Genomic DNA, 72,089 nt, shown 5'->3' with positions numbered 1-72,089 from the left:
CCTGGAAGCCGAAGCGGGACCGCCCGGCGAACGCGTATATTAGCACCCCCACGGGGACTACGCTGAAAGTCTGGGATACCCTGGCGGGCGACGAGAGGTGGACGACCTTTCCGTCCCCATTCACTCCATTGCATTTCAATCCGGAGTTCCCACCGGCACTCACCGAGGGCCCCTTTGACGCCTGGAGGGAGGGGGGATGCCGGGCGCTACTTCACCTGTTCCCCGGCCCCGATCCCCTGACGTTTGGGAACTGCGTGCGGGACTACTAAGTGCAGCCGGTGGAACGATACAGGCATTTACAATTGCTCCACTGGGCCACGTCACCGGGTGTGCGGGAGGCTGCGACGAGACCTCTGTCCGACTTTGAGGCCTTTCTCCTGAAGACATCCACCATGAAGGGGGCCATCTCCTTTCTCTACCAACTGCTGCTTCGTTCGGCCCTTTCCCCCAGACCGCGCTACATGGAGCAATGGGAGGAGATGGTAGGGAGGGATATCACTGACGGAGAGTGGTCAGCACTTTGGAAAGACATGACACAATTTAATCACTCCATACTCCTGAGGGAGGCGCATTTTAAAACCCTTACGCAGTGGTACATGGTCCCGGCTCGACTTCATCGCATTTACCCGGCTGTCACGGACAGGTGCTGGAGGGGCTGCGGCCTCCTGGGGGACTTCCGCCACATTTGGTGGGACTGCCCAATCATCAAACCCTTCTGGGTCGAGATCTTGTCCCATATTAAAGACATCCTGAAGTACCCTGTCGACGACTCCCCGGAGTTCGTGCTACTGGGTTTGAGAGACCCTGGCCTTGAACACCAGACACGAGCTGACAAAAAGATCCTTTGGCTGTGTCTCGGCGCGGCCAAACTCACGTTGGCTTCGGCCTGGAAGCGGAAGGAGGCCCCGGCGATCTCCCTTTGGCACGCTAGATTGTGGAGGCTTCTGAGTCTCGAGAGAATGGCGGACATATTCCTAGGCAACTACAAAAATTTCAAACACGTGTGGGGCCCCTTGGTGTCCTTTCTCTCTAATGGTTTGCCCTCGGCAGTTTGCCCGGCATCTCTGAGGAATTTACATCTATTTCAGCTCTAGAGTGTGCCTGTTGGATGAATGGGGGAGATGAGCGGCACCGTCACGGGAGGGGGGGGGGAGTTGTGGGGGACTGGGGTTGGGTGCTACTTTGGCACAGTTATATCGATGAGATGAGGCTCACCTAGAGGACAGGGCGATTCTGGACTCCTTGTCGGCTGCGCTACCTGAGCGACCCCATGTTGGGGGATAGGAACGGGACTGCCGACACTTACAACTGACGAAGCCTCTCATCCACTGGCTTTCTGGTGTTGCAGCATTGCCTCATCTGACTTTAACGCTTTCCCACTGTGTGGGCCCATCTGTGCGCCATATGTGGTACCTTTTGTTTAATGTTCCTTTTTTTTTGTCTACAAAATAAAACAAATTTACAAAAAAAAACTGTTGCATTATACAGTCCTACCTATTACTTTATTTTATGCATCTAACTATATCTATGTCTATACAAATATCTCTCAATTAGCTGAGACCTTGGTATTTTATTGAGAAATATCTTCACACGGCTGGATTACATCCTTTCATTCTTTTCTCTTTTATTTGTCTACTAAGGGTGTCTTATTTGACTTGTGTTTATTGTTTACAGGTTATGCTTAGCTATCTACTATACTATAACTAAGCTACTTCTTTAAATTTACTCTACCCAATTACTGTTTATCAGGCACTCAACTATTGTACCCCCCTGTACACTTTGGTGCACATGTATGACCGTTTTTAGCTGTCACCAATGGAGTTTCCACCTGTTTGCGACCGCTAAAACGGCTTTTGCCATGTACCAACCCTATTTTCTTTCCAAGTCAGTAACTTACTACCGACTCTCAAAATAGGGTTTGAGAGCCGCTATTAGGAAGTGGCGTGCCAAGAGTGTCACTTCCTAATAATGAGTTGCAGGGGCTTGTACGATTGTTTTGCGGCCAGAATGCAGTCCCAAAACAATCGCAGTCTACTGTCTACTTCAAGTAGGTGATAAGCCAGTCGCAAATGGGAAGGGGTCCCCAGGGGACCCATTCAACTTTGTGAATGGTAGCAAAAACCTTTTTTAAGAGCAGGTATGTGGACTCACGGACCACTCCCCACTCTTTTTCTTTTTATAATGCATCCCGTTCCTTTAAGGAAAACAGGCTACATTTAAGAAAAACTGCTTTATTTAAATAGCAATCACAGACATGGTGGTCTGCCCAACCCAGCAGGCCACCATCCCAGTGATAACAGGCCATTCCAAATGGGTCACAAATTGTGACCTACCTCATGAATATTAATGAGGTAGGTCATTTGCGGACCCATTGGGAATCGCTAAATATGTCTGAGACACATTAGTACATTTCATTTTGCGACCCAAAAATTGCGAGTCACTAACATTTGCAAGTTGTACATGTGGCCCCTTCTTACGTCTTGCTGAAATGTTTCTGGGTTGGATTGTTAATTTTGTTAAAAGGATTTTCTACAAACAGCAAATAAAAGCACCTGATATCAATACATGACTAGTGTAAGGAAATAGGCCACAGCCAAGATTGCAAAAGTAGAAGCAAGGGGGAGACCAACAATAAATGACTGGGAGGCCAATTATAATAGCGGAAACTTCTAAAGCTGATGAATGACCCACATGAGATGGGCTTGAGGACCATAACAGTTATGGTGCTCCATGTATTTCACAATAGTATGGGACTTTGAGATTCATGGGAAGTCATTCACAATGTATTGCAAAACACAAGAGGGTCAACTTAGATACTAAGAGCTGAAGAGGCTGCTTAGATTGTAGGGCCATGAAACTCGGTGAAGTGATCCTTGAATGATTTCATGTTTGTATCTGATACTCCAGGAGGACCCTATTGCAGCATGGAACTGTCACTTTGGCAATGTGACAGGATAGGGAATGTTGGCCACTTCTTGTTTTCATTCACTATTTTTGTAAGATGATGTCATTACTATTGATCTGGTGGAGAGGCCTCCACAGATCACCTAGTCAGGGTAGATGTGGGTACATCTGTCTCATCAGAGGTTCCTTTTATTTTCTACATCAAGTAGCAGAAATAAAAGTCAAAATGCAAGCAGTTCATGCATTGTCACCAATGAGCAGAAACCATCTGAAGAAAATGCATTTTATTGACCTTATGTCCAACTGTCCAGTTTATCCACATGCATGCGGTGCATTTTCCCGCTGTGTGCTAAGGAATGCAGGATTGCATTGTTTCATGACGAGCTCAGCTCGTCATGAGCACACGAATAGTGTACTGCATGACTAGCTGAGCTCGTCATGAGCAGCAAAGGGGTTAAGAAGAATAACTTTGGATAAAGTTTTATTATGGAGTGGACTGCTAACCCCTTTATGTTCTACTTGGACTTGTCAATGAGCGGATATGAGATTGCCAATGAACCAAAGTTCTTGCTACTTGTATGGAAAATTAACTAATTTTATCCATTGAGACTGCCATGTTTGAATTGCTGCAGCCCTTGATCATGACTAGGTAGGTACAATAGCAATGGTCAGAGTCTATCGATTCACTGTAACATCAAATGTTATTCAAGCATTGAGCAAAAAATAGTTACACCCAAAGTGTGCTTAACCTTATATTCGTTGCTTTAGCACATTATTGGTCAGGTACCCAATTTAACTCAATGAGTACCTAGGTTTATGAAGTATCAATACATTCAAACATAGAGAATTATTCATTCAATTGCTTCATTGAATCACATAGATGCCTATGGGCATTGCTCTCATATAAATGTAATATCAAGAACTTCATGTGGAGAAAACAACACAATTTGTACCAAATAATAGTATTTACAATGCGCTCAAAGTGATGGAAAAAGGGAAACAGTTGAGTGGGGTAGGTGTGATGGGAAAGAAGTGAGGACTGGGTAAAGATGGTTGTGACTTAAAAACAATCACAGTGGTATATAGGCCCTTCACAGTCTGTATTTCGATCTGCAGTTCCAATATACTCTTATACATAGGATCCGTTATATTCCGTTAATTAGTCCTATGATTAGAGAGTGAATATAGTCTGGTCTACGTTTCGACCCCCTGGTTAAAGGGTAGATTGTGTCCTCATGCTGGGGTCTTCTTCAGGACAAAGAGAGACAGGAGCGCCTAAGGATAATAATTCTCAATGAGTGTATCATGTGGTACAAAAGCACAATTGAGCACACTAATGGGAATGGTCAAGTGGGAAATTGCTTACTTTATCACAGGCCCTTAGGTGGCCATTGTAGGAGGACCGTCATGGGTTCCTTTCTTTTCAATTGATAGTCCTGCATTCATCTGAAAGGGGAGTACTGATTACTATCAGAGGTCATGAATAGCGTGTGCACGCATTAGTTATCAAGAAACCCTAATAGGGTACTTACTGGGACATGTGGCCTTCCATCCAAACTGTTAATTCTTGTCTTTCAATGGTATCATCTAGACCAGCGTTTGTGCGGTTGAGAATCAAGCACCGCACGCGGTTCTAGAGGGGAAATGAAAGAAATGTATTTATTTATTTATTTATTTAATTGCTTATATCGCGCCAGAATCGACCTAAGAGGTATCTCCGCGCTTTGCTCGCAAAAGGTTCTGGAATATGTTGACTCTGTGGAAACCACAGGGAAGGTTATGCTACCTGAAACAACAGAGTTTTTAAGGCCTTCCTAAAACATAGATGGTTGTCGTTGTGTCTTAGGTCAGATGGAAGTTTGTTCCACATGGTTGGGCCTATGAATGATAGGGCACGTCCACCTTGTCTGGCTTTTTTTATAGTGGGGATTTCCAGTAGACATTGGTTGCTGGACCGCAGTAGACGTTCAGGTTTGTATGTCTGAAATTTTTGTGCCAAATATCTAGGGCCTTGCCCATAAAGGCATTTGTGCACTAAACAGCAGATTTTAAACGTGACACGTTGTCGTATGGGCAGCCAATGAAGGTGTCTTAACAGGGGTTTTGACGGGGTCCTTGCGGGAGCATTTAGAATTAGTCTGGCCGCCGTATTTTGGACCACCTGCAAACGATTTAACGCCTCCTCATTGGCTGATATGAGGAGGCCGTTGCAGTAGTCGAGGCGACTTATCACCAGGGCCTGTACAAGGGTCTTCCTGTGATTATCAGGCAGCATAGGGAAAATTCGCCTTAACTGGCCAATTGTTCTAAAACAGGCTCCTGTGACATAGTTAGCATGCTCCTTTAAGCTCAAGTTCTGATCCAGTTTCACCCCCAAGTTCTTAACAGTTGGCTTTGGGCATGGGACGGGGCCAAGATCTAAAGGCCACCAGTCGGGGGACCAGAGCATGCTCGCTTTCCCAAATAGCATTACCTCGGTCTTCCCGACGTTACACTGGAGGCAGTTGGTAGCCATCCAGTTGGAAACTGCTCTCATGCCCTCTGCAAAATTGTTCTTCACATCGGGCGTAAGGGAATTGAAAGGAAAAAGCAGCTGGGTGTCATCAGCATATGACACTGGTGTGAACCCAAACTTTCTCACAATCTCTGCAAGGGGGGCCACATACACATTAAATAATGTGGGGCTTAGGCATGAGCCCTGTGGCACCCCCTTAGTGAGTACCCTCGAGGTGGAACGATAGGGTCCCATGCTGACAGATTGTGAGCGGCCTGAGAGAAAACTCTCCAACCAGGACAGTGCCAATCCTCCAATACCCACTCTCTGTAATCGGCCGAGAAGAATCTCATGAGACACAGTATCAAATTGGCCAGGTATTAATGGCGAGTGCCTTAGTAATTAAGGAACAAAATGAAGTCCTACCATTAGAGGTAGTTATACAATTAACTGATCATTTGTTAATGAAAAAACCATAAGTTGTTCATATTAGCGCTGGAAATCGGCGCTGGTCATGGAATAGTTAATCAAGGGAAAGCGTTGGAATCGTTGCAAGCTTGTCATATTAGCGCTGAAAATCGGTGCTGGTCATGGAATAGTTAATCATGAAAAGCGTTGGAATCGCTGCAAGCTTGTCACCATGGAGAAAGAGCACCAAATGGTGTCTCAGTATTTACTTTTAAAACGGCGCGGTATAGAACTCACATCGTGAGGTAGCTTACCGTTAAGTTGGACGGGTTCTGACACGATGCTGCATCCTCGCTCGATGGGCCGTGAGTAATCGGCCGCGAGGTGCAGACGCTGAATACTTCCTAGGGGCTCGCCTGAGTCCAACCAATCGGAAGAGACTCACGCTGGGGAGCGTGTAGAAACCACCACATAATTAAGATTACGTAAGGGGCTATCCAGAGGGATAGGTCTGTGATGTCTGTGTCAGCATATTGCGGGGCAGGTTGTAAACCGGCATTTGCGATCGCTAGTTCGGATAGGTTGTCCTTGCAGGGGAGTAAAACACCCAGCAACCGGTATTGGTGCCTGCATTGAAATCAGAGAGAATTTATGCTCATCTCGAGGGGAGAGCTGCAGTGTTACTGCTTAGCGGCTGTTAATGTGTGACGGGACTCAGAATTGTATACAGTACATTTTCACATATATGGAGGCAGAGTACTGATTGTTGAGATGAGACCATGCCCCCAACTAGCACGGTGCATGTGCCCAAATAGACAAATGGATTGCTTATAGAGTGGGTATGGTCAGATGTACTATACAGCAAGTCTCATTGGCAGAATTTTACAGATAGCCTGAAGTCTAGCCGACACACACCTAAACAAGGAATAAAGTATTAGAACAAGTAAGCATTGTTATTCTCACATCGCTACATAAATTGTACCTTTCAGCTGAGCAATGCCATTTGTGAGAAAGTGGCATCCTGTTCATTGAGGCCATTTTGGACAGAGTCAAAGGACTGCATCCACTTGCATTCACGTAAGTTCATGATGGAGTCCAAGTCACCACCCCGAGCACCCAACGTGATCTTCTCAATGTCAGCCCATTTGAGAGATTCAGGTGTGTGTGTCATTGTCATGAAATGCTCCACTAGAGGTGCTCCTATGGTTTGACACCTTATCCTACTACAGTGCTGTAGTATCCGGTTCTTTACCTTTTGTTTAGTCTGTCCTATGTAGATATGCCCACATGGGCAGAAGATGGCATAGATCACTCCCTGACTATTGCAGTTTGTCAGTGCCTTCAAATTGATTGTCAGATTGTTGTGCATAATCGCCTTGGTTTCTATACACATAGCACAGGCTTTACATTTGCTGCATTTGTAATTGCCCACTGCAATGGGTAGATTCCACATAGTTTGTATACTTGGTGCAGGGGGGGTGTCAAGCATTGAGCGAACAACGTAGTCCCGAATGCTTTTCGCTCTTTTGAATGCATGCATCGGAGGGTCTGGTGTTTCTATTGTCTCTGAAACAATGTGCCAATGCTTATTGATTATTTTGTGGATCTCATTGCTCTTACTACAGTATGTAGTGACGCAGATCATCCTGTCTTCTGGTGGTGCACGGTCTTTGGGTGTCAGCAGGGTTTCTCTGTCACTAAACCAAGCTCTCTTACGACCTCTCTTGACCAGTCTCTTAGGGTAGCCTCTGTCATGACTAAGCATGAGCGAATTTTGTGAATCTGGCGTTCGCGAATTTGCGAACTCGCAATCCGCAAAATCCGCGAATTCTCGCGAATTTGCAGATTTTCTTTGTGTGTTCGCAAGGATTTCTGCCAGTTCGCGAGGGTTTTGTACCAGTTCGCAATTGCGAACTTACATGTCGGCTCGCAACGGTCGCGATTATGTTGTTTCTACGTCTGGTTCATCATCACAGGTTCCCAGCACCCTCTGTTTCACCCCTGCCACCCTCTGTTTCACCCATGCCACCCTCTGGTACATCAATGCCACCCTCTGGTTCATCATCACTGTAGATTATGGGGGGAAAAAGCAAGCACACCTGCCCTGCTTCAACTGACATGACTTAATTTGGGGTTGATTTATTAATGTGTCACTGTTTTAAAATTCCAGTCTGGCACCTGCTTCCTTATCTGTAATTTGCTTTCTGTTGCAGTGCAATTTTTTTTCCAGGACCTTTGTGGCCTACTTGTAGCTATTCTATGAGCCTGCTGTAAGGGTCAGAGCAGGGTCATACAATTGTTGCAACTAGCAACTGAACTCTGGAGGGTCCCCAGTCAGGAAGCACTACAGGGAATGGCTACTAATGATGAGTTTGAACTTTTGAACCTGCTGAATGCTTTCACTTTTGCAAAACTCGTTTTTCTGCAAAACAGCATTACGGCAACTGTAATGCCCCAAACAAGCTTACTTGTGAAAGTTGATTTCTAATCCAAAAGTGATCCAAAGAAAGTCAAAAGGCCTCAAATCCAAAAAAGTGCAGGCAAATGTCAACCTGAGGAGTTATTCTGATAAAAATCATCATTTTCAGAAGGTCTATGCTGCTTGCTAGTGGATTTCTTGTGCAGAATTGCAATTTTTGTAATTTCGCGAGTGCGAGATTGTTGCTGCCCGCTGCACCTACATGTTCGCAATTGCGAACTTACACCGCACGCCGCAAAATTGTATCACCAAGAAACAAAAATCTGCTGCGTGCGAATTTGCGGATTTTCGGTAAATTCGCGAGCGTTCGCGGATTGCGAATTTACCGAAAATCCGCCAAATTCGCGAGCGGAACGGATTTTCCGCCCATGCTTAATCATGACATGCTGTCATGGGATGCTGCAGTTGCTTCTTGTGGATTTTGAGGAACCTTAGGAAAATAGTCGAATTAGCCATCTTCAATGGATCTTTTGAATGTGTCCACTGCCTTGAATGGAAAGTAGCCAATAATTATTTGTAATGTAACTTGTCAATTAATATTTAAGGAAGGAGGAAACCTTGAAGTATTAATTTATAATGTTAACCCATATATCAGGACCCAAGAAACTAGGGTGAGACTTTGGGATATTCATCAAAATAAAAATACCCATGTTCTAGTGACAGACAGTAAATAAAAAAGTTAAAAATCAGCGGAGATTTGCGGCCAGATTCACAAAAGATTGGTAAAGGTACAGGCACAGAACTTTACCTCTGCATGCATGCACTTTTAATACTCCCAGGGATTCACACACATTTCCAGGATTATGCCAAGGAAGCTGCTCCAGATGCAGGTTTGCAAGCATAATGTTGGGGCGGTCCTGTGACATTCCTGCTGAGGTCCTATTTCTGCTGTGCAGAGTTCTACACAGCAGATAATTTTGCACAGGAGAATAGGATCCCCTGTGCAAACACACCTTTTATTCTCACATAATAGCCCTCTCATATACTTTCAACACCCTTCTAACAATAGTTCAGCTCCATTGACTTCAATAGCACCAGACCATCTCATCACCACGAAATGGGTTAATTACCACTGCCTAGAATGGTTCTATCACAAAAAATAATAATCGTAATTTCACCAAAATTTCACTTCCTTTGACTCCATGTCATTACCCTCCCAGCAGTGGTCCGTCACCATAGATTTTAATGGTATTCACCTCTAGTAGGCAGGATTGTCCTTCCAGGAATGGTACCACTCCTTTGACTTCACTGACACAGTTTATAACACAACATTGTCAACAATAGTTCCCCTCAATTGATATAACTGACATCTTCCTAATTATCACCTCAACACTGGTTCACCTCCATTAAAATTAATGGCACCATCTGCTCACAAATATTTGTCACCCTCCCAACAATTGTTCCCCTCCACTGATTTTAGTTGTTCATACACATTGGCTTCAATGGCATTAAAAATGCAATGGCCAAGATGGCCCTACCAGCAGTGGTTCATCTCCAGGACTTCAGTGCCTCAATCTTCAGGTGTTTTCTAGGCCACTACTAATTGCATAGTTTGTGCAATGTTGGGCTACAAAATAACGGGAAATGTGTGAACTTATGCCAGTGCTCAATTTATTTTTTATTTTTTTTTTTTTTTAAGAAATTTTTTTTAAGCATTAAAAAGCAATATAAGAAACATGTCATAAAAAATTAGGAACAAGTACATATGAGTATGATAGTAATTAAGAGACATCAAACTATAGTAATTTATATAGAGAAAAGAAAGGTATGAAAAGATAGAAAGAAGAAAGAAGGAAGAAAGGAAATAGAAAGGAAAAAAAGAAAAGGAGGACAGCAGAAGACAGGGAAAGAGAAGAGGGGAGAAAGAGGGGAAAAAGGAAGTAGAATTAAGGGATCATGGAGGGCAAGAAGCACGCGGTAAGGGAGAAGGATTGGAAGAGAGATAGGAAGTAAAGGGAAGCCATAATAAGTCAGATTTAATTTTCAAAGGAAGAGAGGTAGAAGAGGCTATAGAAATTCTATGTTCGTCACATAAATAATTCCACCATGTGTGGACCGAGAGTTTTGAATTATCTTTCCAACACGATAAAATAACTTTAAATGCAAGTGCAATACAAAGGTCTAACAACTTAGCAGAAGAGGGTGCAACAATATCAATATCATCCGATAAAGAACCTAAAAATATGTGTATAAAAGACAATTGTGAAGAAAGAGATAACATTTTCATACATATAATCCAAACATCAGTCCAGAAAGATAAAACTGGGGAACAATGGTAAATTTGGTGTTGTAGAGTACCAGGAACTTTGGAACAGGACCAACATAAAGGAGAGGAGGTTGGAGAAAATTTATGTATAGTAACCGGGGTAATAACAACTCTGTGGTAAATGAAAAGTAAGGATTGAGTAATGCGTGCAGCAACAGAAACTTTGAAGAGTCTAGACCATAAACGATCCCACAATGCAATGTCAAAAGAGACATCAAGATCAGTTTCCCAAGCAGTCTCTACTGTAGACTTAGTTCGAACAGAACAATTAGACAATAAAAGTGAATATACAAGAGCAGCTTTAGGTTGTTGGGTAGAAAAGAGAGGGTAAAGTGGAGTGACAGGAGTGAAAGAGGAAAACGAATCAGAGGAAGAAGATAAAGAAGATAAGTGAGATTGAATAGCAGAGATTATAATAGAATATTCAGCAAGAAAAGAGGAGGGTAAGTTAAACTTATTTTGCAACTCTACAAAAGAAAGAAGAGTAGAATCAAGAAAAAACTGGTGTACAAACATTATATCCTTTTCTTTCCAGTGTTTAAAATAGAATGATTTACCTTTATACCTAAGAAATTTGTTGTACCAAACTACAGATGATAAAAAACATTGTAGAGGGGAAAGGGTAGAGAAAAAAATATTTTGCAAAGCAGATTGGCAATATTTCATAATAGGATACTTGGATATAAAAGTACAATTTGACATGAAAGGAACATGTTGAAATGAGAAATCTTTTAAAAAAGAGCGTTCCAGGAGCACCCACTTAGGAACAGGAGTATCAAGGAAATCATATGCCAAGGAGAAGGATTGTTTGATAAGAAAGGCAGAATGGTAAGAGCCAAAATCAGGGAAACGAACACCACCTTCATTTTTAGGACGAACCAACTTATGTAACCCAATGCGGGGATGTTTATTATTCCACAAAAATTTTGTGCATATAGAATTGATACGAGAAAAATAGGATTTAGGGATTTTGAAGGGAAGCATAGAGACTGTATATAAAACATGAGGGGTAATCATCATTTTGATGGTGTCCAATCTACCCCACCAAGAAAGAAATAGGGGAGACCAAATCTGCAAAAGGGATTGAATTTTCTTAATTAACGAATCAAATGTTATTTTAAGGGTATCTTTTAGAGAGGAAGAAAACCATATGCCAAGGTACTTAATTTTAGAAGGACACCATGCAAAGTCAGTATTGTTAAACATATATTGAAAACACAAAGGGTTAAGGGGAAGCACTTCTGTTTTTGATAAATTGAGCTTATAACCTGATATAGAGGAATATAACTGAACTTCATCTAAAAAGGGCGGGAGGGATGATTCGGGATTGGACATGTAGATAAGGACATCATCAGCGTACGCTGAGAGTTTGGTTTCGACAGAGGAGAATTTTAAACCAGTGATATGGGGGTTAGAACGAATACGTTGTAAAAAGGGTTCAAGGCATAAGATAAATAATAAAGGAGAAAGGGGACAACCTTGTCTTGTGCCTCTTGTTAAAGAAAAGAATTTGGAAAATTGATTGTTAACAAAAATGCTGGCACGAGGGGAGGAGTAAAGGAGTTTGACTAATGCTATAAAATTTGGACCAAAACCAAACCAAGTAAGGGTTCGAAACATGTACTGCCAATTAATACGATCAAAAGCTTTTTCAGCATCTAGGGATAGGGCTGCTAATGGGGTTTTGACATTTTTACTGTGAGAGAGGACATTGGAAAAAAGACGGGCATTATCAGCTGCGAGTCTGCCCTTAACAAACCCCACCTGGTCTGTGTTGATTAAGCGAGGGATAATGGAATCAAGGCGAGAGGCAAGAATTTTAGCAAAAATTTTACAGTCATAATTAATTAAGGATATGGGGCGGAAATTTTTACATTGGGAATGGTCCTTATCGGGTTTCGGGATGATGACAATGAGTGCATCCAAAAATGATCCAGAGGCCTTAGCTTCAGAAATAAAAGAAGTAAATAATTGGAGGAGTTTGGGAGCAAAAAAAGAATGAAAGGAGGAGTAGAATTCAATTGGTAGGCCATCAGGACCAGGGGCTTTTGATTTCTTAAGGGAATGAATAGCTGAGGTAATCTCTTGAGGAGTAATGTCACGTTCTAGGTGTGAAAAGTCAACAGGAAGGGCTGGGGGAGAGGGAAGGCCTTCAAAAAAAGTTGTTAAGTTAGCCTCAGAAGGATGCGTATCATCTGTATATAGAGCTTGATAATAGTTGTGAAAAACCTCAGCAATGTCTTCATCAGAGGTGACCAGTTTGTTGAGTGAGTCATTAAAAATTGGACCGACAGCTTTACGTTCAGATTTGATTTTCAAGTAATTGGCCAACATTTTACCTGCTTTGTTCTGACCCCCATGATATTTAGATTTTATTTTAAGGAGGGTATGACAAGCTTCATTAGTTATAATCTTATTAAGAGCAGTTTTGGCATGAATCAAGTCCTGAAGGGCAGATGGGGATTTGGAGGAGAAATAAGTATGTTCAAGTGTTTTAATATGTTTAAGTTGATCTTCATATTTTTGCTTATTAAGCTTCTTTTTGGCAGAAACATAGGAAATAGTAAAAGCACAAAAAGAAGCCTTAAAAGCATCCCAAGTGTTGGGAATGGAGGTATCAACGGGATCATTGAAGGAAAAATATTCATTAAAAAACTCAGTACATTTTTTCATAAAAGTGGCATCAGATAAAAGAAAAGAGTTAAATTTCCAACGACTAAAACTAGAGGGACTAATGGATAGATCTAGGGTAGTATAGACCGGAGCATGGTCAGAAATGAAAATAGAGCCAATAACAGATTTTTGAAGGGAGGGAAGGAGAGACTTACTAATCATAATATAATCAATCCTTGAACGTGTATGGTGGACATTAGAAAAAAAAGTATATTCTAGTAAATCAGGATTACACACTTTCCACGAGTCATACAGAGGACGAGAGGCAATGGCAGATTGAAAAGCCTTATGGGTTTTATCAGGTTGAAATTTACTCGAAGACAAGCGATCTGAAAAAGGGTCCAACCATTGATTAAAATCACCAGCAACGATGAAGTTAGGGCAATCAATGGAAGCAATAAGCAATTTAATGTCTTTCCAAAATTTGGGGTCTGGACGAACAGGTCCATAAATATTTAATAAGACCATCGTCTTGTTGTGAATAACAACCTTTGCCATTGCCCAACGACCTTCATCATCATTTTGAGAAGAGATAATTTGTGCATTTAAAGCCTTATGAAATAATATAGCGACCCCTCCTTTTTTGTTGACCGCAGGAGAAAACACAACCTGACCCACCCATTGTCTCTTCAGTTTAAGAGAGTCAATGTCCGAGCAGTGAGTTTCCTGAAGAAAGACAACCTGTGAATGAAGTTTGGTTAAATGAGACAATACCTTCTGACGCTTGACAGGATGACCAAGACCACGAACATTCCAAGAGACAAAATTACACATGTTGGAAGGAGGGAAGAATGGGCGACGAGTGGAAACGATACACAGCAAGGAGGTCACTACATAGGGGAAGACAAAAAATAACAGTTAAACATTGGAGGTTTAGAACGCTCATTGCAAGAAGGGAAAAAAGGATCAGGAAGCATGAAAAGAATAAACGGAAAAGTAAAGAGAACAGCAGAGGGAGCTTGAGAGGAAGAAAGCGAAGTAAGGGAGAGAAGAGAAAGAAAGAGGAAAGATACATAAAGAAGGAGAGAGAATTAGAAAACAGATCAAGGCACAGAGGCTTGATCTGAGAAGAGAACAGTAACCAAAACATGTGAGACGTGGGTACACCAGAGAGAGGACATGACCCACGAGCAAACCAGATACGGACATATGAGAAAGGATAAACACAAGGATGTGAGAGGAGAATCAAAAACAAAATAGAAAAGGGAGATAAGTTAAGAGAAAGTAGATAGATTGGAGTGGTAATTTCAGAAAAAGAAAAACATAGAAAGACGAAAAGGCATTAGCTGGCAGTGTCCATGGTGGAAGGTGTGATACTCATCAAATAGTCTCGAAGTTTCTGGGGATCATCATACGACTTGGTACGCCCATTATGTGTGATCTTGCAGAAACAGGGATGAAGAATTCCATACTGAATGTTAAGTTGTCTCATCGTGGGACGAAGGTTCAGGAATTCCTTACGTCTAGCATTGGTAGCAGAAGAGAGGTCTTGGGAAATGAAGATGTTGTGACCAGACCACTGGAGACGACGTTTGGCCCTGGCGGCTTTTAGAACAGCCATGAGTTCTGTGAACTCCAAGAATAACATGATGATTCCACGTGGTTTGGTTGCATTGGAATTGAGACGGCCAAGACAATGCGCTCTCTGGATGTTGAGAGGATGAGTCGACGGGGAGAGTTCCAAAAGTTCCTGAGGAAGTTTCCGAATAAAAGAGACCATGTCGGACCCCTCCAAATTTTCCGGAACACCATAAACGCGTAGGTTGTTGCGTCTATTTCTATTTTCCAAATCTTCGGTGTGTAATTTGAGTTTGTGGATTTCTTGCTCCAAAAGTGGGATCCGAGTTGAGAGGTCTTGGACATCGCTGACACGTTGTTCTAAGTTCAAAACCTTATTTTCCATAACCACCCATCGCTCCTCGATCTGCTGCAGTTTAGCATTGGTAGCAGACATAAAGGGTTGGAGCCCACGCACCTCCTCAAGGATGGAATCCAGAACAGGATTAGTCGAAGATTTAATGGGGGAGGGTGGGTCATTTTTTGGCCTTTTAGGTTTTGTTCCTGTTTGCGATAACTTCGGCGAAGTAGAGACATTTGCCATGATGCAGGATGACAAAAAGGAACTGTAGCCAACACTGCTGTAGAATATGAAATAGAATGCGGATGCCCGACTGTAATAGGGGCACACCCTGTGGTAAAAAATAGGGCACTGATAGGAAAAAGCAGGAACAGTCCAGTGACACACTAGTAATCAGTGCTAGGATGTAGTAACAGCCACAGGAGAACAAACAAGAGGCATCCACTAAATCAAATTCTTGACACTATGATAGACCATCATGGCAATATGGATTGGCAGGTTAGGTGAAAGAAAGCGCCAAAACATTCACAGGTAAGTATAGACAGTGCATTAAGGCAGTGGAGGAGACCGATGATCATTAGAGTTCAGAAGAACAAGACACTTGAAGTAGCGGGGAGGTATTCATCACATTTTTTGAGCAGAACAATAGTAGAAAGCAAGGCATCCAGAGGCACAAAATGGCGGTCGTTCCACCTCATAGAAAGAACTGCGCATTTAAATTAAAAGCAGGAACATCACCAGAAGTAAAAAAAAAAAAGAGTCCACAGCAACTCCTCGATGTCATAGGACCATATGTGTTGACAGAGCCAAGCTAGCGCCAGTGCGAAAGGGGAGAGAGCAGGAACAGCGCAGATAAAGCACACGAATCGGCGGCATACAAAATGGCGGCCGTTCGCAGTGCAAAGTGAAGAGATAATTACCATGGAAAATAGTCCTTGAAAACGCGCTCTTTTCGGTCGGCAAAGCGCTGCATTGTGGAGTCCCCACCTTCCGACACTTAAATCTAGCAAGAAAAACCGTCCAAAAGGCGGTTTGGCGATTTCTCACGGCATCCGCGGGTTGTCCGATACGGAGCTCACGGGAAAGACGTCCTCTATCGCCGGCGCGCAAGCCACGCCCCTCCAGTGCTAAATTTTGCACATTGTTTTTGCTGCAGCGGACTGGTTCAAGCAGAAAATATTTTCTAGGAGGATTCAGACAGAAAATTGTTGCAAGCAAAATGTTGTCTGCAAGCCAGTCCCATTGCTGATATCTCAAGCGACTTTTGAATCTGAATTCTTGGCTACAGAGTGTGGAACATGCTCTTCCATTCAATTTTCACTGGAGATACCCGAAATGGCATTTCTGTAATTTATGCATAGTTGTGCATAATGTTCTCATCATTTCCTGTACTTTTGGCAGAAACAACTATGCAATTTCACACACCATTATTGTCTCTGCAGAAACTACTTAGCAAGTTGACATGGTTTACCACTAACCCTTGATCCAGCGAAATGACAAGTTTGGGCTACAGCAGAAGGCAGGGCAATGGTTTAGGTCCTTCCTATATTGAAAAAAAACTAACTTTAATTCTCTCTCCTTTTTGTGCAAGTTCCTGTGCGATTAAGTGTGGAGCCTCTTGCTAAGAATATACAAGTCTATGAATTCAAGGGAATTTTCTACATGGATGTCAACTACATTATTCTGAGGTTAAAAAAAATCAGTGAGTGACATCCAGTTTTAGACCAGTGAATGTTTATATGTTATCCTACAGATCTCTCAACGGAGGTTTTGAAACTGAAAGAGACTTACATCATGTCATTTAAATGGTGGTGCCCCTGCCTTGGGGAAGTTCCCTGCCCAACAAAAAAGGTTAAATGCCAAGGAACTCAGTCTGAAGGTTGTGCTCACTTCTGTTATCTAGTCCTCCTCTATCAGACAAGTCTTAAAGCTCCAGTGGTAATTATGTCAAAGCCTGGTACTTGAACTAAAAGTCGCCACTATAAATAAGCTTCAAAGAGTGATGAACATAGGTGTAGGAAGGGGGAGGCTCTAGTTGGCGCAGTGTAGCACTAGCGACAAGCAGGGACTCTCTCTTCCTCGTCAGGGCTGAGGGTTACCTTCCAGACAACCTCTGCTTACCCTCTAGGTAGTGTGGCTTAAGCAGTCTTAGGCTAATCTTTGGGGCACATAGGGTTAAACATTTGCAATATTACACCATCCCAACCAACCCACCACACAATGACACCAAACTGTATTTGTAAAAATATATATCTTTATATAAATTTCAAGCAGGCTTGTAAATACAGTTGTCAAACTTTCAATAGCGGTTCCAGTTTACTCAAGTTCAGGTTGCCACAGTTCTTTCTTAGCAATAAGCAATCTTTTGGGCCTTCTGCCCAGGTTCAACAAGGTTCAGTGTCTCGTAGCGCCTCAATGCGCTTTCCGCGGGGGCTCCGAGGACCAGGAGCCGTGCGAGCCTCGGTTTCAGAGGCGGCTCGCGTTAGGAGCAGATAGCGCGGTGCGAGCTCGAGTTGCAGGACGCTCGCACCGTGAGGATACAACACAGTACCTTTCAAATTCTTGTGGAGCGGGCGGCTTCCAGGGGAGCTGTCCCACGTCGCGTTGCTTTTCCGGGGTCGCTGTTCGCTGCGGCTCTCAGCCGGGCAGGTCACGGGTCATCCGGGGCGGCGGTGTTCTGTGGTGGCAGGGTCCTTCCTTCGTCGTTCGCTCCGACCCTGGAGGCGGCGGCTGTGTGGTGGCGGCAAGTGGCGGTACGGTCCCCAAGTGCAGGACGTACCCAGCCAAGTGCCGGTTGCAGCTGTGCGCTCACAGCTGAGCTGTCGGACAGGATACCGACCAGAGGGGGGTTATCACAGGGCAGCTGTCCGTCTTCGCAGGTGGATTGACGGCTCGAAGCGCAGTCAATTCGGGAGCTTGGACCGGACGGGTCCTCCTTCGCTTTGCTCTCGGGCTCCCGGGCAGATGCGGTCACGGTGTTCGGGCCAGCGGCGGCTGGACCTCACGTTGCTCTCGCTGTTGCTTTGGGCCCCGGTCACGGTGCTTGGGGGGATGTCGATGCCTTGGATTACGGGGAGCGTGGCAGGCTTGCCCAGCGCTCCCAGACCCCTCTGTCAGTACTGCAGAGATAAGCAGCACCCACAGTCGCGTTCTTCAGGATGTAGCGCCCACTGGTCCTGGGGCGCTGGTCAGGGGGCAAGTTCAGCAGCAAGCCCTTGGAGATCTTTTAGCAGAGTTTGGCACAAAGTTTCATAAAGCAAAAGTCTTCTTGTAGTCTTTCCTTTTCCTCTCCTTCTGCAGCAAGGCACCAGACACAGGCAAGAGACAGCACCCTTCCTTGTCCTTCCCGGTCCTTCTCGTCGGGTAGAGTTCCTTCTGTAGCCCAAACAGGATCTAATTTACAAGGAGCAGGGCTCCTACTTTTATACTGCATTTCTTTTGTTCTTGCAGGCCAGGGGGGCCTTTGCATAGCCACTTTCAGTCCTTGAGTACTCTGGTGAGTGTAATCCGGCTTCTGCTTTCAGTGTGAGGGGCAGGCGCATCAGACGCCCCACAGGAGGTGGAGCCAACATTGTGTGGACAGGGGTAGCCAGAAGTACCTTGTTGATGGGGCTTCGCCCTTCCTGGGCCAGGTGTCGGCTGAGTCATCAGTCGCTCCCCAGGAGGGCGGAGCCAGCATTGTGGTGGCAGAGCACAGCAAGATTCAGGGTCAAGAGCCACTCCTACCTCCCACTAAGGTGTAATCTGCGCACTCACCACCTGTCATCCCCCAGCCCTGTCACTCACACATCCCAGACAGTCAGATACACATACCAGCAGAGGCGGCTGAAATGGTTAGGCAAGCAAATGCTAACTTTCTAAAAGTAGCATTTGCAAACACAGGATATTAAAATAAACTTTACTAAAATAAATATTTTATTATTCTGAGTTCAGGCATACTAAACACGACTCTCTACCATGCTCCCTGAGCCTGCTGGTATTATAGAGTGTAATAATTCCAGCAGCCCATTCTGGCCTAACGGAAGCAGGTAGCCTTACAATAGTGAAATACGAATTTAGTTGTAAGTCACTACTAGGACATGCCACACACATCAGGGCTTGTCCTACCTTACACCTACAATGCACCCTGCCCGCAGGCCTACCATAGGGGTGACTAATATGAAGTTAAGGGGAGGTTTTAGGGGCTGGCAAGTGGGTGCACTTGCCCAGCCAGCTTGACAGTACGAGACTGCACGCGGGTTCCGCAATGGCAGATCCTAGACACATCTTAAGGCTGCTTCTGTGGGTGGCGCAACCAGCGCTGCAGGCCCACTAGCAGTATTGGCATCTACAAGCCCCGGCACTCTTAGTGCACTTTACTAGGGACTAACAGTAAATCCAATGAACCAATCATGGACATCAATCACATGTACAATTTACAGTAGGGAGCACTTGCACTGCGGCACGGGTTGGCCGTGGCGCTGTGCCCTGAGTAGCGGAAAACCAGCAAAACATCGGAGGCACACCAGCAAAAGTGGAAGGGAAACTCACGCCAAGGTGCCAGGTCTAACAATAGGGTTATGGTTGGTTTTGCAAGAAATGCAATAGGGGATCTCAGAATCGTTGTAATTTATACTCGTCACCTGTTGCAACCTGGGTCCAATTCAATACCATTTGCATGACTTTTAACATCTTTCAGGTGGTCGGGCTTAGAATCAACAAGAAACACTTCCCAGGTACTCCTCACAGCCCAGTTCAGCTTTAAATGGCAGACATCAAGAAGACTACATCCATAAGAGGGATAAGCATCAGAACAGACTAAAATTGTGTGAGAAACATAATTTTAGCTTCCTGGGCAATCAAGTGTCGTTGCTAAGCTTTCAGCTCTTGCAGCACTTTGGAAACAGACAGGCACACACAAACTTCCCTTCTAATCTGAAAGGAGGATGTGCCCTGGATGAGTTCACAGTGTGTCCTACTATGTTGCATAGAAAAGGAGCTTCTTATTGGATTCAGAAATAAGCAACTTCTTCTCTAAGGAGACACACGTCTGCTGAAATACAAGAGAGAGGTAGAGGGAGGGAGAGAGAGAGAAGAGAGAGAGAGAGAGAGAGAGAGAGAGAGAGAGAGAGAGAGAGAGAGAGAGAGAGAGAGAGAGAGAGAGAGAGAGAGAGAGAGAGAGAAGAGAACAACTTATTGGACCTTTTTAGGTGGGTTAGGAAATGATATACCTCCTGTGAGATCACATGAGAGTTTTTTTTAACTAGGAACGACTGCTGATTCTTCCAAATTCTTAAATCCAGCCTGAATATTGGGCTCACCTTTACAGATTAGGCGAATCTCCTAGGCCATTTGTTAAGAGGGATAGATATTTTATTGTTCTGAGGAAGGAGGCTTCATTCAGCTTTATACCACCAATAGCATTGACACTTGTTTTTTAGGGTTAAATTTGAGGACCGAGGTGTTGCATGGAAATAATAAAATGATGTCAATAGTTTGATTGACTCCTTCAAACCAACCACTATCAATGACACATGTATATGTCTCATATTGTGTCCCTTTTTTAAAATATTGTGTGTAATAACTAGTTGTATTGTTTTCAATTGTCTTTTATTGTGATTTTGTATACACGTCTGAAATATATATATTTTTTTACGAAATAAGATTACATTTGGATTATTTACAATTGTTAGGTCCTTCCCTTTCAAGACTGAGGGAGTGAAATGTTTGAGTGTTTCATGGTTAGTGAGTTGAGAAATTGAATATAAATCTTTCAAGAGTAATTGAATTTTTATACCATTAATGGCACCCTGATTCTTGGAATAAAGGGGTCATTCTCGGTTTCTTTTATATGCTGGACCACTTCCACCAGATGAATATCTAACACGATGATGTTCTTCCTAAGGAGCTATCCACACGGCTGCTAGGCAAGTACTGAAAGCTGTCAGGAATTGTTGAACTGCCATCCCTCCCATATGTGTAGAAACTGTGTCACCATTATGATGTTGCTCTTCATGGGCCATGCTCAGACCAGAGGGCTAGACTCGGTACTGTTGTGAGTTAGTCTAATCACAAAGCTCAGAAATCTTGGCTAACCAACCAGGCAGAGATCTTGAAATGGGCTTCCTTCAGATCCACTGTGCAGATCCAGTCCTAACAAGTGGAGCAAGTTACGTTTGTAAAAGGATCACCTGATTCAAAGCCATCACATGTGATGACAGCTAGGGACCTACACACGCCGGGCGTGTGCTTTGAGGGTTCCTCAATATGACTACTTTGGAAATTCATAAGGGCAGCCAGAGACCAAAAATGATATAAGCCTCTCTTTAACAGGCTTCGGCCTGGTTTAGAAAATGAAGATACCATAAATAGGAAGAAAAAGGTTGCTTAAAATGTATCTCTGAGTTTGTCTCTGCTGGGGCCCAGGCTATTTCCCTTTTGTTTACCAATCTACACTCCAGCATGTAAGTCCGGTTTTAGGGATACGCCATGCACCGCCAGACACACCCGGAGCACAAGAAAGCCTTACAGTCAGCGATGCCAAAGCCCTTGAAATGTGCTGTACTGGCACAGTTTTATAACAGAATACATTTGACAAAAATATTGTTTGACATAAATTCTGTGTCCTGTATATCATTTGCAATTAATAATGTAGAGTGTAAAGTTTCTTTTATTCACATCAATTGGGCAACATTTTCTAAACAATATTTCAGAAGCAATATTTTTGCCAAACAATATTTACTGTATGATATTCCGTTACAGTGCTGCTGGCACTAGACCTAACCTTGACGCGTGCCTACCGACTTGGCAGTGGTGGACAACCAGCCAGAAACCACTTGCTGACATCTCAGCACTCGAGATACCCAAGATCTTGCAAGCTTTCATACAAAACCAAAGATTATATAGATGCCCACGAGAGTATAAAAAAAGCATATAAGATTCTATTTTCTTAAGGTCTTTATTGGGTTTTGCAATAAGAGTTATTGTAGCTTCAGCCCATGTAGGGGGGATACTGTAACCCTAGGTCAATAAACAGTTAAAAAGTGTAGTGAGGACAGGCACCAGTTTTTTCTGTATAATCTAAGTAAACCTCGACCGGTAGCCCGTCTGAACCTGTGGCTTTGCCCGCTTCATTTTCTTTAATTGATTTATTACTTCTCCCTCCATAATCTCACTTTCTAAATACCTCCTATCTGAGTCGGAAATTTGGGGTAAATTTCTCTGGGTCAGCCAGGTCTCGATCTCTTCTAGCTCAGGATTCTTATCCTCCGTGTAGAGACTTTGCATAAACCTCCTGGCTTCCTCTCTGATCCCTCCATCTTCCACAATTAAGACCCCTGTCTCTCTCTGAATTAGAACTTTAATGTTGTTCCTGTTTCTTTCCTCTCTAGATTTCCACGCTAGGAGGGCCCCGCATTTTTCTCCGTATTCTAAGTTCTATAATTTGCTGGTCTCCCATTTTTCTTTTATGATTTTCTTGTCACTGATTTTAAGTTGAAGTTGTAGATCTGAAAGCTCCTTCTCTATTGCCGGGATCCTCTCTGTGTTTGAAGAAATGGCTCTTTGTAACCAGAGTTTTTTCTGATTATAGCCTCTAGTTCTTCCCGCCTTTTGTTTTTTATAGCCTTCCTTTTATGTGCCATTAGAGAACTCAGGACTCCTCTCAAAAAGGCCTTGTAAGTTTCCCAGACACCCTGAGGGGTAGAGGAGCCGATAATATTTGTGAAGAATTCATTGGTCTTTTCTCGCACTTCTCTTTTGACCTGATCACCAAGTAGCAATGTCTTCTCCAATGTCCATCTGGTGTTTAAGGGACTCAAACGTAATAGGAGAACCAATTCCAGAACAGCGTGGTCTGATATCCCAACGGGTGTAAATGAGATGGAGCTGATATCTGAGAGGTGTTGATCGACTAAAAAGTGCTCTATCCTTGAATAGTGTTTGTACTTTTTACTGTAGAATGTAAACCCCCTGGTAGAACCTTATTTAGTCCTCCATACGTCTAGCAAGTTGAAGTCTTTCATCATACAGCCTATGGCAGAGTGTGATTTAGTGGGAGCGTGATACTTGGCTTTGGAGGTTCTATCTAGAATGTGATCAAAAACCAGGTTAAAATCACCCCCTAGGATCACTGGGTCCGTGGTCCCAAGTAAAGCTGCCGCTAACTTAAGTAACGGACCAGGGTTATCATCATTGGGGCCATAGTACACTGCATACGTATAAGGGATGTTATAAATGGATATAACTGCCACCAACCATCTTCCTGTCTGATCAGTTTCATATTTTTTCAGACTTATCCCTCTATTCCCCCGAATAATTATTGTGACCCCCCTAGTTGTTCCCATCTGTCTGGAGCATACAGTTTCCTGCACCCACCTCCATTTCCCAAAAAATGCACTACAAACATTTGCCCCAAGACGAGTTTCCTGAAGCATCATAAGGTGCGCTTCTGATTTTCTTAAAAACTCACAGACCCGGGGCCGCTTCCTTCTTTCCCCCAACCCATTCACATTCCATGAGAGGGTTTTAAAATTGTGTAACCTACTCATGACCCGACTCTTATTTCCCGCCCATCCAGAACCTTGTATAAAAGAACTTCTTCCATATATGAGGATTTTTTATCTTTCCCCCCCCCCCTACGCTATCCACCCAGTGCCCCAACCCCCCTCCCTCCAGAGGCCTTAAGAAAATAGAATCTTATAGGCCAATTTCCCTTCTGAACTCTGACATGAAGTTATATTCCGGGATTTTAGCTACTAGACTTGCTAAAATAATAAAATCCATAATTCATTCTGATCAAAGGGGTTTTATCCCGGGAAGACAATTGAACGAATTAACCTTTCAGGTGATAGGAGCCATAGACTACGCTGAGAATAAAGGCCTTCCGTTAGCCTTGGTTGCGATAGACGCGGCCAAGGCTTTCGATCAGGTTAATTGGAAATATCTATGGGCCACTATGGTTGCGTTTGGGTTCCCTCCAGCTTTTATAGAGGGTATTAAATCATTGTATCAAAACCCACAAGCAAATGTCTTGGTCAACGGGGCTCTATCTGATTGGTTTAATATATCCTGAGGAACCCGGCAGGGTTGCCCCCTGTCCCCCCTTTTGTTTGACATTTATATGGAACCTTTTGTTTGTGGTATTAGAGAAGATAATGTAATTCAACCCTTTAGAATGGCAAATATGGAGCTAAAAACTGCCTTATACGCAGATGACCTTCTTTTATACACCACTAATCACATAGAAGCCATACCTAGGCTATTTTTTTTAGCTGAGGAATTTGGAAGGTTGTCAGGCTACCAGATTAATAGGGAGTAGATAGAGATAATGGGGTGGAACAACAATAGTCCTATTCAGGGGGTAAAACAAAAAATGCGATATTTAGGAATAAATTTAACTCAAGAACTAAAGAATATCCCGAAAATTAGTTGGCAGACTGCAGTGAAAGACATCATTAAAACATTAACAAGATGGGGCAGTCTACCATTAAATATATATGGACGAGTTAACCTCATTAAAATGTCCATACTTCCTAAGTTGACCTTTGTATATAATTCAATCCCTTTCTCTTTTCCGTTGAAAGAAATTGCGAACCTTCAGGGTAAGATTGGCTCTTTTATTTGTGCTTGCAAATCTCCCAGGATAGCCTGGAAAAAATTAAGGAGGGGTTTAAAGATTGGGGGTCTTGCCTTACCAGACCTAATATTGTACGGCCATGCCTTCCATTTTAAAAACTTCAGGCTACTTGCTAACGTATTAGACTCATCCTCACAGGGCCGTTTATTTCAGGCTTTATTACATGATTTACCAAAAGGCCAAGAGTTTTTCTTATTTAAGTTTGGCGACCAGAAATTCTTTAAGAAAGTCCGTCTTAAGATTCTGCAGACCACACTTAGGAATTGGGGGTTTATCCGGAAGGCCTTGGGAATTCCATACTACCACACATATACTCCAATCTGGGATTCCCCAGGCACACCAGTGTGTCTTCAGGACAAGTTATCTCTGCCTCTGAGAACAGCTGGAGTCCAGAAATGGGGGGATTTATGGGTGGACTCAGGTCTTATGGATTGGAACTCTCTGATGTCACTCACAAATGGGTCACTGACAAGATTTAAATTTTATCAACTATCCGCATGGTGGTCAAGCCAGGCATTCCAGCGGGAAAAAGACACTGGAATTCTTGACTCAATTTGCAGGGGGGGGGGGGCTGGAATAGAGAAGTATCATTTTGGTATAAATTGCTCACAGAGGCAAAAGGAAATCTAAAACTTGAGTTGATAAGCCTCTGGGGTACTACCATAGCCGAATATCCCGAAGAGATTAGTAAGATATGGACAGATTCTTTCTCCTTGTCCCAGAGATTAATAAAACCGGCTAATTTAAGGAGGAACCATCTGTTTACGGCTTATCGGGTGTATTGGACCACAGTTAAATTGTATAAGATAACACGGGAGAACTATTAATGCCCCCGTTGTAAATTCTTAGCAGCAAAATTACATGCATATATTCCTAGAGTGCCCTGAGATTGAGGAGTATTGGAGGGCGATTGTTGGCTTTCTGGGTGAGGTCTTATCAACAACTATTCACTGTTCTCCTAGACTAGTATTCTTTGGTCTCCCATGTGAGTATAACATTAACAACTTTTCCTCACAATTTATTTTTTACGTGGTAGTTATAGCTAGGAGGGAGATATGTAAAGAGTGGAAGTCAGTGGCTCCTCCTAGATTTGTAGACTGTTTAAAAAGCATCATGGAAGTTTGTAAGATGGACATGGCTGGTCGAGCTGAAAGCTCAGAGAATGTATGGTCGAAACTAGAGGCCTGGTCAAAAAAGTATACGGTCCGATGATTATGCCAGAGGTTTGTGTCGGTCCTGTCCTCCCCTAGTCTGAGGTATTCCATCAAAAGGCAGGGGAATTGGATAAGGAAACAACCCACCTCTGGGAGATCTCTGGTAGCTATATATTGACCCCCGGGCGGCTTCAGGGATGTCAGTATAGAAGGCAACAGAGAGACCCATCTAGATCATATAATATCTGGTGGCATATATGAGGACAAAAAGAGATTAAAAAAAAAAGAGAGTAAAAAAAAAGCCAAGGGCATGGCTCAGGTATAAAATCCTCTCCCCAGCCACATCACTTGCTAAACAATGTGTATTCCAAGAGGAAGGAGGGGACATTTCGTTGAGCATTGCTAGTGAATCCTGTTTCCTGTTATTGTCCTCGAACAGTCCATAGAAGACCTTGTAAAGGAATGACCAAAGGATAGGTGATTGTAAAGTAGTTAATAATGGTGTGCAAGGGTGGTGACGTCACTGGCTATGAACAAGGTTTGCTTAATTTCATTCAGAACACGCCTGCATAGGCATCTGCATAGGCTTGACCAAACACAAGCGTTTAGCAGTGGGCTCCTAACAGAGGTTTACCTCTTTGATGACAACTAAAAAATCATGTTCTAGGCCTGCAGTGTTGAGGGTGTGACAAATAAGGGGCAACGGCTACAGATTTTTTGTGACCTGATGTCTTCATCTTGCCAGGTCATGGAGTTTCTAATAAAGAATCTTGTATTGGGATAACTCCTTTCCCCTCCTCTTCACCTGCAAGGACAAGCATGTGGGGGTCAGCTGTTTCAAGAAGCAAGAGTGCTCCTGAGCAGTGAGGCTCAGGAGAAAGATTCTGGACAGTCGCGACCTGACTTCTATCAGTGAAATCACTCCATTTATCACAGTGTCTCCAAAACAAAAATGCTGGACTCCATTTGGATGCAAACATGGGGGTGGAAAATTCCAATGTCCTTCAGCTCTTACAACAAGGCTGGGAGAAACAGAGTTTAGATGATGACTTTGAGGAGGGTGGAGCTGAGGGGTAACATGGGGGAGGGGCCAGGAGGTTATGTGCATAGGCAAAGGCTGTTATGAGGTACCTGCTTGTCTTAACTTAGCAAGAGGCGCTTGAGGTCTTAACTTAGCAAGAGCCTCTTGAGGCCTAGAAATGGGGGGATGTAGTTGAGTTTGCATTGGTAGGGATATTCATGTATTCATTATGTGGGTTGAGGATCGGTGTAGTTGAGGGAAGGGGTTCATGTTGGGGAGGTGGGTGAGGGTGCCTTACATTGCAATATGACATTCTGCATGGTTTTCTGGGTTTACATGACTGTGCCTCTAAAGTTTATCATTGGTGAGCAGTCAATCCCTCAAGGTTCACCCTTCCAGGCAGTCATGCAGTGCAGGATTTTATCCACAAGGGCTCATAAACCCACTTCTGGGTGTTAATAAAGTCAATTTCCATGTGAGGGGGGCTTAGTGCCCTGGCTAAAAGTCTGGCAGTGCTTGTGAGTATTGCAGGGCAGGGGCCACATTTATTTGTAATATGAAATGACCTTTGTTCATATTGATGGTGACTGAGGCGTTATCTAAGTGTGCTAGAGAGGAACAGATCCTGGTTATCCATTAGGGGTGGTCTGGGTCTCTGTTCCTGTATTGGACAGTAGGACTTACCCCCCCCCCCCCCCTCCCCCCTTCCGGTTCATGTTGATATTGGTCGGGACGCTTCCTTGTGCATTGGGGATGTAGAGGCCCTGCTTGTTCATGCTGGTGGTGGTCAGGAGGTCTGATCCTCTTTGCTGGAGAAGCGGGCACCTTGTGTTTTTGTATTTATGTTGGTGGTGGTGAAGGGACTCCATCCATGCAAGCTTGCTGGTGGAAGTTCATATTTGTTGGCAGTGATCAATCTAATATCGACAGGTCACCTATGAATCTTCTTACTAGTTCGACCAGGAAACCAACAGTGGGTAGTCACTTCCGTCCTGAGGTTGCCACTGAAATGCTTCAAAAAGCAAAAGTAAGACTAAAAAAGAATCAACCGTAGACCTATGCATATTAACCTATTGCTTCTGGTAATGCTTGATCTGCCCATGCCTGTAGAAAAAACCGACGTATAACACTAATCCATACAGCCATTCACTGCATCCTGATAATGGTTACACAGACTAGTATTCACACTATTTTTTTTTTCTGGTCCTCATTTTGGACACCGATCCTACCTTTTCCTTGTGCCTTCCGCTCCCTTTCCTGAGAAATGCAATATCAATGAAAAGATGGCTCAGTGAGTTAAGCCTTCTGTGTTGTAGTGTGTTCGATCTATTGGTCACACGTTCAAACATTGACAGGGACTCCTAACCCTTCTATGCTTATGAAGTTCAGGGGCGGCATGAGAGCAGTGCAACTGGTGCAGCCACAGTGGGCGCTGACCTGTGAAGGGGGCCACTGACCTCAGAGAGGCACTGTGTTTTGTAATACCTTATGATTGGAGAAATGAGGGGCACTTTTGCCTGGTGGTAGTGAGCAAATATGAGGAGGTGGTCACGGGGTGTAGGGCGCCAAAAATGATTGTCACACAGGACGCCACCAGCGCTAATGCCGGCCCTGGTGAGGTGGGACTGTAAGTGGAAATAAATTGGGTAGAAGTAACGCCTGCTGCCTTCTGGAGCGCAGAAACAACAGAAGTGATATACATAAACACGTTATGAATAGAAAAATGTGCCAGTAATGTGTATCAATGCTCCATGCCTTTGTGCTAAAAGTGAGAACGAGTGCTTGAAATGGAAAAATAGAAGTGCAGGTACTCTGTACCATAGTGGCTGCTTGTTTATGAGAAGTGCCCGTACTCTCCAAATAAAAGTAATATGGGGCATATTATCAAGGGGGTTTATCTCCGCTTTTTTGGCTTTAAAAGCCAAGAAAGCGGAGATGTTATGTTATGTTATGTTATGCGTTTTTATTTGGCGCACAGATGCTCCAGCTAAGGAGCGTCCTGGCGCCCGACAAGGCAGCAGCACAACACAACGAAACAATAGACAAACAGTAAACAACCTAAGCAAATAAGAAAGTTTTCACCGCACGGCGAAAGGAGAGCAGGTCCCTCTCAGCCCGGATCACCGGGGGCAGAGAGTTCCACAGAACCGCCGCGCGAACTTGAAACGAGCGCCCTCCTGCCCTACTCCGTTTAAAGCGTGGCACAACAGCCAATTCCAGGTCCGCAGATCTTAAGGCTCGGGTTGGGGTGTAATGAGCTAGGAGAGCCATAAGAATCGTTGCTGGAGACCCCTTCAGAATCTTGTAGGCGACACAGAGGACCTTAAACTGGATCCGCTGGGCCACCGGGAGCCAGTGCAGAGAACGCAGAGTGCTAGTGGTAGGGCAGAATCTTGGTAGGCCTACCACCGCTCTAGCTGCGGCATTCTGGATCCGTTGTAAACGCCCGATCTCTGCTTGATTCGGTCCAACCAGTAGGGAACTCGCATAGTCCAGCCTAGAGATGACTGTGGCTTGGATCATGAGCTGCCTCGTGGGGGCATCGAAAAACCTAAGCACTGGACGAAGCCCACGCAGGATACCAAAGCAGCAGGCAGCCGTCCGTTTGGTATGACACACAAACGTAAGGGTAGGGTCCAGCCAGACCCCGAGGTTCTTAAGCTCGGCGACTGGGATGGGAGCAGGACCCAACTCTCCTGGCCACCATCTCTCTCCCCAAAGATCCGGTTGTCTGCCAAAGACCATGACCTCGGTCTTACTAGCGTTCAGCTGGAGACAGTTGGACGTCATCCAGCTGGCGACCGCCCGCAGTCCTTGTTGAAACCTGGGGGCGTCGACTTCGGCATCCCCGCTGATCGTGACTGCTAGCTGGGTGTCATCGGCGTACGACACCATCGTCATACCCCATTGCCTGACAACCTCAGCTAGCGGCCTTACGTAAAGGTTGAACAACGTAGGACTCAGCGAGGAGCCTTGGGGGACCCCCAGGTTCAACGGATGGAATTTGGACTGGTAAGGTGGGACGGTCACGCTAAAGGCCCGATTGGCTAAGAACGACCGGAACCACTGGAGAGCAGCCTCCTCTAAGCGCCGCAGAAGGATCGGGTGCGAGACGGTGTCAAAGGCAGCGCTCAGGTCTAATAGCACCAGCGCTGCCGTTTGTCCCGCGTCAAGCACGGAGTGAAGATGCTCCACCATATAAAGCAGAGCCGTCTCCGTGCTGTGACCGGCCCTAAACCCATTCTGCGTAGCATCGAGGATATCTGCATGGCGGAGATGTTCCGAGAGGACTGCGTTGACATGCGCCTCAGTCACCGTAGCCGGCCACGGCAGAAGTGAAATTGGCCGATAGCTCTCAGGCTTGCTACCGTCCAGGCTAGGTTTCTTGAGGATAGGACGAACCATGGCTCGCTTCCACTTCAGTGGTACCTCGCCAGATGTGAGTGACGAGTTGATCAGAGAGCATAGCGGCGAGGTCTCATGTGCCGCTAGGTCTTTGAACACATCTGGGCAGAGCGGGTCCTCTGGGGACCCCGACTTCACCTGCCGGGCCAAAGTGTCGAGACTATCAGATGTTAGGATAGGAAAGGAATGCAACCCCTCAGATGGAAACGGCTTAAGAGGTGGCTTAGCCGCGGGGGTGGTCACCGGAAAAGCTCGATAAATGGCATTCACCTTTTCCAGAAAGAACTCTGCCAGTTTTTCACAGTGCTCCACCGAGCTCTGGTGCGTCGAAGTTACCTTCTTGGCCGTGAGGTCTTTCAGTACCTTAAAGATAGCCTTAGACGGGTTCGAACTCGTCCTAAATTGTGCAGTATAGAAGGCGGCATGGGTTCTACACACTGCCCGGTGATACAATTTCACCGTAGACAAGTAGAGAACCTTCTTCGTGCTGTTATAAGACTTGCGCCAAGCCCGCTCTGCACGCCTACAAGAAACCTTCAGTGCCCGTAGCGAGTTATCGTACCAAGGGCTGGCTTTGCCGGTTCCAGTTTTACAGCATACCAAGGGAATGAGTGTGTCTAAAGCCTTGGAAACCCAATGGCAAAACCTGTCATAAACCTGATCAGCCGACCCCGTGATGTCAAATGAGTCGACCGATAGGAGATGGAAAAACTCATCTAGCTTGAGTTTATTCCAGCGACGTCTTGGAATAGTACACACCACTGGCTTAGGTTGTCTAGCCGGTATAGGGCACTGGATCTGTATCAAGTAATGATCAGTCCATGCTAGAGGTGTGTAGCTGGAGATGCAGGCATCCGTAAGATTGGTAAGAAACGGATCGAGGGTATGACCCCCTGAATGGGTGGGCTGTGCCGCCAACTGAATCAGCTGGAGCGCCTCGAGATCGGCCACAAAACTGGACACCGTGGGGCTAGCTATGTTGTCAAAGTGCAGATTTAAATCTCCAATGATGGAGAAATTGGAGCACCCCGCAGCCAGTTCGCTAATGGCGTCAGGTAGCGCCGTTCTAAAAGCCACTTCACTCCCTGGGGGCCGATATATCAGTAGCCCCGACAGGGTGAAATTAGGTGTAATAGCTACCTTAAACATTGCACTTTCGCAACCCGGGATTTTTTGACCATGCCACGTACATGAATAGCAGGACTTGACCGCAAGAGCTATTCCTCCGCCTCTAGAAGCTCGGTTCAAGGTGAATACCGAGTATTCCGGCGGGAAGGCCAGATTGACAACGGCTGAGTCGGCATCCTGCAGCAGGTCTCCGTCAGGCAAAACACGTCAGGAGCATCCTTATCTAGCAGATCGAAAATATCTAGATGGTGCCTGACAAGCGACCTAGCGTTTAGGTTCCAGATTCTGATATAAGACTGTGGACTAATGGCCACCGCGATTTCATCCCTACAGTCCCTACTTACGGGGGCAGAGAGTGTGAAACAACCGCATCCACACGTAAAAGGGCCGCATAAGGGATCCACACGAGGCGCAGTACAAGTCACCCCAGACCGGTTGATGGCAGCCAGGCTGTCTCTGGTGTAACACAGCATGATAAACAGGAGAACGAACTGGAGGGGGGTCAGAGTCCAGCCACGTCCAGCGCGTCCTGTTGCGGATGGGCGCAGACGGGCAGGACTCTGGCACGACTCCGGCCACGCGAGGACGCGCCCGCTCCGCGATCCCGCTACGCTGGGGGGGAGCATTAAGTAGGCGTACCCTCGCTGGCTCATGCGCAGTCAAGCGCTGTCGGAAGGAAGCTGCTCTGCCCCTCTCTAAGATGGCGCCCACCCCAGGAACCAAGCCCGCCAAGCGGCGGTGGGGGACACAATTTAAGGTGCAGGTGAGGGGGATTTTTAAAAATGAGCCCAGCAGTCTGCTAAGCGCTAACGCGCAACACAAATCACACCCAAAATACAAATTTCGATTTTTAAAAACGCGGTATACACGCCACGCGCTCCTGCAGCAATCGCTCCGCTACCTTGATAACATTATCTCCCTATTACCTAGCTGTCGCTACCACCAGTTAGCGACAGCTAGTAGGAGATAGCGACCATCTTGGGCCCCGCTTTTCATGTCAGTGATATTTATCACTAATGACATGCAAAGTGGGCGTGCCAAGATGTTAGCGACTGAAAACAGTCGCTAACATCGCTATCTCCTATTACCAACTTTTGGAGATATTCGCGCTAAGCGCGAATATCTCCAAAAGCTAACACCTGCCCCTGAGCAGTTCTTAGCCATGTTATCCAATGGGAGGTGGATAACATGGCTAAGAGCATTAGCTCGGTAATGCATGAATATCACTGACTTTTCAGCGATATTCATGCATTGCGGCGATTTTTATCCCATTTGCGGAAAACCTTGGTAATACCAAGGTTTATTTGCGGTAAAAATCACCGCAGCTCAGCGGTAAATTTTTGTCTCTAACCAAGCAATAGCGATAATTATCGCTATTGCTTGGTAATATGCCCCTATGTTTTCTTGAGAAGTGCCGGTACTCTCCCACTCAGTACCAGACAGTACCGGTCCATTTAAAGCACTGGCAAGAACCAGGATATTGTGGCGACAACAGCTTCCACCTCTCATTTCAGTTTGCACCTAAAAAGGTAACTGGACAGGTAGATAGATGGGGGTGAGTGTCTGAAAAGTGTCAGCGCTCCGTCCATCATCTCCTCGTGTTTGCTTTGTTCGTCCTAAGTTGGCAGGGTATGCCCAGATGTGGGCCCCTTGCTCACTTTGCCACTGGATTCAAGCTAGCATGGCTGATGAAGGGTGTTACCCCGTAACCGGTCCAGGGATGCTCCTTTCTGGTCCATGGAGGACCTGGCTTGGCAGTTCAGGCTGGACTGTTCCCATGAGGCACAGGGTCAAGACTGATTTGCATACACCTGGGTGTGAACTAGGGTGGCAAAGTGAGCTACAGAACGATGATTCAACCCAGATCTGTGACTGGGGGTGAGTGTCTGAAAAGGTTCAGCGCTCCGGCCATCATCTCATTATGTTTGCCAGGTAGATAGATCGACACAATTATGCGCCCACGCACATGCACACAACCCTCAGTTGCATATGCTCACAGCGCCGCCTATCGACAAGCAGAAGCAATAGTCCGTTTGCTGCAACTCCGCCCACACAAACCAGACCTCCACTAATGCGAAAGCTATGACAAGCCAGTGATTCTCAAACTTTCCCCAGCCGTCTCCAGGAGAGTAAACACCTGCACTTTTCACATATAACTCACCCTGCCTCTCCTGGCAGCTGCCCTGATCTCTCCTGGCCAGGACTTTGTGTTCAGAGCCAGTGCCTTCGACCTCGCTTCCTTTAATCATTCGGTATTTCCCCTGCAGCTTCTTCTGAAATATCCCCTCGTCTTTGATCTCTTGCATGTGTCATAATCTGTACCTGGGAGGCTGCCTTTACACTGCCCTGCTCGGGAGCCGGGGCTCTGAAGTCGATATGTTCAGCATCGCCGGGGAGAGGGGGGAATGCAGGTTTTGTTGCCAGCGTTTATGAGCATATGAGTAACACGGGCAGAAAAAAATGTCACACCAGACTTCAGACAAAACAGACTTCAGAGAGGACGGAATTTGTTCGCACAATACCTGCAGCCCCCCTCCCCCCGTAGATCAAACACAACATAAAGTGCCGCAGCCGGTGAGTCACAAACTATGATTACATAACAGGTTTCTAGCGCTGCCATTCTCACACTGCATCAGCGCTTTGAAGCGGCCGACAGCGACATGTAGCGCTTTACAAAACTACCAGGTATGTCACTGCACAAAACGGAGAAGTGACCCCCTCAAAAAGCAGTAAGCCGTCCCCACTCACAGTCAATCCACCATTCTTGCTGCCTTAGACCTCCCCCCATGTTCAGGTACCTCTCTCCTCCGCCATATCACTGAGCACCTCAGCCGCCCATATTATCCATTCCATGCCATCCACTCCACCAGGCGCACACCAGAGCAAAAATGAGCAACCACCCTGGCGGAAAGATGCCATCCACCCAACCTAGCCAACACTCACCAGCGGTATCGGAAGTGACATCATGAAAATTTAACAATGTGGTGGCGTCCATCAAAGGAAGCAACATCACATGATAATTTATGCTGTGGTCTTCAAGGGAAGCGGTCAAATTACGTTTTGCCCTGATAACATTACTTGAGCTAAAATGATCTACAGTGCCAGCTATATTGATAAAATATGTCAAAGTTGCAAAAGATAAAAGTATTCTACAGACTAGCTCCAGCTTGTGTTTTAACTGCGGTGCTGCCATGGTGTGTGAAAGGTGAGGCCCAGAACTTCAGTCATTGCGTACCCAGGTATAGACATCATATGGCCTATACAGTAATCATATGACCAGATAGATGCTCAGACATGGGAGCACAGCCTCTACATCACAGCCTGGAAGGATAAGATTCAGCCCACACACCAAGTCGCAGCTTCAAATGCTAAGGAACCCCTTCATGTGCTGAGAGTCCTAGGTTCAATGCCCAGGTGCTGACTCACATCTCAGAGTACAGGCAGGCATGTCCAGGCTCAGCCTAGCAGTTCCTAACCCAGGAAAACCCTGAATATCCGTGGCACTGTCACCAATGGTTGCCTTTGATTTACATGAATAGCAAAAACGAAGAAAGGGGTTCTGATTAGTTTATTTCTTTGAACCATTGTCGACCATTTTTTCACCAATCCGGAGAAAATCATTCTCGAAGAAGTATTCTCTTTGGATCTTTTAGGAGGGGGTGGGCTCTCACCTATACTCCTCCCCTGTTTTCTAAGGGAAGAGGTGTCCCTTGTCCTACACCCCATTCCCCCTCCGTTCCCGTTTCTCTTGTTATCTTCCCTGTCTACCCCTAATGCGCTGCTGTTGCCGGCCCCCCTGCTCCTAAGACGAATACCTTTTCGACGAAACCTACTACTTTCATCGAGAAAATATGTTGCCATTTTTACATTTCTCCATATTAGAGTTTCATCAGCCCGATTTTGTAAGGTTCACTTTCTGCATTATGAAAATTTGTCAAAATGGTGGAATTCCATCACAAATGCCCAGGCACAGTCCAAATGGCAATTAAAACCTCAGAGGGTCAGATTCTTGGGATCATAACATGTGACTGGACCAGCAACGAAGCTCTGATGCAGACCTAAAAGTTCGAGCCATCCTCATTTTGCTCAGGTTTAGGTAAACGTCAAATGCCCAGTACTGCCAACCTGTGCGTAGGAATATGCTGACACGTCAAATCTGCCTCATGTGCCACAAGAATAGCCTTAAAGAATAGTGAAGACGTCATGTGAGCAGATTATGACGAGTGTGCCCAGCAAAGCCAGTCAATGGGTAAAATTTGAGTCAGAGGCTGACTATTCCCTCACCACCTGCAGGTATTGCATTGCATTGTACGATTATTTGTCTGCTTGTATTACTTATATCCAACTTCATAGCTGGAGGTTGTGAAGGGCTCCAATTTGCATTAGGTTCCTGGGCGCCCTTCAAAGAGTGTTTGTAATTTGGTCCATATGTTGGGTCATCTTAAACAATGTGGTAGAAGCATGGTGCATTCGTTGTGGGTGCTCCTAAGCATAGACTGCTGCAGAGATTTTCAGAAAAGATGTAGAGGCGTTCTTGAATGTAGGTACTGAGCATCTTTGGAGAGGACAGTATCATATGCAGAAACCACTACTGATCAACATCATTGAGGGCCAATAGTATTCATAGAGATTACTCAATAGTGTTAAAATACTCAGCCGGGTGGGGGTACTGTTAAAGCACCAAAAAGTTCATAGGGCATAGATATTTATTTATTTATTTATTTATTTATAGATTTGTAACGCGCCGGAATCACACCCGAAGGTGTATCTCCGCGCAGTGCTGTCTGAGGGTGCAAGGAGAGGTAGGCTCTAGTACTGAAACAGAGTGGTCTTAAGACTCTTCCTGAAGATTGAGTGGCTGGTACACTGCCTAAGGGAGAAGGGAAGGTTGTTCCACAGACGAGGACCCATAACAGAGAGGGCACGTCCTCCCTGTCTGGTCTTGCTGAATCGGGGAATCTGCAGTAACAGCTGGTTACTAGAGCGCAGGTTACGTGAGGGGCGATGGTGGACAAATTTGTCAGCTAGATAGGACGGCCCTAGATTATGCAGACTTTTGTGCACCACGCAGCAAATCTTGAATTCCACCCGTTTCCGGATGGGCAGCCAGTGGAGCAGTTTAAGAAGGGGCCGGGATGGAGTTCTGGGGGGGGGCATTTGTCACCAGGCGTGCTGCGGTGTTCTGTACTACTTGGAGTTTGTTTAACACGCCCTCATTGGCCGCTAGGAGGAGACCGTTACAGTAGTCCAGGCGACTCAACACGAGAGCCTGAACCAAGGTCTTCCTCGAGCTGTCGGGGAGGAGAGGGAACACCTTCCGAAGGAGGCTGATGACATGGAAGCAAGACCCCACTGTGATGTTGACGTGATGTACAAGTGTGAGGTCGTGGTCAAGGCGGACCCCCAGATTTTTCACCACCTGTTTAGGGGAGGGGGCCTCTCCCAAGCTAGTAGGCCACCAGTCAGGAGTCCACAAGATTTTAGCTTCCCCGAACAACATGACTTCTGACTTTCCCACATTACACTGGAGAAAGTTGTTGGCCATCCAACTGGCGACCGCCGTCATGCCACTCGAGAAGGCTTGCCTTACCGCAGGGGTGAAGGTTTTAAAGGTAAACAACAACTGAGTGTCATCGGCTTATGAAATGGGTACAAACCCGTAAGACCTCATAATATTAGCCAAAGAGGCAACATAAACATTAAATAGCGTAGGGCTGAGACAGGAGCCCTGCGGGACTCCTCTGGTGATTTTAGAAGGATTGGAACTGAAGGTGCCCATGCTCACCTGCTGGGTACGTTCTGTGAGGAAGCTGGTGAACCAAGCCAGGGCAGATTTTTCCAGGCCGATCTCCTCTAGTCTTCTTAGAAGAATGGTATGTGATATGGTGTCGAATGCTGCGGACAAGTCCAACAGCACCAACACCACAGACAAACCCCTGTCCAGGGACATGCGTATAGTATCCGTGACCGAAAGGAGAGCAGTCTCGGTACTATACTTTGGCCTGAACCCTGATTGAGAATGGTCCAGGCATCCGGTCTGCTCAATGAAACTGGAGAAGTGAAGGTTGACATGTTTCTCCATCAGTTTGCCGACAAACGGCAAGAGGGAGATGGGCCTCAAGTTGGACATATCAGACCAAGGGACGGAGGTGTTTTTCCTAATGGGCTTGACCAGGGCATTTTTCCACTCCAGTGGAACTAAGCCTTCAGATAACGAGCGGTTAATCAGGGTCTGAATAGTAGGACTAAGAATGTTCCCGATGAGATGCATCACTCGGGCAGGAACGAGGTCCGACGGGCAACCCGATTTAATGGTGCCAATCAGTGAATTGACATCGTCCAAACTGATCTCAGGAATGCAGGACAGTTTAGTGGGGCCAGATTCAATAGTCTCGAGCTGAGGGCTTAGAAAGGAATCACTAGTATCGACCACATTAGTAGATTGAGCAATTTTTTGGTAGATAGAGTCGATCTTATTCGAGAAGAACCCAGCAGTGTCATCACAGTTGTTGGGACACCGTTGTGAGAAGTTGGCCCTATATGCAGTGTTCACTATTCTAGCGACCACTATGCATCGTTCCAAATGACCCTTATGGTGACTGGTTGTAAGTCAACCTTAGACCAGCTATCCTAGTAGCGTGGATACGAGCAGTCTTCGGGCTAAACTCTAGAGGGCGTGTTAAGCCAGCTGTTATACCATCACATACCCCTTTAACACCCAGTGAAAGGACACCACACAAGTGTTATGAAAATAAACAGTATATTTATTAGAATCACAACAGCCCTGTACTCTTTATGAGGGCAGGGTACTAAGCACACAACAAAAAGCTCTTAGAAAATACTTCAAGTGCACAATTAAAACAAGTGCCCGAGGGCACGGAAAGTTTAGTGGTCTCGGGCGGACCCGATAAGGCAAGTCGGAAGCGAGGGACTCGGGACCCTAGAGTAAGGAGGCTATGCAGGCACCGAAATGCCGAAGTTACCTAGCCACGAGGGCTGCGGCTGCACAAGTCTTACAGGCGTCGGGGGTCTTCGCTGACGAGCCAGGAGCCGGAAGAAAAGGAGTTGCTGGCCGGCGACCAGTGATGAATAGTTCGTATAGATCCAAGCCGGATCAGTGATCGTTGATACCTGAAAGCAGAGGGGACCAAGTTCGTACTACTAGCCAGTAGTCAGAGGGTACCAGGAAGGCACCGGATGGCCGTCACCTCGACTAGGTGAGTGGGCGACGCTAGGCTCTGCAGGCTCACGGACCAGGAGGCGTTGTCGGCGTCCAGGATGGAGGTGCGAGCTGTCCCACGAAGGTTGATGCTGTCGGCGTCGCTGGGCCCGGGATTGGGGCAACAAGCCTTGGCAGATTTCAGGGCCACGTGGTGGGCCTAAAATGGTGTCTTGAGTGGACCAGGAGGGTCCGGGGTGCTCCTCTCGGAAAAGGGAGCAAGGGCCGGTCTGGAGCAACCAGACCAGCAGCGTTGGTTTTCGGATGTCGTCAAAGAAGGGCACCAGCCAGCGGCTAGTGACCAGACAACGTGCTGGGCAGCGAGCAGAAGGGCCCCACGCAGATCGTGGAGATGCTGGGAGACTGCACTTCGGTGCTGGAGCTACTCAGGGTCGGGGCTTCTCGGACCCCAGAGCACTCACCAGAGAATTGCTTCGATGGTCGTGCTGATTAAGAAAGCGTGCAGGTTTTGATGATGGCCGGTCCCTCGAGGTCTCATCGCACCCACAGATCTCAGCTGAGCTGACGACGTGGGTAGAGGTCAGAGGTGCCAGGGAAGCCGGTTCTCGTCGAGCTGGGTCGTCGGATCCTTGAGGAAGGACTTGCAGCAAACCGCAGAGTTCTTAGATGGTGCCTGCGGATGCAGGGTGACTACTCCTTAGCCACAAGGGAGAAATCTTGAGAAGAGTCTCGAAGTCCTTTCGTAGAAAGTATTCCTGATTCAAAGATGATCTAATTTGGAAGGGTCCCCGCTCCGGCCTTTATCCTAAAGAAAGGGGTGGGTACATGACTAGGTCCTGCCCTAAGGGTGGGACCAGGAAGGGGGGTATTTACACCCCTCTCCCCCTGCTGGACTTTCCCCAGGTCAGGGGCTGCGCGCCCCTGGAACTGGTTCTAGACGGCAGATGCGTAGTGAGCACCGGGGTGCCACTCCGCAGTCACCTTCTTGCAAAGCCCTACCTACCCAGAATACACAAACCCTGTCTGGGACGGTGCGAACACCGCCCTTGACAGGAAACCCTTTGTCCAAGCTCTCCTCGCTGGAAGGACTCCCAGCAGCAGGAGGTCAGACTTGTGTCTGTGGTGGCAGCGTCCATTTTGTGGAGCTGAGGCTTCAGTTAACTTTAACCGGGGTTCACAGTTACGTACATGTCGTGTCCCTCTAGAAGGGCGGAATGCTAACCTCGTCACCAGAATTGGTGAGGGGGCAGCAGCCCGATTCGTATGACACCTTACTCGACATGTCTCGATAACGCGATACCGAAGTTACCGATATGATACGCGTCATCATGGAACAGCCATTGGGTCTTGGTTCCGCAAGCTGCAACCGGGCTCGGCTCGTGCCAGAGCCCAATTCACACGGTTCCATGCACTCTGCCTTCAGGATTGTCAAGGCCTGCCATAGGAGTGACTGAGAGGAACTCGGGTGTCCATTTTAAGGTTAGGTATAGGGATACTACACCTACAGCAACGGGCGAGTACGCCACGTGGCCCCAGCTGTCGTGCAGCCAGTTGTGTCAGATTTAGATGGCCATCCAGGGGTGGCATAATACATGCTTCCGCCCCTGGTAGGCCCTGGGTACACCGATGCCCTGAGTTACAGGGTCTGACAGGGTGGCCCAGTTCCAATTGGGTAATGCACCTAAGGTACACATATCAATTTAGCGAGAGAACAGCTAGGCTGTGGGTCTGATTGGCAGGCCCACAGCCCGAGAAAGTCGTAAACCAGTGAAACAAAAGCAAAAAGTCCGGGTGATCATAGGATTGCAGACCCTACTCTCCTACATGACCCCCCCCCCCCCCCAAACGTTGGGACAATAAGCTAACCTTGACCAGGTGAGTCTTCTTGTTCTAAGTGGAAATACCTGGAGAGCCCATCTGCATTGCCATGATCAGTGCCAGGTCTATGCTCCACTGTGAAGTCCATCCCCTGTAGGGAAATGGACCACCTAAGCAGTTTGGGGTTTTCACCCTTCATCTGATTTAGCCATAGGAGGGGCTTATGGTCGGTCTGAATCTTGAAATGAGTGCCAAACAGGTATGGCCTCAGTTTCTTCAGGGCCCACACCACAGCGAAGGCCTCCCTCTCTATAGCTGACCAATTTTTCTCTCTGGGGGTCAGCCGTCTGCTTATAAAAGCAATGGGCTGGTCATTACCATCAAAATTCAGTTGAGATAGAACAGCTCCCACACCCAACTCAGAAGCATCTGTTTGGACAATGAATGGTTTGGAGTAGTCTGGACTCTTGAGGATAGGTGCCGTGCACATGGCCTGTTTTAGGTCATCGAATGCTTTTTGACAGCTCGTGGTCCACTGAACCTTTTTTGGCATTTTCTTACTCGTCAGTTCATTGAGCGGAGTCACAATCGACCCGTAATTCCTGACGAACTTCCGGTAGTAACCAGTCAGGCCCAAGAAAGCTCGAACCTGAGTCTGGGTGGTTGGAGGAGCCCAGTCCCTGATTGACTGTATCTTGCTCTCCAGTGGTTGAACTTGGCCTCCACCGACGAGGTGGCCCAAGTATACAACCTGTGTCTGCTCTATCTGGCACTTGGTAGCCTTGATAGTGAGACCTGCTGCTTGCAGAGCCTCTAACACTTTCCGCAGGTGGACTAGGTGATCCTCCCAGGTGGAGCTAAAGACAGCAATATCGTCAAGATACGCCGCACAGAAGTCATCCAGCCCGGTGAGAACGTGATTCACCAACCGTTGGAAGGTGGCAGGTGCATTTTTCAAACCAAAGGGCATCACCACGAACTGATAATGCCCACCAGGGGTAGAAAATGCGGTCTTAGGCTTGGCGTCCTCAGCTAACCTGATTTGCCAATACCCAGCTGTCAGGTCAAACGTACTTAAGTAGTTGGCCGAAGCCAATCTATCGATAAGCTCGTCTGCCCTTGGTATTGGGTGGGCGTCAGTCTTAGTGACTGCATTGAGACCCCTGTAGTCTACGCAGAACCTCATCTCTTTCTTACCGCCCGGGGTGTGAGGTTTCGGCACTAGAACTACGGGACTAGCCCAAGGGCTATCCGAGGGTTCAATGACTCCCAGCTCCAACATTTTCTGCACTTCATTCTTGATGCAGTCTCTAACGTGATCAGGCTGCCGGTAGATTTTACTCTTGACGGGCAAGCTGTCACCAGTGTCAAACTCATGGGTGCACCAATTGGTCTGACTGGGTGTTAGAGAGAACATATGCCGGAAGGATTGAAGAACCTGTTTACAATCCTCCTGTTGATGTTCGGAGAGGCTGCCACAAAAGACAACACCATCTACCGACCCCTCGTCAGGATTCTGAGTGAGCAGGTCGGGGAGAGGGTCACTCTCCTCCTCCTGTCCCTCATCTATGGCCATGAGCAAACTCATGTCCTTCCTGTCGACATATGCCTTGAGCCTGTTGACATGGAGCACCCTGTGGGGGCTCCGGAGAGTTCCAAGGTCTACCAGGTAGGTGACCTCTCCCTTTTTCTCCAGGATGGTGTAGGGCCCGGACCATTTGTCCTTGAGTGCTGCTGGGGCTACTGGCTCCAACACCCACACCTTCTGTCCGGGCTGATAAACAGTCAAGACAGCCTTTTGGTCATGCCAAGCTTTTTGGAGTTCTTGGCTGGCCTTAAGGTTTTCGGATGCCTTCTCCATGTATTCAGCCATCCGCGAGCGGAGACCAAGCACATAGTCCACTATGTTGGTTGCAGGCTTTTTGAGAGGTCTCTCCCATCCTTCCTTCACCAAACACAGGGGTCCTCTTACAGGATGCCCGTACAAAAGTTCAAAAGGGCTGTAGCCAACCCCCTTCTGTGGGACTTCTCTGTAAGCGAATAGAAGGCAGGGGATCAGGACGTCCCATCTACGCCGAAGCTTTTCAGGTAGTCCATGAATCATCCCTTTCAGGGTCCTGTTGAATCTCTCAACAAGCCCATTGCATTGTGGATGATAGGGTGTAGTGAACTTGTAGTTGACACCACATTCCTTCCACATAGCAGTTAAGTAGCTCGACATAAAGTTTGCACCTCTGTCGGAGACGACCTCCTTAGGGAAGCCTACTCTGGAGAATACTCCAACTAGGGCTCTTGCCACAACAGGCGTTGTAGTGGTCCTAAGGGGAATAGCTTCAGGATACCTGGTGGCATGATCCACTACCACCAGTATAAACTTGTGCCCTGATGCTGTTGGTGGTTCCATGGGACCGACGATGTCAATCCCCACCCGTTCAAAGGGCACCCCCACCACAGGCATTGGTATAAGGGGGGCCTTTGTCGTGCCACCTGACTTACCACTGGCTTGGCAAGTGACACAGGAGCGGCAAAACTCCTTGGTATCTTCGTTCATGTGAGGCCAGTGAAAGTGCGAGACAAGCCTGTCCCACGTCTTCGTCTGGCCCAAGTGTCCTGCTAAGGGAATCTCGTGGGCCAAGGTAAGGAGGAAACCACGCTGAGACAAGGGGACGACCAGCCTCCTGGTCATGCCAGGCTTGGGGTCTTTTGCCTCAGTGTACAGGAGTCCATCTTCCCAGTATACCTTGTGGGTACCTGTGGCGTTCCCAGCAGCCTCAGCAGCAGCCTGCTGTCTGAGGGGTTCAAGAGAAGGGCAGTCTAACTGGTCCTTCCCCAGGTCCTCTCGTGTGGGTCCCCCTGAGCCCAGAAACTCAACTTGATCAAGTTCGAGTTCTTTAGGTTCAGTTTCCCACAATTCCTGGAGGTCAGCCTCCTCTGAGACCTGATCCTCGACCTGGGGCAAGGGGGAAGGCGAAGCCTTAACCCGACTGCTCTTCTTCTTGGGTGGTGTCTGGTCCGTTGTTCCAGGATCCAGCACCTGTTCAGTGGGGCATCGTCTGACCTGTGACCTGGTCACAGCAAATACGTGTGCTGGCAAGCCTAACATCTCCATGTGAGTCCGTTGCTCCACTTCTGACCATTGTGATGACTCCAAATCATTACCCAACAAACAATCCACTGGGAGGTCTGAACTAACAACAACCTTTTTCTGGCCATTTACCCCTCCCCAGGAGAAAGCAACAATCGCCATACTATGACTGGTAGTGACATTGCTGGCATTGGTCACCAGGAAATCTGTACCTGGCATGATCTGTCCAGGGTCCACAAAGTTAGGCGTCACCATGGTGACGCTGGCACAAGTGTCCCTATAGGCCTGAGCCATTCTTCCATTTATTAAAGGCGTCTGTCGGTATTTGCCCAAAGTATTGGGACTGACATCAGGGGATATATCCACATCCCCTGTACAGACAAGGACAGCCTGAGTGAGCGTACCAGCTAAGCTGTCACACCCCTCAGAACCCAAGGTTAACCCAACTAGTCCCTTGGGAGGCGCACTACTACTGCTGGCTGTACTAGGGGGCACAGGTGCCTTAGGGGCTGCAGTAGCAGGAGTCTGCCCTCCTTTCTTGGTGCACTCACTAAACCAGTGAGTTTTACTTTTACAGTATTGGCACCACCTTTTCGATTGGCCTTCTTGATTCTTCTTTTTCTGGGAAGCCTGGCCCCCCCCCTCTTTGGGTTGTTGGGGACCTGTCGAAGACTTCTGGTCAGTTTGTTCCCCTTTCGAATCTTTACCCTTCTGGTCTGCTTTCTTCTGACCACCCTGGTTCTGGCCCTGGTTTTGCTTAACCCTTGTTCTGACCCATCTGTCTGCCTTCTTTCCCAATTCTTGGGGAGAGGTCAGATCTGAGTCGACAAGGTGCTGATGCAACAACTGGTTCTGACAATTGTTTAAAATCTGTTCTCGCATGATCAAATTATACAATCCTGTGTAATAAGTAACCTTACTGCCCAGCAACCAGCCCTCCAAAGCCTTAGTGGCACAATCAACGAAATCAGACCAGTCCTGAGACTGAGTTTTCTGGGTATCCCTGAACAGCAACCTGTACTGCTCAGTGGTTAGGCCGAACCCATCAATCAGTGTGTTCTTCAGGATCTGGTAATTGTTAGCGTCCTTGACTCTAGTAGTGAGGAGCTTATCTCTACCTTTACCGTCAAAGGAGAGCCACAAGATAGCTGCCCACTGACTCTGGGGGATGCACTGTACAGTGCAGGCCCGCTCCAAAGCAGTAATCCATTTGTGGATGCCGTCCCCTTGCTTAAAGGGGGGCACTATCTTATTCAGGTGCTTAGTGTCTAAACTCCTGGGTTCCCGTGGGGGAATGCTGCCACCAGTGGGAATTGTCCCACTCAACTCTTGCTCTCGAGCAAAGGCGAGTCTCTCTTTGGCTAGGGCAAGTTCTTCCCTCTCGATCCGCAGATTGACTTCCCTCTCCTTTGCTTCGTACATTCTCCTCTGAGGTGATGTCATCCCTCTTCGAGCAGAACCTCGAGAGCCATTCGTTCGAGCGGATCTGTTAGAGCCTCTCAACAGAGACCTAACTCGTCCGTTCCCAATGTTAAGCTGGCCCGAGAGAGGGCCCAGGGGTCCCCTAGTACCAATCTCGTGCCGGCTTAAGTTGTCCTGAGTTAGCTGACTAACTATGACTGGACCTTTGTCTGCCTCGTCCCCAGATGTCTCTGGTTCCTCGTCCTCCTCTTCGCCCTCGGCGGAGAGATGGATAAGGTCAGGGTCACCTCGGGTTCCCTCGAGGGGAGGCATCTCCATTTCTGGATGAGAAGGGTCGGTGTTACCCGCCCTCCTAGCATCATAAGTCTCCAAGAGACCAATCAGAAATGGAATGGTAGGGTTTGCACCCTGTTTTAACTTCCGAGATGTACAGATCTGTCGCATCTCGTGGAAGCTAAATGCAGCATATCTGGAGGTGACCTGTGGAAGGTCGACTGACACAAGGGGAGACTCAGAGTTTCCTCCTTTGTCCGACATGCTGCTTCTAGTGTGGTGTAAGTGATGCACCTACCTACACTATGGGTTTACCTACTGATCCCTTGCTAAGAGTTGTAGCCAAGGTGTGCTAAGCCTTGAGGAGCTACAACAGCTGGTTCAGTAGAACTCAGAGTATTCTAAGCTAAGTTATATGTACCTGGAGTACTTATGTGATCTTTCACAAGATATTCTTAGGATACGCGTGGTAAAACAACAGCAAGCTCAAATCCCACCGCTGCCACCAATGTGAGAAGTTGGCCCGATATGCAGTGTTCACTATTCTAGCGACCACTATGTATCGTTCCAAACGACCCTTATGGTGACTGGTTGTAAGTCAACCTTAGACCAGCTATCCTAGTAGCGTGGATACGAGCAGTCTTCGGGCTAAACTCTAGAGGGCGTGTTAAGCCAGCTGTTATACCATCACATACCCCTTGAACACCCAGTGAAAGGACACCACACAAGTGTTATGAAAATAAACAGTATATTTATTAGAATCACAACAGCCCTGTACTCTTTATGAGGACAGGGTACTAAGCACACAACAAAAAGCTCTTAGACAATACTTCAAGTGCACAATTAAAACAAGTGCCCGAGGGCACGGAAAGTTTAGTGGTCTCGGGCGGACCTTATAAGGCAAGTCGGAAGCGAGGGACTCGGAACCCTAGAGTAAGGAGGCTATGCAGGCACCGAAATGCCGAAGTTACCTAGCCACGAGGGCTGCGGCTGCACAAGTCTTACAGGCGTCGGGTGTCTTCGCTGACGAGCCAGGAGCCGGAAGAAAAGGAGTTGCTGGCCGGCGACCAGTGATGAATAGTTCGTAGAGATCCAAGCCGGATCAGTGATCGTTGATACCTGAAAGCAGAGGGGACCAAGTTCGTACTACTAGCCAGTAGTCAGAGGGTACCAGGAAGGCACCGGATGGCCGTCACCTCGACTAGGTGAGTGGGCGACGCTAGGCTCTGCAGGCTCACGGACCAGGAGGCGTTGTCGGCGTCCAGGATGGAGTTGCGAGCTGTCCCACAAAGTTTGATGCTGTCGGCGTCACTGGGCCCAGGATTGGGGCAACAAGCCTTGGCAGATTTCAGGGCCACGTGGTGGGCCTAAAATGGCGTCTTGAGTGGACCAGGAGGGTCCGGGGTGCTCCTCTCGGAAAAGGGAGCAAGGGCCGGTCTGGAGCAACCAGACCAGCAGCGTTGGCTGTCGGATGTCGTCAAAGAAGGGCACCAGCCAGCGGCTAGTGACCAGACAACGTGCTGGGCAGCGAGCAGAAGGGCCCCACGCAGATCGTGGAGATGCTGGGAGACTGCACTTCGGTGCTGGAGCTACTCAGGGTCGGGGCTTCTCGGACCCCAGAGCACTCACCAGAGAATTGCTTCGATGGTCGTGCTGATTAAGAAAGCGTGCAGGTTTTGATGATGGCCGGTCCCTCGAGGTCTCGTCGCACCCACAGATCTCAGCTGAGCTGACGACGTGGGTAGAGGTCAGAGGTGCCAGGGAAGCCGGTTCTCGTCGAGCTGGGTCGTCGGATCCTTGAGGAAGGACTTGCAGCAAACCGCAGAGTTCTTAGATGGTGCCTGCGGATGCAGGGTGACTACTCCTTAGCCACAAGGGAGAAATCTTGAGAAGAGTCTCGAAGTCCTTTCGTAGAAAGTATTCTTGATTCAAAGATGATCTAATTTGGAAGGGTCCCCGCTCTGGCCTTTATCCTAAAGAAAGGGGTGGGTACATGACTAGGTCCTGCCCTAAGGGTGGGACCAGGAAGGGGGGTAGTTACACCCCTCTCCCCCTGCTGGACTTTCCCCAGGTCAGGGGCTGCGCGCCCCTGGAACTGGTTCTAGCCGGCAGATGCGTAGTGAGCACCGGGGTGCCACTCCGCAGTCACCTTCTTGCAAAGCCCTACCTACCCAGAATACACAAACCCTGTCTGGGACGGTGCAAACACCGCCCTTGACAGGAAACCCTTTGTCCAAGCTCTCCTCGCTGGAAGGACTCCCAGCAGCAGGAGGTCAGACTTGTGTCTGTGGTGGCAGCGTCCATTTTGTGGAGCTGAGGCTTCAGTTAACTTTAACCGGGGTTCACAGTTACGTACATGTCGTGTCCCTCTAGAAGGGCGGAATGCTAACCTCGTCGCCAGAATTGGTGAGGGGGCAGCAGCCCGATTCGTATGACACCTTACTCGACATGTCTTGATAACGCGATACCGAAGTTACCGATATGATACGCGTCATCATGGAGCAGCCATTGGGTCTTGGTTCCGCAAGCTGCAACCGGGCTCGGCACGTGCCAGAGCCCAATTCACACAGTTCCATGCACTCTGCCTTCAGGATTGTCAAGGCCTGCCATAGGAGTGACTGAGAGGAACTCGGGTGTCCATTTTAAGGTTAGGTATAGGGATACTACACCTACAGCAACGGGCGAGTACGCCACGTGGCCCCAGCTGGCGTGCAGCCAGTTGTGTCAGATTTAGATGGCCATCCAGGGGTGGCATAATACATGCTTCCGCCCCTGGTAGGCCCTGGGTACACCGATGCCCTGAGTTACAGGGTCTGACAGGGTGGCCCAGTTCCAATTGGGTAATGCACCTAAGGTACACATATCAATTTAGCGAGAGAACAGCTAGGCTGTGGGTCTGAGTGGCAGGCCCACAGCCCGAGAAAGTCGTAAACCAGTGAAACAAAAGCAAAAAGTCCGGGTGATCATAGGATTGCAGACCCTACTCTCCTACAACCGTCTCTGGACTTTCACAAGCAACAGGCTTAGTGAAGGTTCGGAGAACCTGATAAAGTATTTTAGGGTCATTGCCTGCCTCAGATAGTTGAGAAATAATATGGTTTTTACGAGCAGCTCTGATGTTTCTGTGATAAGATCTCATGGCAGAGTGGTAGCGAAATTTATCTGCTACAGTATGGGAGCTTCTCCAGGTCTTCTCCAACTTCCTGCATAGTTTCTTTTCTGCACGCAGTAGATCAGAGTACCATAATTCCTGCCTGCGGTTAGACCGCTGATTACAGACTCTTAAAGGGGCAATGAGATTAACTGCAGTATTCAGAGCAGCATTGTATTTGGAAAGGGCCATGTCTGGGGTATCCGAAGTGGAAATGTCCGGGGGAACAAAGATGTCTCTAAAGGCCTCCACGGACACCTTGTGCCACTGCCTGCGCCATATAGGGAGAGGGGCAGGTTGGGGGCGATCCTCTGTAAGAGTGGGGAGGGAGAAACCTATCACAAAGTGGTCAGTCCACTCCACCTGTGTACGAGGATGACAGGTCAGCATGTGCGAATTCGACAAAATTAAGTCGAGAGTGTGACCAGCACGATGTGTGGGGCCCTGATTACATTGTTTGAAGCCCAAAGTTGCTAGGTCTGCCAGTAAGGTTTGGGCTTCTACGTTGTCCACCAGTTCACTATGGATGTTAAAGTCTCCAAGGAGTAGGAAGTTAGTCCCCATGCTGATATGGGGAGCCAGCATCTCCATAAGGATTGTAGAGGTGTCTGTGCAAGGGCCCGGGGGATGATACACCAATGTCCCCTTCCAGCTGGTCTCCAGATTGGAACTGATTTTGAAGACCAGGATTTTGATGTCACTGGTACTGCATTGGTCCAGAATGGTGACGGTGGAGGTATCCTTATAAATAATGGCTACCCCCCCGCCGGTCTTAACAGGGCGGTCCAGTCTAATTATCTTGTATCCCAGAGGGGTCCCCAGAGTAATCGCTGGGACCAAATGGGGTTTGAGCCATGTCTCAGTACAGAAACAGTAATCAGGGAGGGCAGAATGAATCAAGTCCCAAACCTCTGAGTAGTGTTTCGGCAGAGACCTTACATTGCAAAGGATACTGTTCCCTATAAGGGGCCTGGTTCTGAGGCTCTCAGGTAACACCTTGTCTGATAAGTGTTTACTAGGGTAAGACTGGAATTTGCAAATTTTGCAAGAGAACGGACCTTCAGGGAGTGGCCATGAATCCTGTACACAGCCTGTGTGGGGAGTAGTCCACATATTACATTGTTCGTAAGGGGAGTACCTTATTCTCTCTGCTAAGTTACGGTTAAGCGCAGCTGATGTAGGGGCCATGGCCCCAGGCCCCGTTCGGTCACGGACGGGCACAGACGGGCTCCTCTCTGGCTCGTCTCCGGCGCGTCTAAGGCGCTCCCCTGCGCGCAACCACTGCGCGCTTGGGCGACGAGAGGGCTTAAATGCCCTGCCTGCTGCAGAACTAGAGCGCTAACCGCGCGAGAGGCTGGGGTGGAGTGACTGGCTCTTCCTGTCCCGCCCTCCGCTCAACGGCACTGGTTGCCGAGTCGGACCGGGGCGGGGCAGGGAAAGAATCGAGCACAGCCCCTCTAAATGCAGGAAGCCCCAATGTGTCCCCGGTGCTCCAGGAAGATATTAGCAAACACGCTAAAAGCAATATAAAATAAAGAGCAAATCCAATTTAAAATATTAAGAATGGCACAGCACACGGGTATCAGGCAGAATAGAAGCGCAGAGCGCTCTCAGCACTCACGGAGCACGATGTAAGGAGCGGGTCGGGGAGACTCTGCCACCGTCCTCCCTACCGCAAGTGCCCGCTGCTCCTCGCTGCCTTAAACGCCCTGCCTGCTGCATAACTAGAGCGCTAACCGCGCGAGAGGCTGGGGTGGGGTGACTGGCTCTTCCTGTCCCGCCCTCCGCTCAACGGCACTGGTTGCCGAGTCGGACCGGGGCGGGGCAGGGAAAGAATCGAGCACAGCCCCTCTAAATGCAGGAAGCCCCAATGTGTCCCCGGTGCTCCAGGAAGATATTAGCAAACACGCTAAAAGCAATATAAAATAAAGAGCAAATCCAATTTAAAATATTAAGAATCGCACAGCACACGGGTATCAGGCAGAATAGAAGCGCAGAGCGCTCTCAGCACTCACGGAGCACGATGTAAGGAGCGGGTCGGGGAGACTCTGCCACCGTCCTCCCTATCCTGAAATGCCCAATGCTGCCTCCTTTATGTGCAGGTAAAGCCTCAAATGCTCTTTGCAGCAACCAATGCGCAGATTCGGAAATGAATACTCACAATAGCCGTCCCAAGTTTAGGTATCGCCTTAAATGGTTGCTGCAGCTTCTTCAAGAACAGATATACACCAAATGCCCAGTTTAGTCTCTCTGGGCCACATTGACAAACTGCATTTAGTATTAAGTAAAGTAGTACTACTTACTTGCTACAAGATGCAATTCACAGACCTACGTGTGTAGACCTCTACCTCCACCTCGCCTATCTTTTCTAGGGGTAGATCCGCACACATGTATGTTTTGCTACTTTGGGCCTTATTACAATGAGGCTCGGAAAACCTCCTACGGCAGGTCAGAGGCTTTCCGAGCCTCATCACGGTTTAATTTCCGACCACCGCATTACTATGCAAGCAGTCAGAAATTAAACCGGCCGGTCATTCATGCTGGAATCCGATGAGCTCAAGGAGCCCGTCTGCCAGTCAGAGATCGACACGTAATCCCAGTGGACGGCGTTTCGGCAGTTTGGATTACGATGCTCGGTTTCCAACAGACTTTCCATGCAGGACTTTCCAACATGGAAAACCTGTCAGAAAGTGAGTTTGGGGGCCACTAGCAGGGCCCCCTTCTCCCTGCAGCCCCAGTTGGGGGCTTTTTATTAAATCCCTGCACCGCATGGCAGGCACCATGCCGTTGCCCATGCAAGTAAGAGCGGTGGGGCGGTAGGGCCAGGTGGGAGGGATTTCGACAGACGACGATGAGGGGAAAATAATAATTTATTGAATTTTCCCTCATGGTTGTCTATTGAAATCCCCCCCACCCGGCCCTACCGCCCCACTGCCCTTACCTGCACTGGCCGCAGCTGTTAACATAACCTACCATTTCTCTATGGGAGCTTGTGCTACAGCCAGTTTAGGACCGCAGCACAAGCTCTCATCGACAAATGGGAGTATGCGACCACACCACGTGTGGTCGCATTGTGATTGCGGTGTCAGTGTTTTTATCAGGTTTTATATATTCACTGTATTTAAAAAAAAATCTTGCTATTATCTCATGCTGTGTTGTGATGTGATGTTCATATGTACTTTTATGGCAACACCGAATAAAGTTATTTGATGATTTCACATAAAAGTATTTGTTCTTTTTTCAAACTTTTAATAAACTTTTTACATTTTCACTATATTTAGCACTGGGAATTCTCCGACTTGGTGATGGAAATGTCAGCTTACATATGAAACATTAGTAGTTATAACTTTACATTTAACATAATGTTGAATTACATATTTAATTAATTTAAATATATTACATTAAAATATATTTCTGAAGATTTATTTAAAAAATCTTACCTAAAGTAAAATGTTTGTATTTAGTAATTATTTATTTGAAATTACAAAATGTTATGTATAGAATTCTTTTAAATAATTAATTTTAAAAAAAAGTGAAAAATTATGTTCAATTTGAAAATGTTATTAAAACATTTCATCATAAAATATAATTTGCTTATATATACATTTTTAATATTATATTACATTTATATATTTTTCAAAAAAGTTGAAATATATAAATTTGTTTTAACATTATTTGCTATGGGATTCAATTTTAAATCCTTACCTCAATTATATTCTTTGGGTGTGGGGGAGTTCTTGAGTACCAATGGTTAGCCATGTGCAGTGCTGGCCTTACTCTAGCTGCAAGCTACGGTAAGTCCAGTTAATACTTTTTGAAAATTCCTTCTCGCATTTACTGTGGATTGCATGCAAGAGCTTGGCCCAGAATTGATCATAGTATTCATTATTTGCTGCCCATTGCTGTCTTTTATATTCTTTTTATTTTCCAAAGTTTTGCTAAGAAAGCAAACAATACATTTGCGGAACCAATTTTGTAACAATCATTTGTAAACCAAAAATGCCTGTCTTTAATATGCCTTTGCATGTAAAAATGCATTCACAAATGGTGTTTACATGTGCTGCATGCGAAAACGGGGTTTATCACATTAAAGCCTCCCCTTTTGGCTTTGCTGATGTGGGGATAAAAAGAGGCAAAACAAGATTGCTTTCTGCATAGAAGGCACATGGGATATAAAGTATTGAATGTGATACACAGCTTGATGATTCAGTGTACTTTCTGCATGTAAACTAGTCCTTCAAACATTGCAATGGAAGCAATTATTGGTTGATGGGAATTACTATTAAATTTCCAATAGCGTGAGACGAATAATGCTCCTTTGGGTGTAGTGAAAGCCACTCTATCTATATTTTAAAGAATTGGTAACAAGACATTTTGCAGACAGCTATGAAGGCAAGTCAGATATTAAAGGGCTAAAGGGTTAATGAATAAATGGCACTTAGATGACAAAAACTGTTTATAGGACAGGAGTTATAATTTTTTAAGTATATAGAAAAATGGAGAACTACCAGTGGGTAAAACCGCAAAACGCAGTGACAAAAAGTTGGTCCAAAAGTCATGTAAAATACTGGCAGGACACTGGTATGAGGGGAATTGTTCTATGTTATTAGCATTTGTGAAATCTTGTGAAATTTTGTGAAATTCAAACAATGCCTGAAGAAGGATCTAGGCCCTCGATTACAGGGGATTCAAAAAAGGGGGGTGGTGATGGACAGAGTATCTGAACTAAGCAGAATACTCCTACCCAGTCAACAGATCAGGGCCTAATCCATCACCGTTTTTTAGCTCACTGCACCATCCCAGCTCAGAACCTGGCTACATGCAAATTAGTCTGTCCCTGGCCCAGTGCATCATGGGAACAGGGCAGACCAAACTACCAAGCCAATTCTTTAACTGGAAAGGAAACAAGCTTCCGGGGACCGGTTTCTGGCATTACAGCCGTCTTCGGCTCGGCTTACTTGAATCCTGATGGTGCAGTGAGCAAGGGACTCACATCTGAGCATACCCTTCCACGCTTGTGGTGGACAAAATGATTCCGAAAAGGGTGGTGGTGATGGACAGAGTATCTGAACTAAGCAGAATACTCCTACCCAGTCAACAGATCAGGGCTTAATCCATCACTCGATTACAGGGGAGCGGTAGACTGTTATTCTCCTCTGCTTCAGGGACACAACCATAAGTCCAGCCCAGCTTTCTCCAAATGATGAATGCTCTGCTGCTAAATAATCTGAATGCTTCCATCACCAAGATCTCTGGGACTCTCGCATACAGTCAAGTAGGAGAGAGTCCTCTATTCTCATGCTTCCTTAGCGCCACAGCTTGGGCCCAAACCTACAGGCCAGCTGAATCTTTCTTGTAAGGTGCCCTCTTCTCTTTCAGTGAGTGGCCCTAGTTGTCGGGGTAGCTGAGGAGTGAGTTCTGATGCTTCAGAAGTCTATTAACTCCCTCCAGCTAGACACCACCCTTCCCTGTACCAACCTGAGCACAAAAAAGTGGTATCTAAAGAGCAGACTACCCAACTGAATCTTTCTCTGACCTAGTTTTGGAATGTAAATGTGAGGGGAGAATACCATCTCAACCTGCCAAATAATTAGGAGATGATGGTCTGTGATATGATCTTGCCCAACCAAACCTCTCTACAGGCCGTACCCTATGGCTTTCCTCTGACCTCAGTCCAGATCACTGAGCTCAGAAGGTCATATACTATCCCTGCAGCCTTATTTTTGTTTATCCATCTTCCTCTCTCAGTGTTATGTCAATATAGCTCAGAGAAGCCTCTGCATACATGCACTCTATAAAAAACTACCAGAGCATACCATCATTAGAAATATCTTTCTGGTTGCTACAGTAGGGTAGGGTGGTGTTAATGTTGTGGAATGCTGATATTTGGATGTTAGATTGAAAGCATTCAAAGGAGCAAGTCCCCAGCGGTGCAACTGTAGTACAGTTTAAGCAGTCTTAAGCGCCCACTTTGCCCGGTTTGAATGAATGAATGAATTAAATTAGATTTCTATAGCACGTAGCTACCCTGAGGCCTCCTAGCGCGTATGGAGTGGACAGGTATATAGGCATGTCATGCTAATGTGAAGTACTGAAAAGATGGGTTTTGAGAAGTTTACGGAAGGCCAGTATGTTTGGTTCCCCTCGGAGAGTAGGGGGAGAGAATTCCAGAGATTTGAAGCACTCAGGGAGAAAGAGCGTCCACCCCATCTTCGTACTTTCCTTGGGGTGGCGAGAAAAGAGGTGCTAGATTGAAGACTCCTGGGAGGTTGGTATGCTGTGACCAGAGAGTGGATGATGGCTGGGCTGAATTTCCAAAAAGCTCTATGGGCTAGGCACATGGCCTTGAAATGTATCCTAGCCCGAATTGGAAGCTAGTGACGATTCCTCAGTGCAGGTTTCACTGATTGTCTCAGAGGAATCTGGGGAAGTTGGTGAGCCGCACAATTCTGGATGACCTGTAATTTCTGGATTGTGGACTGAGGGGAGCCCAGATACAGCGCATTCCCATAATCCAGGCGGGACAGTGTGAGGGCTTGCACCATAATTCTCCTTGCCTGGAAAGGGAGATGGGGAAGGATCTTTCTTAGCATTCTCATTAGGCCAAAACAAGTAGCAGAGAGCTTAGTGGCTTGATGATTAAAACAGAGGGAACTGTCGAGCCACATGCCCAAGCTCTTAATTTGCTGCTTTGGGGTTGAAATAGGGCCAAGACAGGTCGGCCATATAAGTGCCGAGGAGGGTGATGGAGGTTTGCCAGGAAATATCAATTCGGTCTTGTCCCGATTTAGCTTGAGGTGAGAGAGTTCCATCCATTCGGCTACCACCTCTAGGCAAGTACCTAGAGAGCAAGATGATCCCTCAGGGTAGTTTAATGCTACAACCAATTGAGTATCATCTGAGTAGGTTATGATCTTTATGCCGAATGGAAGGATTATCTCTGCCAATGGAGCCATATGGGCCTCAGGGAGGAACCCTGGGGAACCGCACAGCTAAGAGGCCACCGGGGTGATGTGGAAGTTCCCTCAAAGACTGGAAAGAACCAATCCTTTAGAAGGACTGGCACCAGGTAAGTGCCAAGTTTGTCACTCCAAGATTTTATAGACGCTCAAGCAGGATGTTATGATCAACAGTGTCATAGGCGGCACTGAGATCTAAAATAATGATTGCTGCTGAGCCGCTCTGGTCCAGAAGTCTCCTCGTCTCCTCTGTTACAGCCAGAAGGGCCGTCTCTGTCCCAGGCTGAGGGTGGAATCCTGTTTGAGAGACATGGAGCAGGTTGTTGGATTCCAAGTACTGTACCAGGGTGGAATTTATATGTCTCTCAATCAACTTGCTCGGGCAGGGAAGGAGAGAGATGGGTCGATAATTGGCCATGTTGGAGTGATGTAAATTGTGTTTTTTCAGAAGGGCTCTAACCTGAGCACATTTCCAGGCCAGGGGTACCGTGCCAGAAGTAATGGAGGAGTTTAAAGTATCCAAGATAACTGGGCGAATGGCATTAGCGACTAGTGAGAGATACTGTGGAGGTTTCAGTTACGGAGAGAGTGTTGAGGCTGTATTGTAGGGTTAAATCAGAGGTAGATAGGACAAAAGATGTAGACCTGCTGTTTAAATATAAACATATAAACGTATTTGTCAGCATATTTGTGTGGGTCCTAGCTCTGTATGCAAGATGACTGTAATACCCATAGTATGTGTATGTTTAATTCACATAAATCTTATCCAGTAAAATACCTTTAAATTAGATGGATTTAGATCACTCAGTGTCTAGGGACCCACACACTGAAAGAATTTGTGTACCATGACTGACCACCTCCAGTTCAAGAAGCTCAGGTAGACAACTGATCATGATCCTCAATGTCTGTGATAACAGGGGCAATGAGCCGGGGAACACAGATAGAGTGGTCTATCCCTACAACCATTGGTCTCTAATTAACCATTGACTACCCATAGTTACTTCAACATATGAAACTGAAACAAGCACTTTTTTGTCGCTTTAAACTTCATTAAAGGAGCCAAAAGACCTGGATGAATCTTAGCTTTGTTATTCTTTACAACACAAACTTAGTTAGCTTTTAAATAAAATTGGAGCCTCGTAATGGATGTTAATTTTAATTCCATTTGACTTCAGAGTTTTAGTGTACATCCAAGCATCAATGGTGTGTAGGCTGCCTCAACATTGTTGTTATGTACAACAGGTCTGTTCCCTCTTTGAAAAGGACCTAAGTGTTTTTTGCATACATGTGTCCCCTTCCCAATACTATACCTTCATCTAATAGAGGACATCCTCTGCAACTAGCTGCATGTGTGAGCGTGTCAACATTTAAAGCATGTCCTGCACTTTCACACACGCCAACCAGACTATGCCTACTCTTCAGGGCTCAAGCCTCTGAAAGCCATGCCACTTCGCACAAGTGCACTCCTCAGAACCCACCAGAACAAGTGTGGCCAAAACAGCCCTCAAAAAACAAAAGATAACATTACTTGCAAGACTGCTGCATGCAAGCACCTTTACCATAATACAGAGATGAGTGACATTATTGGGTAAACTATTGCCCCTAGGCCACTGTTTCTTCAAAGGAGTAAATGTTTGACTGATCTCTCAATGTATAAAATTTAATCAATTCTCTTGCCTAATGAGGTTAGCTAGGTGTTTGTCACTTGGTCCTTTCACACCTTTTATGTGCTACACCTTAAGTCCTTTGTCCATCTGCATCATGGGATCACCTTAACAAATACTTTGGAATAGCCCATTTCTGAGGGGAAGGGAGGGGAGCTTTTACGAGAAATCTGGTGAACTTCAGTTAAAATCTACAGATTGGTAGGTGGTGTAATGCTGGCATTCCATATGATGCATGTTCCAACCTTGGCATTCCCTCCAATTCCTACTAAGCATACAAACGCATTACATGCATACATGGTCACACGCCTGTATTTTCACTCTGTACTGTTACTGTGACTCAAAAATACATCTCACTCAACTATCTGAGGACGGTAGTTGAAATACTAAAATATTTTGTGTTTGACCTATTGAGCTTCTGTGCACCTACTTCGATTTTCATGGAAGTCCTCACCCACACTTTCAAGGCACTACATAACACTGGCCTAGCATATCTCAACAATCGCATCAGCTTTCACAATCTTTCCAGACACATCTGCTCATCCAGACTCCTACTTGAACACATCGCTGGCAAATGGACACCAGATCCGGCAGTCAAGCCTTTTCCTACAGTGCTGCTAAAGTGTGGAACAACCTACCACTGAAATAAGACCCGCCCCCCTTACTTCTTGAAGGCCATAAAAAGCTGTAGACCTGGTTTTGCAAGTTGTCCCACTAGGCTGTAGGTTTGACTGGACTCACACCTGCGGAGTACAAATATACCCTCCCGGGTGATAGTAAACTCTATAAATCTGAATAACAACACACGTGAAAAACCTTTAACCCTTTCGATGCTCATGACGAGCTCAGCTCGTCATGATGCACGGTTGAGCTGTGCTGATGACGAGCTGAGCTCGTCATGATCAATGAACCTGACGATAAGTCAGCATAGGAGGGGAAAACACCTAGCAGCCAAGGTGTTAACAGCCTAAACGCTTGTTTGGGAAACTACTTCTCCCTGTCAGTATGCATTATGAGGTGCCGCAAGAGAGTTGTGTTCATGAGTTAAGTGCTCTTCCCTCTGTAGTTTTTCAGTGTGATCAGTGGAGGAGTGTTTGCCTGTGGTAAGCAATGGCACTCATTTTTGGGGACCAGGACTTACTTTTCATCATGAGACTTTGACCGGAAGCAAAAAAGAGAAAAGGGGAAAGCAGGGCAAAGTCAGAGTAGAAAAGGGACTTTTAAGAGTGTGCTATAGAGATATAAAGCTTAGGGGAGGGGCGGGGCGGAAGAAAGACTAATGAAGTGGAACCAAAATTAGGCAGCCTGTGTATTCGACAACCAAGGCATTCAGTATACTATAGACCCCTGTGTTTATTTAAAAAATAATAATAATAATTAAAACAGATTAAGCATTAGGTGTGAAACTCCTAATGCTGTCTTCGCCACTGAAATATCTGAGTCTGAATCAGGGGCTCCGCTGGCTGCGATGTAAATGTTATTTGGCTGGATGTGCGAGAACTGGAGATGAGAAAAAGGTGATTCATTTCAAATAAAGTAGCTTGCTTTTCCATTTCCTCCAAGTTATTAGACATGAAAAAAGCCATTAACCACGTCAAGGTTTTTGGCAAATCTCCAGCAATTTATGGGATAAAAGTGACCACAAAATTAAAAGCATTAACGAGCTCATGATTCACCTTTGCACACTCTCCAGCCTCGTGTTCGTTTCAAGACCAGGAGCGTCGGGTCAGAGATGAGTCGTCCTTCCTCTCTTTCAGGTGCTGCCTCTGCCGAACACCACTTTCTCTCTTCAACGACGCGACCTGCAGTGCCACTGGAACCATACTTGCCTCCTAACAGCCGCGGGCGGTAGTGGGAGAACCGGCCAGTGGTGAGGTGGGGATGTGGAGTGGCAGGGTGAGGGGTAGTAATGTATGGATTACGGACTTTAACAGGTAAGTAAACATAAAAATAAATAAAACGAATTTTGTTGTGCTCACTGCATCACCAAATGCGATGCAGTGCGCTCAACGAAATTCGTTTATTTTTTATTACATGTTTACTTACCTGTTAAGGACCGTAATCCATACATTACTACCCCCCACCCTGCCCCTCCCCACGTCACTGCCCCGCCGGTACTCCCACTACCGGCCGCAGCTGCCTCCTAAGACTATTTAATATCCACCCAGTGGTCGAAGTGTGGGGGGGAGGGGGCGGGCTATCTGAGGGGCATGACATGCCTATACTTTTTAATTTAAGATAAACAGGTTCCCCAGTTTTTATCGGTTAATTCCAAGAGTTGAAAGGCGTCAGCTAACGATTAAGGCAGGGAGTCTCCTGTGCTGTGAAACCGAGGGAGGGCAGACAGCTAAACAGCCCATCTTGCCAGGGTGCTGGCTGCCCTGGAAGAAATGCAAATGTGCACTACTGGTCAATCTACAAATGCAAAGGGTACCTGGAAGATGTATTTGCTCTATTGATGGAATCACTTGAAGCTTCCTGATGACACACATTTATTATTTTTGAGGGGTATTGTAAAGGTGCTACTAGCTAAGCTGTGAAGTGTGTGCTTTTAAAAGACAGTTATAATATTGAAGAAACTGCACTACGTACAGTCTGCAAAAAAATCTGTACTTTGGAAACACTTTTGATCTTAAACCTTTTTAAGCATTATGTAGCAGCCTATCTTACACTATGTGTAATGCAAGTTTAAAATAATGACTTACATGTTCTCAGTGCTTCCTGTCCCAGACTGGGACATTGCAGCATAACATACACAAGTCACTAGTCTCCACTGCACCAACCAGGTTAAAATTCTGTGGGTATGTATTGCGATTTATATATAGCGCACGTATCACCCGAAGGCATCAAGGCACTTGCCTTGGGAACCCGTCCTGGTATTCCCCTGTGAGATAACCCCAGCAGGGTATCCACAAGGTGAAAGCCAGGCGTCCCGCTGCAAGGGGCCGTAGTGGAGATTAAGCAAGTATTGCCCAGAGTCGCAGAGTGTGAACCCGTGAGTCTAGTAGGCACCGGAACGAGAATTATTGAGTCCGTGGAATTTTTGAGCCCAAGACCCGCCGAGGCGGGGAATTGAACCCTGGTCCAGGACCGATCTCAGCTTCCGGGTCTGCCGCCTCTAACCCCTGAGCCACACTCTAACAATTCCCTGAGTCTCTGGTTCCAGACAAAAATCTCTGCGGTCTAATAACTAATAGAGATTTTATAATGTGTGATAGTGCATTTCCCACTGATTAACATAACTTGTATTTAATTTTCATTTAAGCTGTGCGTTATTTTATCTATAGTTACCAGAAGGTGAAATGCCGAAAAAAGTTAGATAATATTGTGTGTTTTAGCCATGCCAACACGCTCACTCACTCAGCCCCTTTACACACAGAATCACAGTTCCTGTACTTACTTCAACAACTGACTCCACCCAGTATGAGTGTACCATCTTATTCTATCCTGCATTGAGAGACATCATGAGGCTGGTGTGCCCTATTGTCCTCATGAAGCTGCGCATAGTATGTTATGTTAGTATTCATTTAAGCACTAGCAAAACAAACGGTTTCTTTACACTAGGCACTAATAGTAAGCCAGTTGCTCTTTTTTTTTAATGGTCAGTGTGTAGTTGAATATTTTATTACGTACATTTTCAGACTGGTTTTTTTCAAGGTTTTCTTTTTATTAGTAAGTGATACAACAAAGAAGGGGCCGATGGGCCTTTGAAACAAATACAATCTACAAGAGAATACTATGGCCCCAATTACGATGTCGGACAGACCTGAGTCTTTCCGACATCGTTTTGGAACTGGGACCGAACAACCTCTTGTCGTCGGTCCCAACCCAGCAATAAGGATTTCAATTCTTTACAATGGGAGCATGGATTCCGAACAGAATGCATGCTCTCATTGCAAAGAGCTAAGGTGTAGTTCATCCCTGCACCCACCGGGTGCAGCGATCAACAGGGGGGCACCATAAGTGCTCGCTAGGCAGCCATCCGGTGGCTTTGCACCCATGGGGGCCCTGCTGGGAGCCCCAAAGTGGGATTCCCACAGCCTTTCTGTATCAGAAAGGACAGCACAGAAAGGCTGTGGGATTCTGCCATCGTAATACCTCGGACGGAAAGAACCGCCCAAAGGATTACTGGAGGCTTTCCACCGAATACGTTGGAGCCCATTCGGAAATCCGGTTCGGATTCTTTTCCGACCGACCCCATCAAAATTGGTCGGTCAGAAAGGAATCCAAACAGGCAATTACGATGCCCTAGGAACGGCTCCGACCCTCGGTCGCAGCCGTTCCTACAGCATCATAATCAGGCCCTATGTAAGAGAGATCCATGCCACATTTAAGGTGTCATACAGTTACATTCTGTATAAACTAAATGCTCTTGATGGTGTTAATACTAGTAGTTTAAAGATACTTTCTGGATCTGTACTGGATATGTTTGACCTATCTTCGTCTAACTATTAGATAACTCCTTGGAACTGGTCCTGCTTGAAATTTCTGTTAATTCAGTATGAAATCAGACATCTACAATGGCGACGAGGAAAAAAGTTTTAACTAGGAAAATGATAAAGTTTGAGACAAAAGAAATGAAATCTAATACCCCACTTGAACCATTAAATACCTGAATATCCCGGAAAGAAGAAGAGAAACAGTACCTGTTGGTGGACTAGGAGAAGCAGCAATGTGCATAGAGAAATAAGCTGGACACCTATGTCTGGAGATTTAGGGAGATAAGTGGAAGAGTTGGCTATAAAAGTGGTGTAGAAAAACTCCAGCTCAAGGTTTGCAGTGGGAAAGGGTGCAACTTATGAATGTCCTCCACGTACACCCCTTGTGTCACCATCCACTGCTAAGATGACGTTGACAATGGGTGGCCGGGGCTGGTGATGTTGTGTCCTGTTTCTCCACACCTGTATATGTGTGAAAGAAGGAATGAATAACATTTGCTTTCTTTACACAGTCCAGATGAGGTTGTGTTGCCATCAATGTATTGATGGAAAAGCACAGTTCCTGACCCCGCAACAGTAGGGAAAGCGTTGGACTTTAAACTCCAACGCTGCTTTGCCTAATGCATGTCGTTATAACGACTTGCATTGTAAATGGAATGCGTGGTTCAGACACATTAATGTTCAGCCCTAATTGCAAAGGCTAGGCATTGTTTGGCGACCATGGTATTTGCTGTTTTCCCATTTAGAAGGGCACAAGATCCCTTGGCCCTGCACAACTTTACCATAGATGACACATGTTACGCAGAAGGCCTAAAGACATAAACCTGATGCCGAGAAAAGCACTATGCATTCATGTTCACATGATCTAGGCGGGAATGTCACAAAACCCACCCTCTTTATGAAACACCCTTTAAATTACATCCACACCAATGTGGTTTGAGAACAATATTTCCCAAAGGAGAACCTCCACTTATGAATCACAACCACAAGCTGATGTGTGCATATAGCGCCAAGAGTCCAAGTAATTGGCAAGTGCTATGCTATATAAACACTTAGTAAAATAACATAAACAAGAAGCTGATTTTTTCCCAAGCCTAATTCTCATTGTGAAACCACAGGCCCTTGTAACAATGCAGGCTGTCACAGGAGTTTTTATTGACAGGGTGTATGGGTTTGACATTTATGTTCATAACTAAAGAAATTGGCAATTAAAAGCTAAGCTTATGACTGCCACAATGACTCGGGTATCTTTTTGTGATGCCTTGATCTTTGTTTGGAAGTTAATGATTCAGGTTTTGGAAACAAATTAATTAATGATACATTTATCGTTCCTGTATAGCGTTCATAAGCAAGTTATTAGGTGCTTTGTAGATAACACTGTTTATCACAGTACATATCACTGAGGAACTCTTGAGCAATGGGCAGTGCAGGAGGCATAGCATGGACTTTGCATGGAATTTATATAAAAGAAAATCACAGGTTAGAATGCCTATCATTTGTCAGATGGAAAGTCAGTCTTAGCAGGGAATGGAGTGCTACCTTAGAAATAGATGGAAAACGTTTTCTTTTAACATAACAGAGTCCCTCACTATCACCATCCAACAATGCCTCTCATCTCTCCATATCTCCTCCTTCACATGCATTTCATTTGTTTTACTGCGCTACTCATATTAGTCAGAGCACTTTTCACCACACACACATTATACAAAGACAATTGTAAATCAGTCAATAGAAAATGTTACATAAAACAATGAGGATTACTAGGTGAAGGAATCATGTCATCCATACTGGTATGGTTGTTTTATAAACGACAGGAGCAAAAACCCATCAACCACGTTGGGATTGGGGTAGATAATATAATACAAACATATGGTATCCCAACTGGTATTATTTGAAGATAGTTAAAGAGGATATGTTATAAACATTATCAGAAAGGAAATAAGAAGACTCTTTTGTAGTTATAAATGTGCTTATGGCATCATATTTATCTAAAACAAGGAATGGACAAGTTACAGTTGTAGCAGCACTGTAATTAAACAAATAATACAACCCTAATTGTACTTGGTGCTCAAAATGTGCAAGTGATATACACGGTGGCGACGCAAGTGACAATGTGATGAGCATAAACGGCGAAAGGTGACTGGTGCATAAATATATACAGTGAGTCCATGAAACAATATGGTTCCAGCTGAATTGTGGTGTTGGGTTCTACTTTGGAATGGCTGTAGTTTGGATGAACCACATTGTGTGTTGCGCCTATGATTGTGCTGAGTGGTCGACGGTGTTTCGATCCTCATAAACTGGGATCTTCATCAGGACTGGGTTGAGTTGTCAACAGTGCTGTACATGGGGGGTAGAGAAAAGGAGGGGGGGTGGGTTAAAGGGAGTAATCCAGGGAAGGATAGGCACCAGTATGGCGGGCGCGAGGTGTGATAATGATGTAAATGCTGTACTGGTGGAAAAAAGGGGGGCTTGCGTGTTCGAAATTCGGAAATAAAGTGGACCAGTGCTTATGGCCATGCCTGGATGAAAAGAGGCAGGGTAAAGGAGGCCAAGTACTGGGAGCATGCCGAGCTCTTGTACATGAATAAAGTAAATGAGGCAGTGGTTAAAGTACAATGATATTTGGGAAGTGCTGGGGGTCCCATTGGTTAATTAATAATTAATAAATGGATTGCCAACCCGCAAAATAGTCCCTATGTACTCGAGGGACAGTAAGGAGTATGGTGGCGTAGTACAGGGGTGCATAGGAAGGAGTAGTGCAAGGTACAGCATGGGCGGGGTCGCTTGTGACCGCAGGAGTCGCGGGGCCATGTGAAAAGGGTTGTAGTCTATCGAAGGTCTGCTAATGCTGGACAACGAGCTGCTGGGAGTGCGGGGTGGCGATAGGGTACTGGGGCAGTACCTGGTAGAAACTTCTGGTGGTGTTTGGTCGGGAATCTGATTAATCCATGTGATTATGGAAAGCCTGGGAAGGCAAAAGGGAGATATAAGTAATGTATCTGGAAGGGGCAAGGTCGCGCGCATGGATTAACAGGAAGCTCACCTGAAGGCTGGGTGAATCGGGGCTAGTTGAGGATTTCCCGTCGGGCGGGATCAGGGATTCGATCCAAGCGTGAACGGTGGCAGGAGAATCAATCTACAAGGAAAGTGGAACCCATTATCGAGGAATCGAGGGATTGGTAAAGGTCCGCGGGGGATTAACTGGAAGCTCACCAGAAGGCTGGGTGTATCGAGGATAGTTATGGATGTCCCGTCGGGCGGGATCAGGGATCCGATCTAAGCGTGATCGGTGGCAGGAGAATCAATCTATAAGGAATGTGGAAACCATTAGCGAGGAATCACGGGATTGGAAAAAGTCCGCGGGGGGTAGTGGGTGGGTTGAGAATTGAGAAGCACGTACCTCTCTCTGAGGAGCTGGCGTGTCTGTGTTGGAGTTAATCCAAGTTGCCAAGGAGATGCCGGGGACTCCGGAAGACTAAGGCGGGCTCGAAGGGGGAGTGGCGAGGTCACATGTTGGGAGGAGGAGGAGTGGCGATGTGTAAAGGTGGTGTGACTAGGCGGCGTAATGTGACGTGAATGGCCACTGAGTCAGATGGGAGGCTCTCTGGGAGTAGCGCTGCCTCCGTGTTGATGCGTGTTGTCGGGTGAAATAAAGTTGGAAAAGGATAAGTGATACATCTATTTGGAGGAGCGATCAACTGTATAACAGTACAATTACATATCTTCGTGCAGTCCGGGGATTATTATTGTATTATATTATCCATACTGGTTGGCAGTATATTTAAGTGTTTGATCCGGAGAAACAAAATCTGAGGAGTTAAAATGTATCACAGTGGTTAGAACTGGTTTTACTGATAAGAATGCATTTCTACCCAAACAAACAGTTTTTTTAGCAACATTAAGATAATGAAAGACTGGGAAAAAACATAACATTCTAATCTATACCATGAAGTTTGCATGCAGCTCTATGATGATAGTTCACAGGTCACTGTACTATATTAGGATTATAACGGCCCTTCTCCTGTATTTGTTTCTATATTAGGATTATGACATATGAATTGCAAGTAACAAAAGGATCTCTGTGATGAAAGCCAAACCTCTGAGCTATCCATATAAAATATAGTTCTGTGATCTCGCACGGTACACATTCCTTACAGCAGGCATTTCAACCTACTGTGTGATTCTTTATTTTTTTTTTGTAACATCATTTTTATTGCAGTACCAAAATTTTGTATAAACAGTAAAGTCATGGATAATAAATCAATACAGTGTGATGGTGTACAGTTGTTCGACGACCATTATTATTCTGCCCGTGCGCCCTCATCCAGAGGGCCGAGCTGTGGTAATAGTATGTCCATCTCCTGCATCTTCTCCCGATATCCAGTTCTTGACAGCACAGGAGAACGTGGACCGCATTTAACTTTTCGCCCCTCCCTCTCCACCTATCAAAAACCCCCTCAAACTCCCTAACTCCCCCCCTCCCCCCCCACCCCCCATGGCTGCGCTGTAGTGGGATCCTAGAAGATGTAAGGTCCGGTTAGTGCAAGAAGGACTGTAACATTCGCTAATGGTGTGTTCCTGGTGTGTTGGTGGGTTGAACTATATCAGAGTCTGTGCCCTCCCCTTCCTCCTCCCCAGTACCATCCCGGAGTGCCTGCACTATGATCTCCCACGCTGATGCCCTCTCCAAAGCTTTCTCATCCGCAGCTCTTCTAGCCAGCTGAAATCACAAAGTGCTTTCGCACGCCGCCCACTTCAAGCATTCATTGTACCAACGCTTGTACGTGGGCCCCTGCCTTGATTTCCAATTCCTGGTGATTTCCCTCTTCGCCAATATTAATCCCATATCTATAAACCTGCTGGTTGTTTTATTTTTAGGTGTATGAGGAAACCAGTGTAACACTCCCACTGCTTTGGTATATTGTATCTCTCTATCTGTGGCGTTGTTCAGTGCTTTCCCAATCTCCTGCCAATATTCCCTCAGCTGGGGACAATCCCAGAGCATATGCCCCAAGTCCGCCTCCAGTGTGCTGCACCTAGGGCAGGCCGCCTGTTCCACCCCAAAGTACTGCTTCAGCTTCCCTGGAGTAAGATATGCCCTGTGAAGAATATAGAAATGTATAAGTTGGAATCTGGTGTTTCTCGTGCTCTTTCGCGCCCTCCGCAGCAGTTGACCCCAGGTGACATCGGGGATCTCCATTTGAAGGTCCAGTTCCCATTTAGCTTTTAGGGTGGTAAGTGGCTGCAATGTTTCTCGCAACATTCGAGAATACAGACAGGTCACTGCCTTAAAGGTTCCCGCTGCCATCATCGTATATTGGCACGCCATAGAGGTAGCAGGTTCCTGCAGCCCTTCGCACCAGTGCTCCTGCATGGCGCCAGTCACTTCCGCGTGCAAGAGATAATCTCCTCTGGGTAAGTCAAATTGCTCCTGCAACTCCTGGAACAGAAGCAAGACTCCGTCCTCGTAGAGGTCGCCCAGCATCTGGACCCCAGCCTCCTCCCAGCCCAGCAGTCTCGACCAATCCCCTCCATGAGGCAGGGCCGTGATCATGCCCAGCGAAATCTCTGGTGCATACATTCCACGGATTCCCGCCCGTTTGCGCGCCCGGTTCCAGCAAAGCCGAAACGTCTGTTCCTCCACCGTCAGGTCCCTGATGAGCAGTTTCTGATGAAGAGTAATATACGCCAGCACATGACGCGGGGTGCCCTCGTCTCTGCTTTGTTCTGGGCCACGGTACACCCTCGCGACCTCCTGGGTAAAGGTTTGTAGTTGTGCCACCAAATAATAGCACTCAAAATCGGGAACTGCCATACCACCCTCATCCTTGGGCCGCAAGAGGGTATCCAGCGCTATTCGTCGCCTACCCGTACCCCATATAAACGCTATTGTCAGCGATCTCAAACGGCGGAAGACAGAGCCTGGTATCCAAACCGGTAGGGTTCGAAAGTAATATAATAGCCTAGGGAGCGCCACCATCTTTAGCAAGGAGATACGACCCGTCATTGATAGTGGTAGGGTGGCCCAGAAGTCCATATTTCCTTTCAAGGCGTTAATGCAACGGGTGATATTACCATCCAGCATATCTGCAGGTGTATGATATACATAAACCCCCAAATAGTGCAGGCAATGAGGCTCCCATCTAAGTTCCGGTGTAGTGAGAGGGCACGGCTCTCCCAGTCGCAACGGGAACAGGCAAGATTTGGTCCAATTGACCTTCAGGCCCGATAGTCTCCCGAACAATTCGAGTAGTCGCCTCGCACCCGCCAATTCCTCATCTGCATTAGCCAAAAACATCAACAGGTCGTCCGCGTATAGCGATATGGCGTGCGGTCTGGTCCTATAGATCAGTCCCCTATAGTAGCGTCCCGATCTTGCTTCCGCTGCAAAAGGTTCCATCGCCAGCACGAACAAAAGGGGGGAAAGTGAGCAGCCCTGCCTAGTACCACGTCGCACCGGATATGGACTCGAGATCAGCGAACCTATTTGAACCCTCGCCGTGGCTTCCGTATACAGCACTTTGGTCCAGCCGATGTAGCCCTCCCCTAGGCCAAAACGCCTCATCACTCCATACAAATAACCCCACTCTAGGCTGTCGAAAGCCTTCTCGATATCTATGGAGAACACTAGGGGAGTGGTCCCCTCCAATAATCGAGCTCCCAGCAGCCGAGTCAGCCTGCGGATGTTGTGGGTGGTGTTCCGTGTAGGAATGAAGCCGGACTGGTCTTTATGAATCAGGCCCGTCATGTGGGTTAGCAATCTATTAGCCAATATTTTGCTCAGAATCTTATAGTCCGTCGTGAGCATGGAAAATGGCCGATAGGAGGAGAGATCGCTACTCGCTCTACCAGGCTTCAACAGAGGAACCATAAGAGCCTCACGCATGGAGTGCGGTAGTCTCCCTCTCGACTGCGCCTCATTGTAAACCGATTGCAATTGCGGGGCCAAGTATCCTATATATTTACTGTAGAACTCAATCGGCAAGCCGTCAAGCCCCGGGGTTTTATTTCTGGCCATCTGCTTTACTGCGCACCCTATTTCCCCAACCGTTATAGCACGGCCCAGCTCCTCTGCCTCCGTTTGTTCTAGTTGTGGCAACTGCAACCCCCCAAGAAAGGCGTCAAATTCCTCCTCCCCGCCCACCGGCCCACTCTCATACAGGCCCTCATAATACATCCTGAACCTATCCAGGATTCCGGCTTGGGTGTGGCAAAGCCCGCCTCCCTCCTCCTCGATGGATACGATTGGAATTCCTCGCCGAAGCGGGTTGGCAAGCCAGGTCAACATAGTTCCCGCCTTGTCGCCCTCCGCATGTACCCTAGTCAGGTAGACCTTGTGATCGAAACTACGCAATTGCTCCAATTCCGCCGCCATTGCTTCTCTGGCTTTACTAACCTCCTCCTGAAGCTCGGGATGATTCGGGCGTTCCCGTTCTAACTTCCTCAGCCCTCGCTCCGCACGGTCGAGGTCATCCAACAGCATCTTGCGGGCACCTGCAGTGGCCCCAATGCAGTGTCCTCGAACCACCACCTTAAAAGCATCCCACTCCACAGCCCTGGTGGACGTGGTGCCACTGTTCTCCTCGAAGTAACGAGTCACTCGCTCCCCCAAGGCTTCCCTAAATAACAAGTGATCCAGTGTATCAGGTTGTAGTCGCCAAGTTGGGACACAAGAGACATCTACCATCCAGTTCAGGGATAATAACAAAGGATTATGATCAGACAATGTGCGGGCCAAGTATTCCGCACTCCCCACTGCTGCAAGCACGGGAGTAGAGCACAAAAACACATCCAGCCTGACATGTAGGTCGTGTATGCTAGAATGAAAGGAGTAATCCCTCATCCCAGGGTGTAGTGTCCTCCAAGCATCTCCTAGATCCCAACTCTCTTGCCAGTCTAATCTTCGTTTCGCTAACCTATGTACTGGTGACGAGTGTAATGGAGGGTGAGACCTATCCAATGTGGTGTCTACTACCGAGTTAAAATCCCCTCCCATGATCATTGGACCCGCCAAATAACTCGCTAATTTGCCCAAAAGTGTTGTCAGGAAGGCGGGCAAATCCACATTCGGAGCGTACACGCTACACAATGACACCATTCGCCCCCTAAGTCTCCCCTCCACAGCCACGAGCCTGCCGTCTGGATCCACTACTTGTTTGGTGACCTGAAAGGGAATCCCAGCACGTATCCAAATCAAGGCGCCCCTTGCAAAGGCCGAATATGTTGTATTAAACAGCTGCCCCCTCCATCTTCTCTGTAACGCCACTCCTTCCTGCTTCGTGAGGTGTGTCTCCTGAAGAAAGGCTATATGTACTCCCCTACGTGTCAGATAAGCATGGACCTTGTGTCTGCGCACCATGGTATGTAGGCCCCGCACATTCCAGTCACACATTTTGAAGCCCCGGTATTAGCCATATCCCCCTGCATCCCTAGACATAACAATGACAATTTCTGACCATGCGCTTATGCCAACACAATTCTGAACCCCCCACCCTCTCCAAACAACTGAACCCCACACCCCTCCAACCCCAACCTGAGCTGCCCCAACTACTCTCGGTTCCCACCCCCCCAGGACAGGACCCACCTCGATTGGAAGAGAACCCATCCAAAATATTGCAACTTGATAGACTGTCTTCAAAGAAACACACTACAAGTCGCAGTCTCCACTGCGATGACCTTAAGGGCCAGTAGGGCGCGGTCTGATACCGAAGGAGTTCGTCAATCCAGATTAGTCCTGCATTTCCCGCCCCGTGATCCCCACATGATCACTCACGAAGTTCCACAATAATGTTAAACTGCCTCCATGGGCGCAGCGTCCTAGTGTCAGACCAGCAAACAGTTCTCCAAAGCAAGTCCCTCAGGCGTCGACGATCTTTCCCGAAGTTTGAGGTGTTACAATAGGGCCCTTGGCACCACCGAATTCTGAAAGGTCCGTTTCCGACCCCGTACCCTGCTCCTCTGAGTCTGTGCCCTTTTGGATTGGCTCCGCGCCGTTCCCGAGAGATCCACCACCGCCTGCAAAGCCGACTTCCGCTCCTCCTCGGTCTGCGACACCGATGGTTTCCCAGTTCTGCGCCGATTCTTCCGAATCCGTTGTGATTTCCTGATCGGTTGTTGCCTTTGTGCCTCCTCTGCCCTGATTCTGGCTCCGTCTGTCCCAGCCTTATAAGTGTCCCACCATGCCCAAGCGTCTGCCGAAGTGGTAAAGAAGAGTGATTTATCGTCCACCACCACCCTTAGCTTTGCTGGGAAGAGAAGGGAATATTTGATGCCCTCTGCACGGAGTTCACGCTTAAGCGACAGGAAACTGGCCCTGAGCCTCTGAGTCTCAAAAGTGTAATCCGGGAACAAGGTAACCCTGTTGTTGTCAACCTGGAAGGGCCCTGCCTCCCTGGCTCTCTGCAGTAACCAGTCCCGGTCCTTTTAATGAAGCAACTTAATCACCACTGGACGAGGGGGCAGGCCAGGAGCTGGTGGTCGGGTCGGGACTCTGTGGGCTCTTTCCAGCGAGAAGAAGGCAGAGAGCCCCTCTGGCGCCACTTCGGTGCGTAGCCAGTGGTCGAGGTAGCCCACCATGTCGTCTCCCTCGTTTTTTTCCGGAAGACCGACCAGGCGAACGTTATTGCGTCTGCTTCTATTTTCAGCGTCCTCCGCTCTCTTCTCCAACACTTTTAGCCTGTCCAGAACATCTGCCATCTGGCCCCCCAGCGTTTTATGTTCTGGGGTCAATTCTTGCAAGGATATCTCCACAGTCTTGACTCTGTCTTTAAGTTTATCGTGCTCCGCTTTCAGGAGACCTAGGCCTGTCGCTACCTGGGCAATGTCCTGCTGCAGAGTATCCTTTGTGGTTGCGATAGCCTCCAGTATGCGGTCCTGCATGCGTTGGAGAGCGGGGTGGCCATGGTCCGCACCATCCATCGCTTCTGGTTCAGCCGCTCCATCTCCCTTTCCTTTCGGTTTCCCCATCTCGGCGACAGCAATCGTTGGTCCCGGCAGCCCAATCTGCCACTATGTTCGGCTATCACCCAATCTCCGCGCCGTCCGTCAGCAGTTCAGGACCTCGCCTCCGGATAGTTCCCTGGAACAATAGGGTCGGAGATCCGGGATACTCGTAGGCCGCTGAGCACTGTCCAGGCCCCTCTTACGAGGCTGGTCCGTTTCGCGGGACCAAGGCGCCGATGACGGGGTCCCCGAAACTCCGGTCAATACGCGGAGAGTGGAAGGGTCACCTCACAGAGCCACCGCCATTTTGGGGTCTTCCTCAGCGATCTCTCCAGCTCCCTCGTTCCACCGTCGTAGCCTCACCAAGGTGAAAAGGAGGATACCCGTGTTGGCCCTCAGAGTTGGGAGAAATCCTCCTATCTAGCAATCACCACTGGTGCTGGAACTCCAGAAGTGCAGGATCGCAAGCCACCTCCACTCCCTGCGTCACCAGCTCAGGCCTCCGGGCGCCATCTTAGATCGAAGTCGATCGTTCCTGCGGCACTTGCTAAGTTCGAGTTTCTGGATCATAATCAATTGCAGTCCACAAACCCAGAGCGCCGCTGCCTCCGTGGCACCTTCAGCCAGTGAATTTTCCAATTTTCGGTGGAATTCGCGTGGATTATCAGGATGATGTCTGGGATCGGGCGCGGAGCTCCGGGCTCACGCTGCCTACCTCCTCGGCATCCAAGCCCTGTGTGTTTCTTT

Source organism: Lissotriton vulgaris, chromosome 8, assembly GCF_964263255.1.
Source record: "Lissotriton vulgaris chromosome 8, aLisVul1.2, whole genome shotgun sequence".
NCBI classification, from domain to species: domain Eukaryota; kingdom Metazoa; phylum Chordata; class Amphibia; order Caudata; family Salamandridae; genus Lissotriton; species Lissotriton vulgaris.
This window is presented reverse-complemented; position numbering follows the sequence as displayed.